The 69,417-nt window shown below is 50.9% G+C and overlaps 3 protein-coding genes across 23 annotated transcripts in view; all 3 read right to left on the bottom strand.

Moving 5' to 3' along the window:
* The window catches only part of Tnnt2 (troponin T2, cardiac), a 15,954-nt gene extending 6,691 nt beyond the window's left edge, over window positions 1-9,263 (bottom strand). For 2 of the 18 annotated variants that reach the window (XM_006529385.3, XM_006529388.4), the window contains exons 1-5: window positions 9,132-9,263; window positions 4,666-4,713; window positions 3,667-3,677; window positions 1,764-1,793; window positions 1-23 (exon numbers count right to left, since the gene is read on the bottom strand). The exon at window positions 1-23 is cut by the window's left edge and continues 67 nt beyond it. In XM_006529385.3, the coding sequence (XP_006529448.2) occupies window positions 1-23; window positions 1,764-1,793; window positions 3,667-3,677; window positions 4,666-4,713; window positions 9,132-9,205 (186 nt within the window). In that variant the 5' untranslated portion in view covers window positions 9,206-9,263. Of the gene's footprint in view, window positions 24-1,763; window positions 1,794-3,551; window positions 3,564-3,666; window positions 3,678-4,665; window positions 4,718-7,398; window positions 7,431-8,577; window positions 8,590-9,131 lie in introns of those variants that run through there. The other 16 variants (NM_001130180.2, NM_011619.3, XM_006529392.3 and 13 more) reach the window with 15 other exon arrangements.
* Window positions 9,264-12,236: 2,973 nt separating this feature from the next.
* Lad1 (ladinin) lies at window positions 12,237-26,980 on the bottom strand. Its single transcript, NM_133664.3, has 10 exons — window positions 26,562-26,980; window positions 19,686-19,823; window positions 17,532-18,414; window positions 16,759-16,863; window positions 15,846-15,889; window positions 14,606-14,678; window positions 14,358-14,495; window positions 13,967-14,053; window positions 13,630-13,704; window positions 12,237-13,266 (listed from the first exon to the last, which is right to left on the bottom strand). The coding sequence occupies exons 1-10, from the start codon at window positions 26,597-26,599 to the stop codon at window positions 13,261-13,263; spliced, it is 1,587 nt and encodes a 528-aa protein (NP_598425.2). The 5' UTR covers window positions 26,600-26,980; the 3' UTR covers window positions 12,237-13,260.
* Window positions 26,981-34,588: 7,608 nt separating this feature from the next.
* On the bottom strand, window positions 34,589-62,545 carry Tnni1 (troponin I, skeletal, slow 1). Of its 4 annotated transcripts, XM_006529382.3 has the most exons (11): window positions 62,449-62,545; window positions 62,148-62,343; window positions 45,558-45,605; window positions 42,955-42,984; window positions 42,293-42,296; window positions 40,484-40,525; window positions 39,948-40,079; window positions 37,968-38,057; window positions 36,769-36,945; window positions 35,843-35,952; window positions 34,600-34,965 (listed from the first exon to the last, which is right to left on the bottom strand). In XM_006529382.3, the coding sequence occupies exons 4-10, from the start codon at window positions 42,963-42,965 to the stop codon at window positions 35,845-35,847; spliced, it is 564 nt and encodes a 187-aa protein (XP_006529445.1). In that variant the 5' UTR covers window positions 42,966-42,984; window positions 45,558-45,605; window positions 62,148-62,343; window positions 62,449-62,545; the 3' UTR covers window positions 34,600-34,965; window positions 35,843-35,844. The 4 variants fall into 4 exon arrangements, with proteins under 4 accessions (NP_067442.1, NP_001106173.1, XP_006529445.1 ...); NM_021467.5 differs by lacking the exons at window positions 62,148-62,343; window positions 62,449-62,545 and adding an exon at window positions 46,082-46,157 and having other exon boundaries at window positions 34,589-34,965; NM_001112702.1 differs by lacking the exons at window positions 62,148-62,343; window positions 62,449-62,545 and adding an exon at window positions 46,040-46,067 and having other exon boundaries at window positions 34,589-34,965.
* Between the last annotated feature and the right edge of the window lie 6,872 nt (window positions 62,546-69,417).

The raw sequence follows: 69,417 nt of genomic DNA, 5'->3' as shown, positions 1-69,417 counted from the left end.
CTCCTCCACTGCCTCCTCTTGCTCTGGAGAGGTAAAAAAGACACCATGACCAACTGACCCTCTCTCTTAACGTGCAGAAAGCACCCCCAGAACAGAGATCACATCGGGAGGGTAGAACAGAGCCAGTAACATCCAGGCTCACATGATATAGGAGCCACAGACCCAAATGACAGAGGAATGCTGTTTGGCTCCTGGTTCAAACTGGAGCACAAAGCCACGCCCAGCCCAGGACTACTTCTGCAAGCAAAGATTCCTATAACCTCACCCACTCATCTACACTCTCATCCATGCCTCAACCGCCCCCCAAGTAAGTCAGTGCCCCAGAGTTCCCTGTCTGCTCCTTTGCAGGTAAAGTGAAATCCAACAGAAGGGTCCCATCTGACTGGTAAGTACCCCTAAATTTGGCTCCCTGAGAGTTTGGAAATCTGAGCTGGGTCTTCCCTAGTGTAGAAACACATTATATACATAGATAAAATATAATGGTGTGGCGGTGGGAAACACCAGTGACAGGACATCAAGACTCACTGCTGGGGACTAGTTGGGGTGAAGTTCTGTCTAGCCTCTTTCTGTCCAGTTTAGCACTAGCTTCCCCCATGACCTTCCTGGGGACAGAAATCCATCGTCTTCCCCAACTGTTCACCCCAGAGGTGCTGGCACCACAGGACAGGTCCTGACTAAACTGAGGTGCTAGGGAAAGTCTGTTGTGAATCCAGTGTCTCTTCAAGTCCTTCTTCCAAACCCAACAGAGGTTGTGCGGGCGGATGAAAGGTCCAATAGTTAGAGAGATGTGCTACCCAGAAGGTTGCCAGCAGTTTCTATTTTCATCGTTTGCTTGACAGGATGTGGATGGACCCCGCCTCTCCCAACATTCTGAAGGGACAGACAGATTAGGGAGACAGGATGCCATCCAGACCATGACTCAGCTTGGCGGAAGTGCTTGTAACATTCAGTGATTGATAGACTGACAAGTGGTGGCCCCTTGGCAGAGGGAGAAGAAACACCTCAGGACAGAAAGAACCATCAGAGGAGAGAGGGCCTCCACCCCCACTGCCTCATCGTCTCTGCCCTCCTTTCTTAGGACTGGGTCCCCACTGAAGTCCTGGGGTGCCTCTTCTTTCAACCCTCCAGGAGGTTTGTCAGGTAGCATAAGAGTAGAGGAAGGTGGCCAGCTATGGGGTCCACCCTGAGGCCACCTCTTCTCCCATTCACCCTAAGTTTCATTTTCCTGTGCCACGTGCCATGGGCCCAGTGGTCATTTAGAAGCCCAAGGAACAGGTCACACTTAGGCCTCCCTGGACATCACTGTAGGAAAGCCAGTCCTAAAATTAAGCCCCATTCTGTCTCCCCTCGCCTCCTGTTACCCCCAAGAAGCAAGTCCACCTTCACCCCACCTCTCAGCAGAACACATCTGAAAGCTGACATCATGTCCTTTCTGCTCTGGCTATTTCTGGCCTTTTCTGTCCCCAGAGCCCAACCTTGCCTTAGGCAAAACAGGGAAGGTCCCCACATGAACACTGACATGAGCAGTGGAGCAGCTGGGGTTTGTTCCTATCACAGGAATCCTTCTGTGACCATATGTGGAGCAGGTGGGAAGACAGGATAGCCCAGATCCTTCCCACTTCCCTCCCAGAAGGAAAAGAGGGAATGGGGGAGGGGTCCTAGGGTCCTGGCCCTCTGAAGTTGTTGGTCTCCCTAGCCTAAGCCCAGAGCCCAGGAGGAGCAAGAAAGCAGGGACAGGCACAGGATAGGGAACGCTGTACTACCGTCCTCCTCTTCTTCACTCCAGTCTTCCTCTTCCGGGTGCAGGAGGTGGCGGTGGCGACAGCAAAGGGAGCAAGCAGAACAGGTTAGTGTGCGGTGCAAAGCCTGGCAGCAGCGCAGACCACAACCAGCTCAGAGTTAGGCCTGAACTCTGATTCACAAGTCAACATTCAAGCAATATGGCAGCCTCACTCCTCGTGACATGCCTGAGCCTCAAGGACCATTGCCTGCCAACCACTACTGAGGATGGAGCAGCTTAGCATGCCTAGCAACTGAAAGCATTGAGAGAGAAGCGCCCCAGCTACAGGCCCTGGCTTCTCGCTCACTGAAATGGTAGACCCCAGTAGCAGGGAGAATAGGAAAAGATTTGACTCCCCCTCCAAGTACCCCACATTCCTGCTCTGAATGAGTTTTTGGACTGTCCCACAGAACATCTACCAAATCCCAGAATCACGGGTAGGAAAGTCCCACTGGGGGCCATACTAAGGGAGCTGGCATGGGCTGTTGGAAGGCCTGGGCTCATAATCTGAGGAGCCTGACCACTTCCCCGTTGTTCGTGATGCAAATCTCTGGTTAAGGAATTGCTTAACAGCGGTGGGAAGACCCTTTCCCCTAGAAACAAGACTCTTAGGATTATCTGTCCTATCGGTTTCAGCCACTCATCTGGACCTTTCCCTTCTGAGCCAGAGGGGCTGCCTCAGGCCATTCAGGGCAAGCAAGGTAACTTGCAAAAGCTGTATGGGCTTCAATGAGATGTTCTTTAGCTCCCAGAAAGATCCAACTGTGTGTAGTAGTCAGGATGGAGGTTACAAATCTGGCTCAAGTCTGTTTGTTAAACCCTACCACCCAGAACCTCCTGCCATTTGCAGGAAAATCCTCCAAGGTAAAAGAACCCCCAGCAGGCAGGGTCCCTGCTACAGAGGAGGATACAGGCAGCTGAGCTCTTGATCCAAAATACATTTCTGAAGCTGGACATGGTGGCTCATGTCATGCCTAATAGCCCAGCACTGAAACTGAGGCAGGAGGATTGAAAAGCCATGGTTTGGAGATTTAGCTCAGTGGTATGAATGCTAGATGGACCAGGGTGAGCGATCTTTCTAATGGCTCCTGAAAATCAGACATGGCATTTGTGGGCATTTTCTGCTCCTGCCTGTTGTGTGGCCACATGACTCAGGACAGGTTTAAAGAAGCAAGAGGCTCCCCATTTTAACCAGAAGGCCTGGAAAGTGGGGAGGTACAGCACCTGGATCTTCAAAGACCCATTTCCTTCTGTCCATATATGATATGGACTTTATATGATATGCCTTTATATATCATATGTCCATATATGATATGCCTTTGCCAAACCACTGCAAGCCAGGCTCCAGCTTGCCGGTGGTGAAGAAGCCAGGAGTCATAGGGACATTGTGGCCTGGAAGAACAGGGAGAGAGAGAGAGAGAGAGAGAGAGAGAGAGAGAGAGAGAGAGAGAGAGAGAGAGAGAGAGGAGCCCAAGCCAAGGAGGGTGGCATGTCATCATATCCTAGAGCAGGGGACAGCAAGATGGAACTTAGCCAGGTTGCAATAAAGCTTCATGTCCACAGAAAATATCCTGATTAACGTAGCACTTTCAGATTCATAATCACATTTGAGAAAACAGTAAATGGGATGTTCTTGGGCCCATTCATGCATTGTGGTTATATGTTTGTTTAATGGTGCTTATCTTTTCTAATTTTTAAGACAAACTGTCTTCCCAGAAACACTGGCCTCCTGATACTCCTCTCTGGCTCCCCACCTGCCCAAGGAACATACCTTCCACAGCTTCTGCTCATAAGAGAAGGTCAGGGCAAAAGAGAAGAGAGAGAGGGTGAGTCAGATTCCAGCCAGACTGTCCTGCATCTGTGTGGATATCCCCTTGAGCTCTTACCTTCCTGTTCCCTAGATATGAAAGAAGATGCTGTCAGTACCAAAGCACTACACACACACACACACACACACACACACACACACACACACACACACACACACCTCCACACACCTCCACACAATGACCTTTCTTGAAGCCAGCCAGCCCCCTCTTCTTGTTCAAAAGGCATCTGTTTTCTGCCCCTGCCCTGCAAAGGCAGCCTGACTCACCCTTCTCAGCCAGCACTATCCCTATCCGCCATTGTCCCCAGCCAACTTCTAGGTCAACAACCTTGGGGTCCAGCATTCCTGCCAGTTCTCCCTCTCACCTCACCTCTAAGTTCTCCCAGGCAGTTTTCCTTTCTAGGAAGCTCTTCTTTCCCAAGTCTCTCTCCAAATGCTGTCAAGTGGGGCCTACCTTCTCCACACTTCTGCCTCCCCAAGTTCCTATGCCACATCTGCATGCTCCATGTCTTTGCTAAGTCCTTCTGTGGTTCCTATCTCGGCAGCTCCAAGGAAAAGGAGGCTCTGTGGGAGGCTCTGTGTGACCACCCTGACGAGATCTCTCTATGGAATACTTGTTGGACTGCTTAACCGTGTGACACCATTGGCTTCTCCAGGACAGGCCTGTAGACAGGCACTGTGGGGTGACTTGAGACCTAAGGAGGCAGGATCCCTTGGGGCAGGATGGGAAATACCATTATTTCTGAGGTCTCGGGGGAGCTGTTGAACGGTTGGCAGTTTCAACAGCCCCAGCTTCTCAGCTTGCCTCCTGGCGGCCAGTGCACCAGTAAAGTAAGACCCTGTTGGCCCTGGAACTGAGTTGTGTATTCCCAAAGTCCCCAGCCTGAGGTCTGCCTGAGATCTGCTAATTAGAGCTACAGAGATAGGAAGGAAGGGAAGAAATTCCATCCTGCAAACAGGCACGGCCACTCCTTCCAGCATGAGAGTTGCAAGTTTCGATGGCTCACGGGTGGGTGTGAGGGGACAACACAGGAGACAAGATGCTCTCGATACTTACTCCTCGTACTCCTCCACCACCTCCTCGGCGTCAGACATGCTCTCGGCTCTCCCTCCAGAAAGAGAAAAAACGTCACTGCAGGTGAGAAGATATAGCTGCCTCCCACGGGAGCCCTCTGCACCTAGCTAGACTCCATTGTGTGACTCCACTGTGTGACTAGTGGGAAGCTAATTTCTTCCTCTGCAAAGAAGCAACCATGACACCTGAACAACACAGCAAGGCAGCCAACTGGTGTCCCCCAGTTCCCTGTCCCCGAGCAGGCAAGCCACCCTGGATTTCATGTTCCTGTTTGTAATCCTCAAACAAAGGTTAGTCATTGTTTCTGCACTTTCCAGGGGAGCAGATCGTCCTAGTGAACAGCACCCCATTTCTGTTCTCACTGGACATTTTCATTCTGGCACGGAGCTCCCCTGGGAAACTGGGTGGCAGGAACTGGAGCCCTGCACAGCGTGGAACTCAACTTTTAAAAGAGATAAATGACTATTGCATTTTCTCAAGCTACTGCCCTCATGAGAAAAGCCAACTGTAACGGTCATATGCGGGATGACTCCAGCTGTGCTGTGCGACTGGTTCCTTTAATAGCTTTCTTGAAATGGTGAGATTATAAAGATGGAGAACAAGTCATTGGGACTCTCACAAGAGAAGTGGAAATGGTAATAAAAACATACACAAGGGATCCCTATTGGCCTTTTAAAAACGTATTTGTGCAGCTACAGTGTACTTGTGTATAATAAATAAATAAATCTTTTTAAAATGTGTGTGTGTGTGTTCGCACACATGAATGTTATAGTGCATGTGTGGAGGTCGGAGGACAGCTGATTTTCATCTTCCAGCTTGTAGGTCCCAGGGATCGAACTCGGGTTGTCAGGTTTGATGGCGAGTGTTCTTACCACTAAGCCCTCTCACAGGTTCCCTCGTGGGCCTTGGCTGTAGAGATGATCACATGAATATATTCAGGTTAAAACTGTATAGAATTCAACTCAAACACCGCACGAGTGATGCAGGGGGTGGGGTGGTCTGAGAGTGCATATAAACTGAATCAGTCACTATACACTGTGTGTATGACATTATATAATTTTGATGTTGCACTATATAATGTTGTATTATTATTGTCTAGGGAATGCAAGACAACAGGGCACAAGAAACTTTTTCTGTAATCTTTTTTTTTTTAAGATTTTTTTAAAATTTGTATTATGTGTGTCTGTGTGAGTATGTGCACACATGAGTTCAGGTGCATTCAGAAGAGGAATTCAGAGCCCCTAAAGCTGGAGTTACAGGTGACTGTGAGCCACCTGACATGGATGCTGGGACCCTACTTTGGATCCTTAAGTATGTGTTCTTAGTTGCTGAGCCACCTCTCCGGCCCTTTTGTATTAGAGCTGCGTAATAGTCCACAGAATCTCAATAAAGATTCCAACTTTAGGGTTTCCCTGGGAAACCGGTGGAGATGTTCCTTTAACTGTGGCAGGAACAGCAGTGGCTTCAGGCTCCCTTCTGTTAGCTGCTGAGGTGCTGGTGTGTTTGGAGCACAGAGGAACCTCCTCAGTTCGGTTCTCTCTAAATGATGGAGTGCAGACATGCCCGCTAAGGGACCCTGTGAGGATCCAGCAGATATGAATGAGCGGATGCTTAGACATGGCCAAGTGTAGTCGTACGAACTCTGTAGTCACAGGAAGCCATGGGCAGAGGTGGAAAGAGTAAGGTCTCGGTATGAGATTCATCTGCCTCTGAATGCTGCCTCCCTAGAGTCCTTGACTATGACATTGGAAAGGTCATGTTTTCCCAGAACATAATTCCCTTTGGGAAATATCTCCTCCCCTGTGGTGTATGAAACAGAATGTCAAGATTAGAGATAGTGCTGTAGCCTGACCTGGTGTACAAATTCACCCCGTTTTATTATAACCCAAGTCCTGAAGGCATCTCAGTGCCTGGCCCAAAGACAATAGGCACATTGACTGAAATGTTGACAATGCCCCTTGTTCTTTGCAATATAATTTCCTGACCAAAAAAAAAAAAAAAAAACAGGGCAAGGGGGAGTATAAGCCCCCAGTGTGACAAACTCAAGATCGGTAGAAGCAACGTGATTGACAGGACCACCCTCGTGTCTTTCTCTTGTGTCCTGTTTCCTGCCCACACTGAAGCCATCCCCTGTAGTCTGACCCACATTTCCAGTACAGAAGGCTGGGATATGGATGGTCCTGCCCTTGTCTTTTCCAGTTTCCCACATATATCCTAATGCAGAGAAGAGGGCTGAGACCCCAGGTACACATCTACAGACATCCATGAGATGCAACACACTGCTAGTTACACTGATGGGCAGCACGAGGCCGCCCTTGACACGGACAGGTATCCAGGAAGCAGGGAGTTCCCAGATGCTCTAAGTAGAGACTGCCTCAGACTCAGAACTCACTGCGACTTGGGGCTGGTCCAGGCCTGCTCAGCTGGAAACAAGCAAAGCAACTCCTCACATTGCTCCCTCCGCTGAAGTAGGACCGAGACTGTGGGGAGGAGCCCTGCTCAAGTGGAACCCCGGACAGCAGCCCCACGCAACATGTCACCCTGACCTGCCACCGTCCCCACATTTAGATAGTGAAAAACCAAACGTGTGAGGTGTCTTAACAGTGGGTGGAGCTGTGTTCTAGTGAGAAGATTTGGATACCAAATGACCTCCACGTAGACCTCGGGATGAGCACGGCCACTCCTGAGTCCAGGAGTCTGGTAGTGTAGACTCACCTTGTCCAGACCCCAGGGGGAGCTATCAGGACCTGTGAGGAGGAGACCATTGCCTGGGATGGGGATGAGGGGAACGATCTGGAAGTGGGAGGTGTGTGGCTGCCCCAGGGCTTCTCTCCTGCCCTCCCACAAGCTTACAATCACTGGGGCAGATGAGAAGAAGTGGGAACACCTTGGTTCCTGTCCCCGGGAACACCAGGAAATGCATCCCAAAAGAGCACTGAGAGCACTAAGAAGTGCTCCCACAGAGGACCACACCTAAGCCAGGTGAATTAAGGGGATGCTGAACCTGAGGGCTACCAAATAGGAGGAGATGGGGGAGCTGGAGGGGTAACTAGGAGCATGTCCCCAGGGCCCTGCGCTTTCACCACCTTCTTACCATCTGACCACCCTCACAACAAGCCACAGGGGTCACCTTTCATGGGCAATAAAGAAAAACAGCAGAAGCCAGAAGATGACTCTTTGGGGGATCAAAAGGTCTGAGTTTTAAGCCCAGCTTTTACTGTGTGGCCTTAGGCTGGTCACTTAAGCTCTCTGAAGTTTTAGTCATTTTACCTATAAAAGAGCTTAGCTTCAGATTCTGGCCTTTCCATGTCTGAGGACCACAGGCTCTGTCCTTCAGCCTGTGTCCACAGCATTAAGCTGAGATCTTCCTAAAACTCCAGCTGTTAGCCCATGAGCTGAGGTATCAGCAGAGGGGAGAAGGGAGGGGCAAAGGCAACTTGATCCCCTCAGATTCTTCTGCTCAGAGAAAAGGACTTGTACTGTGAGAAGAGGGGCAGAGGAGCAATCCTAGAGGTCAGGTGACTTCCCAGCCGGACACCCTGTAGAATGCGCTGGAAATGTCTTACACTCGAAGCAATTACGTCCTGAACAATCCCTCACTATCCCAGAAGTCAGAAAAGCCACCTACAATGTGAAGGCTCTGAACAAGAGCCATCCCTAAGGGCAGGTTGGGGTGAAGCAAGGGCCACACTGGCAGGAACATAGTGGGTCCCAGGGAAACCTTTCCAATGTTGACAAGCTTAGCCTGCCTCTCCTGGGAAGGGATATGGACTCCTCTGCACCCCCCACCTTCGCCCCCCCAGTACTAGCCACCCTAGACCTCCTCCAGGAGTGGAATCCCACCTGCTCCCAGAAGCCCAGCGGAGATGGGACATCTCCTTGGAGGAGCCCCACCTGCCTCTGAACATTTCTCCTCTCTCAGTGCTTCTAGGATAGCATCTTTGTTCCTGGACATGAGAGCTAGACCCCTATAGCTAATATAGCTATGGTCTTACCCTGCTCTCTGGGCCTCTAGAAGAAAGGATTGGGTAGTCCTTAACCTAAATCTGAGAAATCCAACTGGTTAGGGTTCTGTTGTATTTAATGGCCCAGCAATGCTCTAGGCTACTCTACTCATAAATAAAATAATGTAAGATCTTGGGAGGGAAAGCAATCTAGTCAAGACTTTGAAACCACAAAGCATCTTCAGGGGCAGATCGGGACCTCCAACTCACTTCCCGTCAAGAATGCAAGCACTCTCCACTCCACAGCACTCATGTTAGAGTCTGTCCTGGAAACACCCACTCTGAATGTGGAGGTAGGTGTTATCCTCTCTTGAAAGGGCCATGGATTTCCTGGTAACCACTCAGGGTGGACACAAGCAAAAGACTAAGGAGAGATGTCAGGAACAAATCCCTCATGTTCCCCCACTGACCTCTGTCCCTTCCTAGAGCTCCCCCTTGTCTTACCTCTGAACAGGGACTGCACACAGGTCTTGAGGTATCTGTTCAGCCTCAGCAGGGACTGGCTGAGGGCAGGGCATGGGGAGAGCTTTAAGCAGGCATGTGGGCTGGGGCCTTGTGAGCCAAGCCCCGCGGAGGGAGGAATGTGCAGCAGGAGATGGGGGGGGGGGGGAACAACACAATGGGGGGTGTTGGCTGCTATTTTGGCAGGTGCCCGGCACAGGGCTAAAAGAACAAGTACCCCACGCCATATAAGCTCATGTGGTCCTCCAGCTGCTCAGATAAAGCTATTTAAAACCAGAGCAGATATGCAGGGAACAGGCTTGTAACATAAACCAGCTGTCCCTCTTGAGAATCCCGATAAAGCAGATGCCAGGAGCCCAGGCCCAGAAGAGCAAGCTGGGAGCAGAGTTGAGGGCAGAAGTCAACCTCAGAGACACTTCACGAGCCTCTGAGCCAGGTCCTAGGGAACAAAGGACAAGAACACTGTTGGAAATGAGGCTGGGGGTAATGACGTCCTCTGGGCTGCTGGCTGCTTCTCATGAGCCAAATGGCCTCAGGCAGATAGATGGCTCTGCAGGCCTTGGTGAGGGTATCTAGTCTTCTCCATGAGCCCCAAGGCCACACACTATGTCATCCTCACAGAAGTAGCCTCCTTCCTTCCGCTGGCGGAAGTAACTCAAGAATGGCCACTCTCCTTAGTCTGGCAGTAAGAGTGTGGTAGAGGGGATTATTGGAATTCTCCCCGGGCTTAGAAACTGTGGTCATGGCGAGCTGCTGTGTCTGGCTTGCTCACTAGATCAAAAGATCCATAAGATCAGGACCAAGTTTGTACTGCAGCTTGAACATTTATGTCCACCAGCCCACACAGAGTGACTGGCACAAGGTGGGGCTCAGGGGGTGATGAGAACTAAAAGGAAACTAAGTTAGGGGGCAGCTGGCTCTCTCCATTCCAGTCTTCTCAGCAGGTCCCAGCAGAATCTGAAGGACATGTACTACCACCAACCAGGCCCAACTTTCCAGGCGCCCCAAGCCCTGAGATCCCTTGACGCTTCCAGACACTGTTAGATTCCGTCTCTCGTTCACACCGAGTAAACCAGATTCGTCCAGCCCCTGCCATCTCTTCTTTCCTGGTCTCCTTTAGTTCCGCCACTTCAGAGGGACAGGGCTCACTCTATTCCAAAGTCCTTGTAAGGATCCTCTGCCCACAAGATGTCCACACTACCAGCCAACTCACCCATCATTCCGCTGACCCGGTTCCCTTCCCATGGTCCCTAGCAGCCTCTGAGCCCAGTGACTTTGATCCCTAGCCCCAGGCTTATCCTGAGACATGTGTGTCTCCATGCTGCCAGCAGGTCGGCAGCAGGACAGGCAGAGCCACAGGCAGGGGGTGGGGCTGGGGGGTGGGGGCTGAGGGTAATAACATCCCATGAAAGGGGGGGCTCAGGAAATCTGGGGGGCTTGGGAAAGGGAGGGAGAAGACTCAGAGGGATGATGGGTGCAGAAGCCAGACTGACCTCATAAAGAGCCAAACAGAATGCTTCCCCTTACCACCCTAGCCCACCAAAGTCCCACCCAGCTTTTGCATTGTATCTCAGTCTAGAATCTCCGGGAATTTACAAGTTATTTTTCCTAAATCCTCCCGGAACTTAAACTACTTTCCAAGAGAGCTGATAACCTTTCAAACAGGCCATAGCCAGATTCATGGATGCCTGAAAGAGGAATCTGGGCATCTATCCACACAGAGCACCCTCCTCCTAGAAAACCAATGGGTTCTGAGCATCTTAGGTGTGGGACTTTATCCAGACAGCCACTTCTTGGCAGCCACACTGGTGCATAGCAAGATGACTCCAGAAGCAACTTAGAGGTCTGGTCGTTAAAAATAACCAGGCCTAGGCAGATAGGCAGAAAATCAGAAGTGTGATGATCTGAAGAAGTACACGGGCTGGTGCACACTGGATACCCACACGATGACAGGCAGGATGTCCCCAGGCCACCGCAGCAGCAGAGCAGGGAGGTAGACCAGAGTGCCTCCAGGGGGCACTCAAATGTCACCTCCTACACACACACACACACACACACACACACACACACTTGTTCATCAGCTGTCTCCAGAGCAAAGCAGGAGGCAGAAGCAGCTGTGGAATGCAGCTGCCCCAACTCTCCCACCACCAACTGTCTGCCCACAGTGGGCACCCCAAAGAGGGGATGCAAGCAGAGCTCACACCACTTCAAGCCTGCACCTGATGAGCAGCCCCTCTGCCCTCTCGGGGAACTCCATGAGCCTCTCCTAAAAGTCCGTAGGACAGCTTCACTTGCTACAGAGCTTCACTTGCCAAGGAACCTCCCAAAATTTACATCATGAACACCCCAAAGACCTTTGAGGTCACCTGCCTGAACTTTTGGAATTCAGAGAAGGGAAGGACCTGGGGTCCCAATCAAGGTTCTCAGCCCAACCAGAGCAGTTACACCCTCCACTGCCTGGGTGGCACATAGCTACCTTCCCTGCCCCGCCCAGGTTTACATTAGCCCTCAATTGCAGATAAAGTCCTTCTCAGGACATACAGGATGTTCCAGGCAGGTCTTCAGGGCCCATTCCCTCCACCTCAGCCCAGCAAAAAGATGAGATCAGCTGCAGGAGGCTCTCAGAGGTAAGCCAGGCCTGGATGCTGAAGTGTGAGCACACGCAGAGTCTGAGGACCTCTGTCCCCTGGACTATAGGGCCTAAGACAAAGGGCCTTCACCCAGGACAAAAAGACAGGAAGAACTGGCTGCTTCTACTCCATAAACTAGGGGAGCAGGGACCCAGGGTTGCACTTAGTAGCCATGACTGAGAGACTGGGATGCCCCAGGCAAGTGGGTCTGAGCAGCCTTCACCCATTCTCTCTCAAGGCTGTTCTAGGTGAATCCAGAGCAATCGATTGGGAATAAGAGCTGGAATGGCTTAAGACTTTAACCTCCTTCAGACTCTGGCCATAACAGAGTTGCAGGGTTTGTTGTGCATTTTTGAGTGGCTCAGTGTCCTACAAGCATACATGGGACCATGGTACTGAGGACTGGGAGGAGGAAGACTGGGGGGAAAAGTATGGAACGGAGTTTATGTGAAATTCTGCGCTCTTAAATGATTTTTATTTTATGTGTGCCTTGCTTGCATGTATAACTGCACACCATGTGTATATGCAGTGCCTACAAATTCCCTAAAAGTGGGGTTTCAGACATTTATAAGCCAATGTATAGGTGCTGGGAATTGAGCCTACGTCCCCTGAAGAGCAGCCAGAGTTCTTAACTGCTGAGCCATCTCTCCCGACACCAGGTATGCACAATTAAGACCTTAGATCACAAAACTAGGACCTTAAAATGAGAGGAGATGGGAATGAGGGAAGGGTTTCTTCTTCCAGCGAAGCCAACGCTGCCTCACTCCCTGCAGCTGATTCGGAAGGAACGCAAAACCTGTGAGAACAAAGCCATCGACATTACCAGACACTTACACCTGAGACTGAATGAGTTTATCAGATCCTTCCTGGGAAAGGTTTTTCTGGCTGAGAGTAAGGCATGTGGTAAGACGAAAAGGCACCGAGTTCCCGATCAGGGCAGCAGGAGGGTGGGGAACACAGTGCAAGCAGTGGGGTGTAGCACATAGGCAGCCTGGCGACTCCTTTCCAGTCTGGCTTGAACAAGCCTCAGGGAGCGGTAAATAGGTCTAGCACTCAGTGTGGAGATATCACAGGCACACCGAGTGCCTGCTGGGAGCAGGCTAGACATGTAACTCTGCAGTTGGCAAAATAACCCAGCTTGATGGTGGAGGTGAGTAGGAGAAAGGGAGGCAGTCCCTAGAGAGGACATGGACACTCCATGGCTGACGGGCCAGGGCTGTGCTCTGGCACTTTCCGGGTTCAGGATACATTGTACCTTCAGCGGGACAAGAAAGTTCCAGAGAACACCTGCCCACAGTCTGGGCTGGAGACGGGCTGAAGGCGTGGCAGTCATGTTCCTGGCCCCTGAGGACCCTGACCAGACTGATCCAGAGGCGGGAAGGGAGTGGGGTCTGCAAGAGTCAAGGGTTCTGCAGGAGAGGGGCCGGCATGATGAAGGGCCCTTGGGATGCAGGTTTTCAGGTCCGTCCTGACAGGACTTGTCACACCTGTGGGACAAAGGCCAATTAGAACAAGGAAAGGGAGTTGCTAGTGCTAAGGAGGGGGGCACCTCTGGATAAGAAGGCACACCTTTGGACAACCAAGCCTTCGCCCACACTGGGTAAGGTACCCGAAACCTAATGGTTAGATGGGGGACCCAAACTACCGCTCAGCCAAGACAGTGCAGGGGCTCTCATCATTCTCAGGGGTTGGTCATCTGAGAACACAGGGACAGACAGAACCCGGACACTCAGACCACACAACTCCGAACTGCAACCCACTTAAGAGTAATCACTTGGACAGGTTTGGGGGCCTTCCACTGTATCTCAGGGCCAGTCTCCACCCCTCCCTCCCCACCCCGCCCTACTCACCTCTGCATCCAGGGATGTGGACGGCTTGCTTCCCCATTGAGCCCTCTTGGTGACTGATGCCTCTTTCCGTACCTCCTGATTAGGGCATCAGAGTAAAAAGCAGGAACTCAGACCCGGGTAAAGAGGAACTTGAGTCCCCCACCTGTCCCCTACTCCAGATGCCTTTGTTATTCCTGAAAGGAAGGGGACCCAGACTCTCTCCTCTGTGCAGCTGTCACCCACAGATTATGTCCTTACCCCACAGCCCCTGCTACCAGCTCCACTTTTGAAATGACCCATTGCTGCTGAGCCTATCCCTCCTCTGACCTCCTTGTAAGAAACACGTGGGCGAGGATACCTGAGAACCGTGGTCTCCCGAATCCTGGGTCTTGCTGATCCACAGGTTAAGTCTTGATGTCACGACCCCTGACAGACGCAGATTCTCCTAGAATGAAAATGTCCACCTTTAGGGTTCAGAGTCCCTGACCACAGTAAGGCTCTTCCAAAGACCCTAGAATGGGGACAAGATTCTGTCCACCACAGTGTCACTTGGTACAAGCTATGTGTGCCTGGGATAGGCCCCACCCTAGGGAGTTCTGCACCCAGTTAAGGAGACACAATCTCAGAAAACACATATGCCAAATCAAGGGCCTGCCAGCATTGACAGACAACACTGTTTCTAACCTTGCCAAGGGTTAGGCCCAGGCTTCAGAGATATCAGAGCCCGGCAGCTGGGATCCGGCCCTCACCTTTCGGATGGAGGTTGGTTCTGTGCGGTTCTGGCCTGACAGCTCCTTCTCAAAGAGGTGTCGCTTGCTGGCTACACCGGCAGGTGTGACAAGGACTTCAGTACGGGAGGAGCCTGGAGACCTGACGGATTCTGACCTCTGCCAAATCAGAGATGCGAGGGCTGAGCTGGGACCGTGAGGTTCGTAAACAATGCCCTCTACCCTGGTGGGGGCTCCTACCCTCCCTCACAGATACCCTCTGCTCCTACCTGGATGGCTGTGTGGTATCTCTCCAGTTTCTCCCCTAGCTTGACGGTGCTAGCCGGCAGCCTCACGCTGGCACTGTAGGAAGGGAAGACAGTAAAACAAACCAGGGAGGCCAGAGTGAAATTCTGCAGGGTGGCCAGGCCTGTCTCCGGGGCTTGAAGAACCCACCCCTGGCACCCAACCATGCTGGCGCCCCATCATGCTCACTGGCAAAGAGGGAGGACAGAAAGCAACGAGAATGCCTTCAATGAAGGGTGGATGCCTTCGCTGCAGAGTGGAATGCACTGACTCGGGCAGGGAGGAAGTCCACAGACTCCAGGAACCTTCTCACCTCTGAGGAACAGCCTGCCTGCCTGATCCGGCATCCCAGGATCAGGAGTGCTTCCCACTGTTTCCTTCCTTCCTCCCTTCCCCTCTCACACCCTGTCACCTCCACTAAAAACACCTCAGCTCTCACAGGCTGGTTGGTCATAACCGCTCCTATGATCCCACTCTTGGTTCACACCGCTCGCTGTCCCTGCATCTGCCTGCTAGGGTGTCTATGTGTTCAAAGATCTCAAATGAGTGTCTTGTCATTGTTCTCCTCTTGCTCCACCCCCCACCCCAGCCAGCCCCAGCCCTAGGAACAGGAGCTCTTACTAAAGGTTTAGTAGGCAGGGGATACAGCCGAGGTGGACAGAACGTGTAACGCCTGCACTACATTTTAGAACTTTTTTGTGTTTGTCTGCGTTCCCCTACTCCCACACCCTCACACAGCATACCATCCTCCCTCTGCTTGCCTCAGAGTGACAAAGCAAGGGTACTTACTAAACATGCAGGTTCCTGGGCCCCACTCTAGGCCTGCCACAGCTGAGTCGTTTTTGTCTTTGTCTTAATCATAGCCTCCCTTCTGGAACGTTCTCTCACCCTTTCCCACTCCAACGTCAAGAGAAAAGCTTCCTCCTCCCTCTTCAGAGCCCCATCAAAACTATGTCTCCTCCAAGCATGGGAAGGGTCATGGGACAGGTACTTGACTCCCTGCCATAGCACACAAAGCTGTGGTGACAAATCCCTCCCAGTGCCATCTCACCCAACCCCAGGGCCTCTTGTCAATCCTGTCACCCTGACAGATTTAGAGCCACAAGCAAAGCCTTCATCTTCCTTCATGCGTCCTATGGCCCAGCCTGACACAATGATGACAGGTGGAAAAAATATATATACACACGACCAGACCAAAGCAAGCAAGGCCTCCAGGCAGCTCACCTGCGGGTTAAGGGTGTTTCTGAGTTGTCTTTCCTGGGGCTCATCTGAAATAAGAAGGTAAGGTTAGTAAGTGAGGGTCTCAGGAAGTCGATGTCCCCTCTCCAGTGAGGAATCTAGCTCTCAGGATGCATCTAACTTCTGAGAATCAGCCCCCACCTCAAAGTATCAAGCCTTCATTAAAAATCTTATCTGAAAGCACCTGCCTTCATCCTCCAGGGTGGGTCCAAAGCCCTGTTTCAGCCTCCCCAGCCTTGCCAAGGTACCTACTACAACCTGTATTCCTAACTACCTCATCAGGGACCTTGAGCCTTGGGAGTACTGGTCAACCTCAGTCCTACCAGCTCTTTCCCAGAGCCTAGCACACATCAAGGGCACAAGGCACATTCAATCGATGGAGGAACAGATGACGCAGAAAACAAAAGCATTGAGACAGACCAGATGAAACTCTCCAATTTCATCACACCACAGCAAGGCAGGGGCAGAGAACACTGGAGAGAAACCTGCTGCTCTCTGCCCTGCCCCTACCTCCCAAGGAAGGACAGGGACTGATGAAGACACAAGAGGGTTGTGACAGGCCAATCTGGTCCGGCAAGTGCATCTTTCTGCAGTCCTAATCTTATCCACTAGGTGGGGCTGCTCACATTCATTTACACAGACACAGACACAGACACAGAGACACACACACACACACACACACACACACACACACACACACCAGTTTTCTACATCTTCAACCTGCTCTCTTTATTTAGAATGACTTCTCTTGTTTGGGTACCCATAACTCAAAGCTCCTCTCTATCCAGTCTCTAAGAAGACCCTTCCTATTGTCTAACATACAGCTCTTGCTTTATGGGTACTGGTTTCCTTTGCGTGTTCTGCAGCTGATTGGTGACTAGGGTCCCCTGGCTCTTACCCGGAAGGAGATGGTCCTGGGGCTGGAGCGTTTGAGGGAACTGCTGTAGGTGAGCAGGGTGGGTGAAGGTGTGTCTGCATCTTCATCCTTGCTGGGAATTTTCACCTGAGTGGAGCAAAGGTGTCAGACAAGAGCTCATCTTCCTCAGTACAATTGTAGGGTGCTCCCAGGTCCAAACCCCCAAACCCAAACTTCCAGGGGGGACCTCGGGTGTTCTGGCTCATCCCAGAAGCTACACATGGAAGAAGAGAGTCAATCAGACTGCCTATACCTCTCTCTCTCTCTCTCTCTCTCTCTCTTTCTCTCTCTCTCTCTCTCTCTCTGCCATGCAGTGGCTATATAGTCTCATGTAGCCCAGCCACCAGGCAGAGCTTTAGTTTTGGAAGGATCCGAGGCTTCCTAAGAGTTTGCTGTGTAGCCTAAGACGCCCATACTTAATGGGTGCTGGTTTCCCTGGAAGGCTCTTTAGAAAACAGGAGTCTAGGCTACCCTGACTCTGAGCAGAAGCAAATGGCTTGGGAGCTGGAGTCTAGGACCTGGTTTGAGAACCCAGCTGTTCCCAGCACATGGCCCCTTGCAGGTCTAATAATCTGCCCGTGACTCAGTGTCCTATTCTGACAGGAGTGAGGAATAATAAAGAGTGAAGAAACCACCAAGACCAGCTCAAAAATGGGAGGAGAGGAGGACACGAGGGAGCCAGAGGCCACAAGGGCTGGACTGCAGTAAGGTCTGCTAGGGAGGGCAAGAGAGAGACAGAACAGAACAATGCCAACCTGGAGTGTGATGGGTGGGAAACGAGAGGCTTTGGTCGGCGGGGCTGGTGTGCTCTGCTCTGCAGAAGAAGGTGGGCTCTTGTCAGGGAGGGCCCTTCCTCTGGGCTCCCTCGTGGTGGCCTGGCTTCCCCCAGTGGTCTGGGGCTGCTCTGACACTGCTGCCTTCTTTGGCGTCAGCTTTGCCTCTGAGACTAGTGACTTCTCAAAGATGGATGCTTTCTCCGACACCAGCTTCCTCTCCTGCATCTTCTCTGAGACGATGGCTTTTTCTAGAACTGGAGGGGACCTTCTCTCTGGTGCTGCCGTCTTCAGAGACACAAGCGTCTTCTCAGGGACCGGTGACTTCTCTGTCACACTTGTTTTTTCTGGAACCAACTTCTCTGGGCTATGTCTTTTCTCAGTCAGAGACGCTTTCTCTGTGGCTGTCCCCTTCTCTGAGGGGCAGGCTTTCTCAGAAACCAGTCTTTTGGCAGGCACTGGGGTCTTCTCTGAGACAGGCGTTTTCTCAGAGACCAAGGTCTTCTGCTGAGCCACCGTCTCTTCTGGAAGCCTCTTTTCTCCTTCCGCAAGCTCTCTGTTCTTTAGGCGTTCTTCGTCCTGGGCCCAAGGGCCTCTCTGCTCCCGACTCAGTCTCCGGCGAGGCAGGGCCTCCACTTTCTTCTTAGGCACAAGGGGCTGTGACGAGGTCTGCTCAGGGCCCAGGCTGTCTCTTTCCTCCTCTGCCTCTGGCCTCTCCTGTACTGGAGCCTGGACAGCCTCTACCACCTGCCGCCTCTGTCTCCGCTCCTTTCTGGTCCTAAGGATGGCCTGGAAGTCTTCATCTTCATCTTTGGAGGCTGGGGGCGATGGCTTAGAGACCTCTGCTTCCTCCACACTGGGCAGCCTGAATCAAAAGGGAAAGAAGGTGGATAGAATCAGGTGACATCAGGAGCGAGGGTGACCCCGAGTACAGCTGACTCAGTGAGACCTCCAGGCCTCCCAACTGCTCCCTCTCCCTCCCCATCAATATTTTTAAAATAATCACTTCTATGTAGTCTACGTGCACAGTGTCACTTAAACAAAGCACCCTGGGCTCTTAAAAAAAATAAACAAAAAACAAAATCATAGAGGACAGTGAACTGTTCAACCAGAGTCACCAACACTGATCAAGCAACTGATTTATAGGTTCTAGGCCTGGGCAACACTGGCTGGGAGGGCTCAAAGGAGTTAGCATAGTTCCTGTCCATCAGAGCCTAGAGGTTGCCGTGGGAGCTAAGGGAAACCCAAGGCTTCTGAGATAGCTTTCCATCACCCTGCCTGTCACACGGGGATGTCCGGAACACAGCGAAGGCAGTGGGTTTGGGTTAGCCCAAGAGACACCGCCTGATCTTTCTTCGTTGGGGGGTTGGGGGGGAGGAAGAGCAATATAAACAAAACAAACAAACAAAAACCCCTTTGTAAAACTCTGAGGCAGTGCTCTCCATGTAGAGGAGTCTGTCTGTCTGTCTGTGCCTCCTGTCCCAGCTTCTCATGCGATCTCAGGTGCATCCAGTCACTGTCTGAGCCTTTCAATTCTGTAAACTGAGCTTGTTGGGCAGCTCCTGGGATGAGCAAAGTCCTAGTACGTGGGCAGTGTTCAGTAACTCCCCGGCCCGGCTCTTCCTTCCCCTCATCATCCCCAAACCTAGCTGTCACGACCTGCCCCATTTTGCTCCTCTCAGAGTCAGGAGGATTAGAGTATAGGGAGGTAGCCTGTATAAGGGAAGTTTGACAAACATGGATGAGCACTGTGGCCACACTCACTAGATCCAGGACCTCAATGCATTAGCGTGCTTCCCTGAGTGTCCCCTGACGTTATTAACAGTGGCCTCTCAGACATCATGAGGACTTAAGGGAGCTGCATCGTAAAATGTCCAGCAGAGTAGGGCTCACGGAGAGGTTCACCAAACGTCATCCGGGAGTGTGTTGACAAGGGTAGGGACTGTGCTTGGGCTGAGAACGGGTCTGGAGATGATGAGGAATTTGAAGTTCACCTTCCCACCATCAGCCTTATCCCAGGACCAAATCCTTAGCAGGTCAAACTGTTTTCACATAGTCTTCCTGGGACAGCTAAGACCCCACCCACTTCCACTCAGAACGATGAAGTGATCTTCAGAACCCAACCCAACCAAGTACCTCTCCACAGATCTCTGAGCTCCATTCTGGGTGAGTTTTGGAGATTCATCATCTGTGGTTGAACTCAGGTTGCGGTGCCTCCGCCTGCGTTCCCGCTCCTGCTCCTCTTCGTCCTCCAAAGTCCGCTGTCGGGCAAGGCTAGGAGAAGGAGGTAGGGTCAACACAGCCCAGAGCCAGGTGAGCACCTTCTCCAGCCAGACTTGGAGAAGACTTCTTGCCTGGAGGCGGCCCTGCTGCCAGTGGCCTTGGGGCATTCCAGTGCAGATAACTGGGACAGAGATGGGTTATACTTGCGAATGCCCACCAGATTTCAAAGACCCAGGATGAAGAAGAGAAGTGCAAAGTTTCTCATTGAAACAGTGTAACTGTCTGTGAGGGTCTGTGCCTGTACTAACAGGCAGCTAGAAGGCTGGAGCCTAGGAACAGAAGGCTACCCTGTGCTACATAGTGAGAGTCTGTGTCAAAGGAAGGAAGGAAGGAAGGAAGGAAGGAGGGAGGGAGGGAGGGAGGGAGGGAGGGAGGGAGGGAGGAAGGAAGGAAGGAGAAGGAAGGGAGGGAGGAAGGAAGGAAGGAAGGAAGGGAGGGAGGGAGGGAGGGAGGGAGGGAGGGAGGGAGGAAGGAAGGAAGAAGGGAGGGAGGGAGGGAGGGAGGAAGGAAGGAAGGAAGGAAGGAAGGAAGGAAGGAAGGAAGAAAGAAAGAAAGAAAGAAAGAAAGAAAGAAAGAAAGAAAGAAAGAAAGACAGATAGGAAGAAGGAAAGAAAGGAAGAAAAGAAAGATTGTACATTGATTCCGTGTTTAAAAGATCACTTTTGAATCTATTAAAGCAAATGAGACATATTATATAATTTTTCCCTTTTACTTCTTTAATGTGGCTACTGGACAATTCAACTTTTCCATGCAGCTCCTGTCTACACAGGAGGGATCTTGTTAGCTCAGAGTTTCTCCAGTGGGCTGCACTGACATTTTAGCCAGCTAATTCCTTGTGAGGAGCTGCCCTGAATTATAAATACTGAATGGCCCCCTTAGGTGCCATAGCAGCAGCCCCCTCCCCGTTGTGACAAGCAAACACACTTCCCAGCATTACCAAATAGCACCTTGGAGTCACGGTACCCCTGGATGAGAACCCCTGTGTGTGCTGGGTTTGACTGTGGCAAGAGAACAACACTGGATGATGGGGCGGGGCTGGGGGGGGGGCGAAGCGGCTGTGACAATGCCCTTCTCTTCTTACTCCCCCACAGACAATAAATGAGGAGTTCCCTCACAGTTGCTCATCCCACACAGAAATCCTTAGCCTCTGATGGTTGGGTAAGGGTAGACTCCCAAATCCGATGGAGAGAGATCCACAGTAGACTTTTCCTTCTCAGGGCCTCTCTCAACTTTTAAAGCTGTCTCCTACTTGCCTGGAGCAGCAAGGGGGATTCCACATACTATACATATGCTTTCTTCTCCCGTGACCTTGAATTTGTGGAACTGACTAGACACTTTCAGGCAGTCACACAACTTCCCACTAATCCATTCATCCAGCCACCCAGCCACCCAGCAATCCAATCGGCTCACGCACCGGCCCTTCTCACCATCTTTATCCCCCTTGCCTTCTAAGACCCAACTTCCCTCCACCCATATAAACACATAACCACTCAACAGCTCTAAGAAAGGCAGCCCTAGTCTGTAACCAAGTTTGGGTATTAAGGGAAGTAGGTGTGGGCATATTCCTTTCTCTTGGAAGTCTGTCCTTGAAGAGGCAATTCGTTAAAGGCACACTGTGTTGGCTTGCAGCTGAAGAAGGAAATAGAGACAAAATATTCCTCAAAGGGAACCTTAACTATACATCTGTTACAATAAGGCTGGACTTAAGGTATAGTTCATTAGCCATACTTAACTATTACACTTATGAGGTTTCTCCGAAAGGGGATAACAGGCTTTTTAAAGTGGCTTAGTCAGTTATGTTTTTAAAAAATTGCTTCTGAGTGTCCACCAGAGATGGAAATCAAAACCCTAGGAGGAAGATGGCCACCACTATCATTGTAATTAATTCCTACACACTATCACAAAACTCACAATCTGTATGCAACTGAATTGCATCTAAAATGCATGGGTGGGACTCTGGTGTCTGCAAGGCAGCTCGGGGACCTGGTTCCTAGTCACCGTGCTTTTGGGCAAGTCACTTCCTGCACCTCTTCACTGTTGAAGAAGAGGATTGCTTTCCCAGGGTAAGCCTCACGTCTGTACAGCCAACATTCTCTAAACAAAGGCTTTCTGAGGCCCCACAGGCTGGGCATGATTTTGGAGCTAAAATACAGCAGGAAGAAAATAACATATCTCTCTTCATGGAGGCTAGGGGGCTCACACAATAAGCAAGGAAACAAACCCAGGGCCCAGTCCATAGGAGAGAAAGGCTTGGGTGTACAGACTTTGTTCAAGAGGTGGGTCCAATAGTGTCATATCTGGTGGCACAGGGTCCCAGGAGTTGTGAGTGCAAAGCCCTGGTGTAAGAGCTAGATGCTCAGAGGAAGATGGTAGGCTAGAGGCAGCCTGCAGAGGAACTACTCAGGGTAGTAAGGAGAGAGCAGCGGGGACCTCTGGTACATCACATGGTGACCAAAAGAGCCAGTCAGAGCCCCTGAAGGCAATCTACCCCTTTCTATGTAGGAAAGAGTGTGTCTGCTCATCACCCCCAAGGGAGGGGCTACCTTAGAAGAGAACCTACTGGAATATCCCAATTCAACCAGTTATGATGGCCACATCAATTCTCCTGGACATCTCAGTCACAATTGTATTCCACCTCAATGCAAATGAAAGGGGACCAGGGATCTTAAACAGGACTCCCCTGGGCCTTCACATGAGCCCTGTGATCCCTGGATATTTTACAGACCGCTCCTTTGTTCACCTCCCACACCGCACGTGAACCTACAGTCTCTTAGCCAGGGTCTGATGCCCCACCCTCCTCTGTCAACTTCTGCTGGCTTGCAAATGAGGACGCAGCTCCTTCTCCCACTCTGCCTGCTCCCTGCCCCCGTCCTAGACTGGGAATAACGTCTACCCTCCTGAGGGGGCCCATGTCCAGAGGAGACTGAACACTGCCCAGCCCACACCCGACAGGGCTAGGCTGGAGCTTCCAGGATCCCTTGACCACGAGTAACGCTGTTCTCAGCTGCTGCTCACTGCCCTTGGGGAAGCAGGGGTTTTGTTTGCCCTCCACTGGGGCCCTAAGTGCAGTGCCATCAACCTGACCAGGACTCCTCAAACATGACTTATGACCAGGCTAGGTGAGAGCTGGCAACAGAAGTCAGGGCCAGCAGTCAGTGTGTCCAAGACCCCAACACTCAAGAAAGGCACTGTGATCACCAACCACTATTGCTCAGAAATCAACGCCTGACACCCAGCAAAACGTGTGTCCTCTCATCATTGCACCCCCGGGGGAGAATGTTATCTCTCATAATCAAAGATTATTGGCCTCTAAAGGGAGAAATGCACCGACGTGGAGGAGGAAGAAGGACAAAGGTCGGTTCCTTAGCAGGTGCAATCGCTGAAATCCCAGTAATAGATCAATTATTGGCGGCCTAGAACGGGGCTTGGAATTCAAATATGGTGAAAAACAAATCAAAAAGTAAAAGAACGAAGGTGAATGGTTGGGGTGAGCACTAGCACGTCGGTGCTTACTACAGCACCAGAGGCTGCTCTAAATGCTTCACAAATACCGCTGATGTTCATCCGTTCGAGGCTCTGAGCAAGGTGGTGCTACCTAACTCAATGAGGCTTTGAGGAGTTCACGAAGCACAGCTACAGAAAAGAAGGAGCCAAGACCTCCCATCTGTGTCCTCCTCTCTAGCCCGGACACCAAGGGCCAGAAAAGAAATGCCTCAGTGTCCTGGTTAGGGCCTGAGTGCTGGCCCTAAACCAGAGGATGACAGCTGAGCATTCAGAAGGAAGAAGGGAGCTCCCCGCAGCAGGAACAAAGGGGCAGCCAAGCTCAGGGTGCAGCTGGGAGAACAGAGATTTAGGGAAAGCCGGTGACCATGGAGCCCTAGCACCAAGACCTATGTGGATCCCGCAGGCCCTAACACAGCCCGGGGACTTGGCAGGTGACACTGCAACCCAGCCAAGCAGCTCAGGACTCACACCCCTCCACACCCTTTTCCCCATCTCCGGGCCTTCACTGGGGGACACACTTCCCTCTCTGCCTCCAGGTGAGGCTGCTGTTCCTCCCCATTCCTGATTCACCAACTCCACCCTTTCTCTTGGATGACTAAAGACATAACTACCCTGTTACACTTAAGAATAGAACCCATTTCCCCTAGTGGTCACAAAGAAGCCTGTGACAGGGCAAACAAGAGCCCAGCTGCTCTGATTTAAGCAGCTAGAGGGACCTTAAGATGCCACAGAAGCATTTAGTGGGTCCTGGGATTCAAAGACCTGGGCATGGGAAAGGGGGTAACAGCGGGAGGACCCTGGATGTGGCTGTGACTTTGGGCCAGTCTAGTTTGCGAGCAGGCAGGCCTCCGGCTCCCCTTCCACACACTGAGGAACTTTGGTGAGTGGTCTGAAGTCCCTTCTGCGCCAGACTGTCTAGAGAAAGGTATCGGGGGAATCCAGAGAAGCATGGGGCGAGCGGGAGCTGTTTAAGGGCCAGGCAAGGAAATTATTAACCAGTGGCCACTTAGTCCCATGGCTCTGAGATCCTCCCCTCACCCCCCACAGACAGGCTGGCATATCCTCGCCGGTCACCAGGTCAGCACATGGACGAAAGGACAAGGCCGAGCAGGGCAAGCAGCTCACCGCTGCCCCATCCCAGGCCTGCAGCTTCTGAGCCTCACAGCCAAGGACAGGGAGTGCAGGCTCACCCACCTCTGCCTTGGCTCTAGTTGAGGCCACCTTTGTCACGCCCTCAGCACAGGCCTCCCTCCGAAGCCTGGAAGGCCTGGTTGATGGTGACTCACAGTCCTTTCCTGTGGCCCGCTGAGGTTTGTTGCTCACTGAGAGAACGGAGCAGGAGCCATCCTACGTTCCAGGTGCCTCATCAGGGAGCCTGTTGGCAGCAGCTGCAGCTGCCCACGGGCTTCCATGAAGGCTGGGACTGGGCAGGGAGGCCAGACTAGGTCCTACGGTAGCAGGACTGGTTCTGCAGGGCTTCACTACCACTTAGCCTGGACATCCCATGGGAACTTGGCCCCACCCCTGCAGCCATGCGAATCTATGCCCAACGGAGCAGGGGACAAACTACCATCAGATCTCGTTCCCATTAAAAGTCCTAGTCCTCCCAGACGATCCCCTATACACACACACACACACACACACACACACACACACACACACACACATACACACACACACACCTACAGAAAGTAGGATCTGTTTTGTATTTTTAACAGTACACAGAACTAACGTCTTCAGCAACCATTTAGAAGGAGCATCCTAGAAGCAGATTCAGCTGCCCGGGGACATCTCATCTCTACACAGGCCACAAACATGCTCCCCCACACAGAGGTCACACAACACGTATCTGAGCATGCATTCGTAGGCATGGCTGTGTTCACACCCAGAGACAAAGGCGCTCCCGCACCAACCCCGTGCACACTGACCCACAGAGTCCAAGGCCTTGCCCCCGCACCAGCTCCACCCTCGGCGCATACCTTCCCTGGGGTGTGTCTGACCTCTAAGGCAGCGTGGGCTCCCTTTCCAGAGCATTGGTTCTCACCCTCCTTGGAGCCTATCCTTCCCCTTCACTGGATACCATGGCCCTCTCTGCACTGAGGCTGAGGTGAGGGACAGCCATACTTCAGAGCAGTGTCCTAAGGCTCTGAGGAGGAAGTCTTCAAACCAAAGGATGAACTGTGACAGACTGTGACTGAAAGACTCTGATGCCCTCAGGGAGGTGCTGAGGGGCAGCAGCTCTCAGTGTGAGAGATGCCTTGATAGGAGGTGGTACCCATACTGGGCTGCACCTGCAGTCGTAGCTCCGACCCCACAAAAGACCTGAAGACTGAAAGCCCACTTGAGAGAAGCCAAGAGGCCAATTTTACCCTGACTGGAACCTGAGGAATAGAAAGGACAGGGCTCTGGCCGGAGCCTCTGTTACCTTTAGGACAAAGGATGCCTTCCCAGTTAGGGACTCAGTGTGAGGAATTGGAAGAACGGATGCTCATTCCAACACTTCTGGAGAGGGAGGGGCAGCTCCAAGAGGAGCCACAAAGAGAGGGGCGGCCTCCTAGATACTGACCCCTCCTAGGCTTCTCTGACCCTGATAGGCTGTCCAGCAGGCAGAAATGGCAAAGATATTCTCTGACCCATTGAGATTCACAAACACAGATTGTAGCGCAGACAAGGATAACATCTTACCTCAAGTGGCATAGATACCACTCCAAATGTTGTGCTCAGAATTTGAGCCTCTCTTTGGGATGGGGTGGGGGTGCTACTTTCTCTGATTCTATTCACACACCCGGGTTCTGTTGACTCCATAAGGTGGGGCTAAAGGACACTTCCCAGATCCATTCTAAAACTCTTAACAGAGGCGCAGAGGCTGAGGGTCCGCTCAAGAATAAGTCTTGGGGTAACTCTTGAATTTTCCCAGCCCCCTAAAACGGTCCCTTGCCCTCACAGACAGTAGCACCCTGGGCTGTCCAGGCTGCGGAAAAGCCTTACCCTAAACGTACTGGTTAAGACCTAAGGGGACAGGAAGCTGAGAAGGAGCAAGGAGACCACCCGCTCTGTCACCTAGGGGGACCAGAGTTTGGTCTCAATTCTATCCCCACCGAAAAGCAACAAGACCAGTGTCTCACTTCGTCCGGAGAGCAGGCCTGTGTCTGGGAGAGGAGATCCGAAGGGGCACAGCTCCCACCCCCCAGCCTCGGGCCACCCGGCCCCTGTGGCTGCACTCACCTGGACAGCGCGGACCAGTCCTTTCTGCTGACCGACATGCTGCCGAGCCCCACGGCCGCCGCGTGCCGAGCTCCCTGCTCCGCCGCTCACCTGCGGCCCCTCCCCGCGCCAGGTAGGGTCACATGGCCGCTTATCTCAGCCCGGCTCGGCCCCGCGCCGCCGCGCTCCCATTCGCCGGCCGGAGGAGCGGCCTCTGAGGTGTGGGCGTCCCAGACAAAGCCGCGCTGATCACCGCTGGGGCGGGTCTCCCGCGCGGCCGCTCTGCGGGACGGTCGCACCGAGCTGCGGGCTGCACCCACGCCGGGGCTAGCGCGGGGCTGCTCTGCTGCCCCGGGCGAGGGCGGGAGACTTCCTGCTCAGAACCAGTTGGACCAGCTCGGCGCCGGCCCGCGTCTTCCCTGGGAGTCGCGGTCCAGAGTGCCAGGGAGTCGGGGAGGGGGTTGGGGGGAGGACGGAACCCAAAGATCGGGGTCAGGCTGAGCTCGCTGCCTGGAAATCGACTTAGCCGGCAGAAACCCAAGAGCTGGAAGGCAGGGAGAAAGGTTAGATCAGGTACCGTAGTCTTGGGTGTAGAGTGCCTGCAACGGTGAAGAAGTAAGGGGCTCCTAGAAAACACCCCGGGGGTCAGAAACTACCTGAAAGACTCGGCTTAGATAAGCAGACACTGCGTAAGAAAACCAGCCCCTCCTCAAAGGAGCTGAGACTCAAGCCCGCCAAAATAGAGTGGACACCGCTATGAAAAACCATATGCGCCAAAAGCACGGTCCTGTTCCTTGATACCCCACAGGTGTATAACTGTGTCGTAGGAAGAGGGTCCATAAGTAACTGAGATTAATACTGCAATAACCTGAGGCAACTCGGACACCACCCGTGGGAACCCGTGGGAACCCGTGGGCGAGCGCAGCACCAGCTGCTTTCCACTCGGGAACCTACCTCCTTACTGAATGTGTAAGGTCAGATACCTAGATGGGGAATTTTATTTTCCTTGAAAGATCAGAAATGGAATCAATAGCTGCTACTGGCACTGTTCAGAGAAGGCTGGGGTGCTGCCCAGCACACAGGATGGGATGTCAGAGTCTGGCCTGATTGCCTCTCGAGATCTACCTGCCTCTGCCTCCTGAAAGCTGAGGATGCTGGAATTAAAGGCAGGAGCCACCACTTCGAGCTGGAGGGGCCATTTTTGTAATCTACAAAGGAAACGAAGAAGGGGATGGGGGAGGAGTGTGTAATCAAAGGTGACACTGAACAGGAAGTGGGGTTAGCAAGAGCTTTGGGAAGCTGAACTGTGGGCCCAGAAGTGATTCACATACCTCTGCCCGATGTGAGAGGAACTGGGATTCAGGACAAGGATTCCAGAGTCAGGGATTCAGGTCAAGGGACAAGGATTCCAGAGGTCTTAGGGAGGAAGTTGACCAGAGACCAACAGAGGGTTTCTTGCCATTTGGACCTTATGATACTCCATTTGGGGACCTGTCTCCATATGGTCAAGCTGTCAACTGCATTCAACACCCATTTGAATTAAAGGTTTTAGAAAAAGCTGTCCAATAGTTCATTGGATGTTGGTGTGGGAGCTCGGAGAGACTTGGCACTGTGCGCCCCGTAGCCCATGGACAGGGGATGAGTGGGAAAGAGGAGGGAGGGAAGTTTCAATAACATGGAGTTGGAATCTGTGTCCATGTCCTGGCTTCCAAGCATTGAAAGGGAATCTCGCCTCAGAGTCGCCTCAACACTTTGCTGGGCACAGGTGTGCTCAGTAGCAGTTTGGATCAGTAGCAGTTTGAAGGATCACACAATTTTGGGAAGGTCATCCATCCTGTTGAAGGTGACATTGGGAGTCTGAGTCATGGAAAGCTGATATCCAGGGGGTTCTAGGAATCCAGGACCCCTGGTATCCAGGTCTCTGGTATCAGGAAAACAAAGACACAAACAAACAAACCAATGAGGGATGGGGCCTCCATACTTCTCAGAGTGGCAGGTAGCATGTGAAGGGTACGGCTGTCAGCGCTAATGACGTTCTTGTTCTTGTTCTCCAGCAATTGCACTCCTGAATAACAAACCTCGTGGATGTGGACATCAGAAGCGGGGCCCACGAACCTTGGAAGAAGCACTGTTAGGAAGGAGAAGTCTGGGGAGGAAGGGAGGGAGGGAAGATGGCACCCTCACCCTTTCACCACTTCTTGGCAGTGAAAATGGACACACTGCAGATCTTTGAGCCAGTGTTGGAAGAGAAAAGGCAAAAACGCATGTATTTATATAAAGCTGGGAGGAAGGTGTAAGCCTCAGCAACAACATTCAGATAAGGAATTCAAAACCATGTAGAAATGTACACAGAGAACCAGAGAATTCTACAGCAGCCTCCTCCTTATCCTCACAGGATAAGGCTTCTAGGAAATGGCTGAAATCGCAGATAATACCAGCCCTGCATGGGATGGTTTTCCTATGCATGCTTAAGATAAAGCTTAATTTATAGCGTAGACCCAGTACCCATAGCTAAGAATACAGGGCTGACTGTGGCAATCAATGATAGCATGTATGTTCAACACTCACAAATCCCTGCATTCAATCACTTACACAGAAAGCAAGCAAAGCCTCATGAATAGAGCAAGTGAAGAGGTCTATGCCTATGCTCCCTGGACTTGGGAGGCTGAGGCAGAAGGGTTGCCAAGGACTAGAGGCCAGCCTACATAGTGAGTGCCAGGCTAGCCCAAAATACAGGAAGAGGAGACATAATCACATACTGTGATACAATTGCCGGCTACAGGACATTTGTGCTTTGGGGCCATTGAGAAAATGGGAACAACTTAAAGACAAGAACTGTGATACCAGACTGGGGACAGAGATGGCCAAATGGTTATTACACAGAAGCAGACATGGATACACAGGACAAAAGATGATTTGGGTCCTCAGTAGGATGGCACAGGAGTCAGTTACATTACTCAAAAAGAGCATGTGCCTTTAAATGGATGAGTTACTTGTTCTGGGATTTTTTTTTCCCATTTAGCATCTTTGGGTCAGAGTTGACTACAGATAACTGAGATTGCAGAAAGCCAAATCTTGGAGAAGGGAGACTCTCATGAACACAATATTGAAGACCATGTTTATGCACCTTTATGGAGAAGAATGCAGCATGATGGTGGGTTTCAAAGTATTTCACGATATCCTAGTTCTGAAAATGAATGGTTGGGAGCTGAGGGTGTAGTTCAGTGACTGAGAGCTTGCATGCATACCCAAGGGTTTAAACTACAGCACCATAAAGATATAAACTCTCCATACATGGGTGCTTACTTTATAATTCTTTATTTACATCTATGTTTAAATGTGATAGTCATACTTCCTTCAAGGAAAACCCACCGAAGCAAAGCCTGTGTGACTGGGAAGTTCCTGGCCAAGGGGAAAGGCCTTTTGTCATTTCTCAGCCAAAGGTCACCCCTCTTCTTCCCTCTTTTGAGGTTCTAAGGCAACCCACAACAGACAGGCAGGCAGGCTCTGGAATCCCCCCAAACACAAGATCTTTTCCACAGAAGCTAGAATGAAAATCTGGGGGATCCCCAGTCCCAACCAGCTATCCTGGACACCCTGACATTTCAGTTCTGCCCCACTTTCTATCTCCACTGATCAGCTGCTGACCTTTGGCACTGTTGGAGAAAAGGGCGGGGGGGGGGGGAGGAGAAAAAAAACAACAAAAGCAATAATGCCCACATCCTAAAGACCCCAGGCCAATGGTTCCCTGGCTTTTTGTTTTTACAATTAGCAATATTTCTTAAATATTCTTAAAATCTGAATATTGAGGTGGTGTTGCCACTGTCTTAATTTGTGACATAAGAACATTGGAAGCCAGTATGCCTACAACCATTGCATCAGCTCAGCCTATGGGGAGACCTTGTCTTAAAAGACATTAGCAGGCCTGGTGGTGGTAGCACATGTGTTCCTTTAACCCCAGCTCTCAGGAGGCAGAGGCGGGTGGCTCTCTGTTGAGTTTGAGGTCAGCCTGGTCTATAGAGTGAGTTCCATGCACGCTTCGGGATGAAGGAGAGCCTTTCCCCCCTTTTTTTCTCTTTTAGCTATGGGATCCCCAGACATCTGTGGTATTGGCTCTTCAGCAGAACACAGCAGAAAGGCTAGGTTCACAAATAGCCATTTGGGAGGACGTCCTTTGGGAACATTGGCACCAAGCCACAGAGTGTGTGTACCCCACTGAGCAGTGATCAGCCAGCTCCCCGTGGTGTGCCACATAACCCTACTCACCCTTTCTCTAAGCAACCATGGCATTCACACTGTTTCCTCTCCGGGCCTCCAAGTTGAAACACCTGCCTGTCACCCAGGGCAGGCATACCTTCCCTGAACCTAAAGCAAAGGGCCAGGCTCGCCCAACCTGTACTGGCCCCAGCAGTGAGGGACGCTAGCACTGGAGCCAGGTGGGGTCCTGAGATGGACAGGCTCCCTTGAGCCCCAGCCTCACAGTGTTCTCCTCCATTCAGTTTTCCAAGTAGACTGGAGTCAGGGGACCTGTGCCCTAGTCCTTAGCAACCTTGAGAAAAATCACTCTTCCTGAATGCTTCCAAAACACTGACCGCAGCACTCAGTGCCAGAGAGACACGGGCTGGGGCCACAGACCAGCTTGGACATACCCCCTGTCTCTCCCTGCAGTCCAGGCCCCATGAGCTGGCAAACATTTTGAGGAAAGAGAACCCTGAAGGGGTCAGGAGAGGAAGCTGCCATCTGCACTGGTCCCAGAGACCTGTCCCAGACTCCAGCAGCTTGGTCACCCACCTGGAACAAAACTGCCCCCATGGCTGCCCAGCCCAGAGCCCTGTGGGGGGTGTGACTCACTTCGCGGGGGGCCATTGTGGCTAACATTTAACTTGGCCCCTCCTTCAGAATAACACTTTAGCCCCAAAAGCTCTTGAGCACAGGTTCACCCTGAGCATACCGGTCACTAAGATTCAGACACAACACTGGGCTTGGGACCTTGGGGCCAGTGGGGACAGGGTACCTCACAAGAGATGGGGAAGACACCAGCTGGCCTCCTGAGAACTCTAAGACAGGCAGGGCGGTAGCAAGTGGTATCCTGCCCTGGTTGTTCCTAACCAGGAGGGAGGGACCTCCTGCCATCTCCAGCTGCAGAGAGAGGCATGCCCACACAGCTGTTGTGGGTTTGTTCACAGCAGACAGTTCCCCAAAAAGTCCTGGGCCTCCACCCTCAGCTAGATCCGACTACTGAAGAATACTTCACCTTTGCCTATGTGGGTCCATCTTGCCTCTCACACAATGGCTCCCCCTTTGGTAGGGATATGGGAACTCCCTGGTGTACAAGCAGGACCCTGGTGGGGTCCCTCTTGGACAGTAGCTAGTTGGGCTCTGTTGAAGCAAGACTGTTTCTAGAAAAAAAGTAGCCTCTACAGCAGATGGAAGTGGGGTCCCCTGTGAAGTTCTCAGCTGTCAATCTCTGTCTGGTGTCCTGAACTCTCCAGGGTTCCGTTCCTAGAGATCTACTTCCAAACTTTTCTGAGAATGTGTGACAAATTCTGATAAAAACATTTGGCACGTACATTTGTCATTGTTGTTACTGCCACTAGTGAATGGGAGCCTGGGCACTGGCAAACTTCCTAAATGCCAGCTAAATGCCGCCTCCCTCCTTGCTTTGTGACTATGGGAAGTCTTTAGAATTTTCTACTTCAGTACTTCCCTATAGCATGGGGATGGGGAGATTGCTGTCTCACAGGGCAGATGTGAAGGTTAAACGGCTACAGTATCTAAAGCAGTGCCTGGCACATGGTCACATGCTATGTGTGGGAGCTGCCAATCAATGGGAGGCCCCAAGGCTTGCTCCTGTTTTATAGCTAGATCCAGGCTTGTGGACTGTGGACCTCCACACGGAATCAGGACTCCACAGATACCACGCTTTCCACCCAGCCCCAGCTCTGGGCCACAACCAAGAGCCCTTCATAGAGTCCTCCCGCTGCTGAAGCCTCCCTTCTTCTTGCCCTGCAAGGGCACAGTCTTCCTCAGATGAGTGTGGGTATCTGTCTGGGCTCTAGTCTATCCTCAAGGAGATGGCTCAGGGCACTGAAGTAGAAGAATGGGGCTGGTGACCTCCTGGAGTTCTCTGCACGGGTCCTCTGCCCTTTCCCAGAAGGCTTGGGTGTGCTGAGGGCCCCACCCCCATCTCCCAGCAACCCTCTGTATACCATGTTTACTCTGAGTCAGGATTGGGGCTGGTCTTCCAACTCTGTAAGAGCAGGGTGGAGACCCCAATTCCTAGGTTAACAGTCTACTGGCAGACCAAGATTTTCCTCAGGAACTTAAGGCTAGGTTCTATCAAAGGGCTGGAAAGAGACAAAACACTGAGACATGCTTTGGAGCCAGGCCAGCTAGGAGGAAGGAGCCCGTAAGGCAGGGAAGGGTGGGTTTCTTGGCTGCCCAGGCACGAAGCCTCACCCTATGTTCTGTGGCATGAACCAGCCCTGTCAGGTTCCCCAGTTCTCTCTCTCTCTCTCTCTCTCTCTCTCTCTGTGTGTGTGTGTGTGTGTGTGTGTGTGTGTGTATGCATGCATGTGTGTCTGGGTGTATCTATGACTGCAGGCATGTGTGTATGGTAGGCATGCTCTATGCACACCCCTGACTCTACTGATGTGCTTGTAGTAAAATCCCTGTGCTAGGTGTTGCCTTTCCTAATGCACCCCAAGTGGCTTGTCCCCACTGCCACAGGCAGGCTGAGCATGCCTGCTTCAGACTGTACCAATGCTGCACTTCGCACCAGCCTTTGGAATTCATGACAGATAATACGTGGAGATCAGAGGGTAGAGAGGGGTAATTCCAGACTCCAAGAGTCTGCTCGGGAAGCTTAGCCTCTGCTGGGACGATTCCTGGGGACCAGTCACTTTCCAGGTGGCTTAGCTCAGGAACTGCCCTTGACACCACCCTAAAAAGCCAAGTTCCACTCTGGCCCTGAATTTTGCTCTCTGCTTCTTTATTTTGTTTTGTTGTTGTTGTTGTTGTTGTTTTGTTTTGTTTTTCGAGACAGGGTTTCTCTGTATATCCCTGGCTGTCCTGGAACCAGGCTGGTCTCAAACTCAGACATCCTCCTGCCTCTGCCTTCCAAGTGCTGGGATTACCACCACTCAGCTTTTTTTTTTTTTTGGTTTTGTTTTGTTTTTTTCCCTGCTCCTTTAAGGGAGAAGAGGGGGTGCGTGCAACTCAAGGACACAAGACTGCCCCCACCCCATCTCCTGGTTTAAACCCCTCTCAGGTTTTGGGCCCAAACATTAATGAGATAGAAAAAGGAATTGGCCCAAAGGTCAGACCACTGGGTGGACCGGGCACCTTTCAGAAAGAATGAGCCTTGAGGGTGTTTGACTTTGACAGGAGTGTGAGGGGAAACTGGGGTCCCTGACACACTATTGCCCTTGGGGAAAGGACAGAAGGTCCATGCAGAGGTCTCAGAAAATGTTCCTCCTTCTGACTCTGACGTCTCCAGTAAGAGAGGAAGTTATTTGAAGGTGCAGAGAGCAAGGACTTAGGACCTGAGCAGCCATGGCCAGAGATGAGAGTCGAAGCCTCCTGGTGGCCAGATGTGGAACTGCAGGGTGCCCCTCCTGAGAGACAGGCGGGTAAAGAAGCTCATGCCCTGAGCCCTGCAGACCAGATGAGAACGCATAAGCACCTTGACCTCCTGGCCCACAGCAGTTAGGTACATGTGAAAGCAACAGATGGTCCATGTTTGTGGAGGCTGGGGAGATCAGGTGGGGTGTGACTCCTAACGGGACACCGCTCTAACAGCTAGATCTTAGGGTAGGACTCAGTGGTCCTCAGATCAGGGCTTTGGGTGATGAGAGTGTGTGAAATCATTGTGACTTGGAAGGAAGATTCATTCGGGGCACATTAGTAAGCAGCCACCAAAGCCTTAGCCTTCTATTGTGATCTTAAACTCCTCTGGCTAGAGGCTGAAGCCCCCAGATTGCTTTCCACAGACCCCTTGTGGTCATCACTTTCTTCTGAGTGCTAACAACAGGGCTACAGAAACCATTGGAAACCTGGATCTTTTTTTTTTTTTAATGGAGAACTTGTGAATACTGCAGGTAGCAACAGAGATGGAGGGAAGCAACACGGGGCTGCTGAGAGGCAGTTCTCTCTGCCTCCCTCCTCAGCCTAGGGCCCCTTGGGGTGACTGGATAACCCCAGCATGCCCAGCGGGTACCATAAGCCCACACTGCTGGGATGAGGTCCCAGGCACTGGCATCTCTCTTCCCCTTTGTGCGCCATTTCATCCTGGCTCCAAAGGTGTGTGCATAGGCTGGAGGGAGGGAGCGCATATTAGGGATGTTCCAGGCACGAGCAGAAAGATAGGTGAGTGGGGCTGGAAAGGGACCAAAGCATGACACAGAGTGTCATACAGCAAGCCAACCTGTCAGGACAAAAGAGGAGATGCCATCAGATAGATCCCAGTGATGCGTGCTGTTTAGGTAACCCTGATTAACACACAGCACACACAGCCCCCATAGTCCCTGGGGCTTCTCCCTTGTACCACCCATGGGACTTAGCTGCTCTGTCCAGATCCCAAGCTGCCTCCCTCTCTAGCTCCTTCCCTCCAACCTGTCCTGGCCATCTTCCAGACCGGTTCCCTCCCATAGCTGACCTTTGCACCCTCAGCCCTTCCCCTTCATGTGTGAACCCTCACCTATCACTAGCTAACATCTGCTCTGTGAAGAAGTTGGCTCTGTGTGGCCTGTAGACCTGGCTATTACACCTCCCCTCCTAGGGCCCACAGCAGGGCTTTTATGGCCCAATTCCACTGCTTCAGCAGTTCCTGCAGCTATTTCTCTGGAGTGGGGGGGGGGGTTTGAACATCTCTTAACTGCTGTTTCTCTGGGAGTAGTGACTGGGGGAGCTTCTTTGAGGGTATGGAAGCCAAGTATGGCACCAAGTGACAAGTGAAAGAAAAGACTGAGTTAGAAAAGCGTTAGAGCTGGAGGGACCTTGTGCATCACCTAACCCTGTACTCTCAGACTCTTGCCTGTCTCAGGGTCCTCTAGGGTCCCCCCAGTTTCCAGTTCAGTCATTTGCAACCAGGAACACATAGATGCTGCCAGTTCCAGGACCACTGATCACATACAAGCCCAAGTTTTACTGATAAGGGGACAAAAAGATCTGGCATAGACATGCTGTGCCCAGTGTCTGAAGGTACTGGAGCAGGCTGGAGTTCTGCACATTGGATCTGCCTCCCATCCCTTCTCCTGAGTACCCTGGGGTACTCTGAGGGACCCCAAGAACACTCTAAGCACCTCTACTGGGAGGTCGGGGACTTAGCAGCGTCGAACATCTTCTTGCGGCCTTCCATGCCAGACATAGCCTCCACATTCTTCCTCCAGTCTCCTACCTCGACTGGCCGCTCCTGTGGGCAGTCCACAAACATGTCAGCACTGCAGGGGCCTCACCAGGCCGCAGGGGCAACAAAGGACCCACAAGCTCAAGAGAAAGTAGATGGGAGAAAATCTACCTCCTCAGAGAGCTAAAAAATCCTGATGGCCCTGCCCAGCACATGATACAAGATGAATAGGCCAGACAGGAGCACAGAATGAGGCTGTGTGGATGGGAGGGTCTAGGTAACTGTCACAGGGTCACAAAACTGGTTCCCAGTATATGACAGGCCAACCTCTCCTCCAGGATCCACAACACCCTCCTGTGGGACACCCTGCAGTTGGTTCAAGGTCACCTCCTCCAAGAAGCCTCTCCTGATTCATTTAACTTGTTTTCAATTTTGTCAGCATACTGGCTTGGCCTGTTTGTCTTTATTAAGCTCTCTGGGCCAGATAAATTGCTCTCTCACCATGCTCCTCACAGCCTGTCAGCTCTAAACATGTTCTGTGAGACCAACAAATTTGAAGTAGTTGTTTGCTAGGCAAGTTAATTGAACTCGGTTCTCCAATTTCTATGCACTCATGTTCCTATAGCCACAACGAGAAGCTGAAGTGACAGGGGTAATGGTTACCCCTTAACTGATATGGGAAGCAAGTTTTAATTTCCCAGTCAGCCTTTCTCTCATCCCATTGTCCCCTCAGACTGGAAGCAGCCAGTAGTCTCTCTTCTGACACTGGCCTCCTAGGGGATCCTAGAATATCCTGATTCACACACTGACTAGAGCGCCTCAGGCAATGTAAGAAGTGGCAGATAGAGGCCAGTAGGCGGGTCTGAGGAGAGGGGCCCTCACCTTTTCTGTGTCTTCTTTCTTCACAGACTTGAGGTTGGCCCGCAGATCCATGGACACCTTGTGCTTAGAGCCCAGTAGGGCTCGGAGCATGGCATCGGCTGAGACACGGACCCGGCGCAGGGGAGGACGCTTGAACTTCCCACGGAGGTCCAGCACCTTCAGCTTCAGGTCCTTGATCTGGGGGAGCAAAGGAGCCAGGCTCTGACCTAGAGTTCTCACCCTGAGGATCCAACCACTGGGCTTCCAGCTAGAACCATCCTACAAGTCCTCCGGGCTCCAGGCTAGACCATCTGGGGTGCTCAGAATCTCCTACCCTTTTCCAAGCAATCACTACACACGCTAAATGTTCTAAATGAACTTTTACAGATTACGCCCACTAGTTAACCTTGCCTCTTCCCCATAACCAAGTCACAAATAAATGATAAGCCAATAAACCTTTACTCCCATTTGGAAGCCTTGTGTGGGGTGTAAACTGCTTTCTCCTTCCCTCCATCTTTGCTCTTAGTACTCAACCCTGCCCAGGGCCTGCACAGCAGCTGAGCCTTGACTGACACAGCAGGTAGAGGAGCCCTAAATCCTACACCCTGATAATCCCAGGGTGTGGTCTGCAAGGGAGTTCTCTGGAGCTTAATGGCATCACACAGCACCCTCGAAAGCAGGGTAGGGTACGGAAGTGCCTGCTCACCTTGGGCCAATGCTCAGAAGCAGCCCATGGTTGGTCCTAATGCCCACACACTCCACAATGAAGGGCTGAGTCCCGTGGAGTGGGAACTGGAGCACAGAGCACAGTGTGCATACTGGGACCCCCATTTTGTGACCCAAGCCCAAGCAAGTGCTTAGCCTTTGTGAGTCTGCATGTCCTCATTTGTCAGGGTCAGGTAATAGCCCCCGTGTCACCCGCAGGCGTGTAGGGAGGATCAAAGGATTCAACTGCACTTGAAAGCCCTTCACAAACGTAAGATGTCATTAACAGACATCTGATTGCTTGTGTGGGTGAGGGAAGCCGGCAGCTTCTGAAGAGCTCACGTGGCAGGTGGGGAGGAAGTTTGTTCTTTTCATGTGTGGCTATCCTTCCTGCCCATCTCCAGACCTGTGGTGTTGGGGTGGATGCTGAGAGCCTGCCTCCCAGGCTCCGTAGACCCAGGAGAGCCTCACAAGTGCCCGCCCAGGCGGTCCCATCCCCCACCTCCAGGGCCTACCTCTCTGGTGTTGTGGAGGCATTTGGCTTCAATATCATAGCGCTCCTCATCCACCACCTCTACCTTGGCATGGAGCTCTCGGCACAAGTCCTGAGGAGTAGATCCACAGCATGAGAGCGGAGAAGAGGGGGAAGGGCCACCGGGGCCAGCCTCCTTTTCCTGTGTGCACACTGAGCACGCTTAGCCCTATGGTCCTTCGCTTTGCCTGCACTGTAATCCCAACAGGAGCGGCCTCTGCATGGGGCTCAAAGCTGTCACCATCAAGGGAACAACTCAAAGCATAAGCCTTTGCTCGCCTTTCTGGTCTATGCTTGGTTTCTTTTTCTAGCTTTTTGTAAATGCTAACTTTTTTTTTTTAAGGTAGTATCACTATGTAGCCCAGGCTGGCCTGAAAGCCTTGCCATTGAGTGTGTCATAATCTTTACATATATGAATTCATAGACATAGGACATACAAGACCCACACTGATTCAAACCAGGCAAAATCCCAGCACAGAGAAGGGAAGTGGACACAAAGCCCCACCCCTAACCAAACAGTTATTTACAACTGATATTCGCTGGGAAAGGGGCAAACAGCTTTCTCCAATGGTGTCGCTATGTTTATTGAGTTCCATGCCCACAAGCAGACAGCCAACAAAAAATAAACTCCATGTCTCCATGTTTCCTCTGTTTTGTTTGACTTTTTTTTTGTTTTTTTGTTTTTTGGTTTTTGGTTTTTTTTGTTTTTTGTTTTTTTGTATTATTGTTCTCCCCCACCCCACGTGCCTTGATCTCTCCAGGGTCTCACTATGTAGTACTGTCCTGGCTCACTCTGTAGACCAGGCTGGTGTCAAACTCACAGAGTTCCACCCACTTCTGCTTCCAGGATACTGGGATTAATGGTGAGCACTACCACACCCAACCTGATTTTCTGACTTGCTTGCTACTGTTTTAATTTTCACGGTTTTTTGTTTTTTGTTGTTTTTCTTGTTTGACTGGTTGGTTTTGGTTTTGGGCTTTTGGTGTTTTTGTTTGTTTGTTTGTTTCTTTTTTAAGAGAGAAAGAACACAAAGTTAGGTGGGGAGGGAGTTGAGAAGAATCTGAGAAGAGTTGGAAGAGGAAAAATATGATCAAAGTATATTGTATGAAACTGTTTTAATTAATAAGTGCTTTTAATTCACAGCCCTCCAACCTCTGTCCCCTGAGTATTGGGATTGCAGGCTCATGCCTCAGCAGCAAGCTCATAGTTATTGTCTATAGATAGATAGATAGATAGATAGATAGATAGATAGATAGATAGATAGATAGATAGATAGTTTTGTGGTATAAAAGTGATATAAGTTAATAGTGGAAATTTTGAAAACTCAATATTAACCAAAAATAGTAAAATTAAAATAGCCACTGCTGTGGGAGACACATGGACATATTTTCATCTGGTCTTTTCTCTGCAGCCACTGGCGTTAAAGCAATTACTAACAGTTCAAAAAAAGCAAAGACTTGGGACTGGAGAGATGGCTCAGCGGTTGAGGGTACTGGTAGCTCTTCCAGAGGACCAGGGTTCAAATCCCAGTACCCACATGGCAGCTCACAACTATCTGTAACTCCAAGATCTGACATCTTCACACAGAAACACATGCAGGCAAAACACCAATGCACAATAAATAAATAAATCATTTTTTTTAAATTCCAAAAAAAATTCATCCTGAAAAAAAGGACAAATCTTTGGAGAAAGGGGCCTTCCGAAATCCTGTCCATCCTCCAGGCCATACCATTGTACCAACTGATGGAAAGCCAGTCACTAGTTTTACCCAACCAAATCTGTTCTCTCCTCTGGAACTCCCCTCTCAAGTCTGTTAAATGGGTATCATGTCATCACTTCCTGTGCAGTTGTGAGACTGGTGTGGGCGCACCTTGTAAGTTACAGAGCTCTGTTGTTAGTGCAAGATCTACTGAGGGTCCCTTACATAAAAGTGCTGAGCTCAGCCCAGCCGGACAGGCTTACCTGAAGGGCACTGAGAGACAGACCGCGGGTCTGCAGTGTGGGAATGCGCTCCGAGAGGTAACGCACCTTCTCAGCCTCTCGCTCCTCGTGTTCCTGCTCCCAACACTCCTTGGCCTTGGCTAGCATCAGGCTCTGAAAAGGACAAAGCCTCTGAGCCAGGGTGGATTCCTCATGTTCCACACCCATCTCAGAGTGAGGGCAAAGAGGCTCGAGACGAGGCCTGGTCTGCGGCCATTGCTCAGTGTGGCAGTAGCTGCCACCAAAGCTTGTTTATCTACACAGTCTTCCTTTTTCCTCCCTTTTGTCCCACAGAGCTCCAGAGCTCCAAAATGAACTATACCCCTTCCTCTCCCCCCACCAAGAGTTACACCCCAGGTTAAATCCTGTTGCCTCTTAGGCACCCAAGAGGGGCAGGATACAACACTAGTCGCCCATCAGTCTTCTTTACTCTCGGTCTCCCTCCTTGCTGCCCCTGCCCTCTGCATCCCTTAGAGTCTGCACGACTGCCCCTCAGTCTCCCTCGGGACCGGGCTCACCTTCAGCATGAGTTTACGGGAGGCAGTGATCTTGGATTTCCTCTAGGGATGAGAAAGAGAGGCCAGTGGTAAGACAGAGGCTATGAAACTGGATTCTTCATCACTACCCAGAATCCCCTGCTCACTTTGGGGGCTTTTAAAGCTCATCTTTGGGACTGAACCAGTCAAGTTCAGAGAACACTGTAGTGGAGCTACCTTGAACTAGGGGCTGAAGCCCCACCTTCCCGTCCTTACTCTACTGCTGGTAGGATCCCGCAGGAGGCTGCAGATGTGCCTCCCATGGGTACTTCCTCATCTGCGGAGGGGCTTGCTGGCAGCTGTACTTAGGCCATAGCTCCAGCAAGAACAAATGAGGGCACAGCTCTGCAACCTTCATGAAAAGCCTAGAACAGGCATGTGTTTAGCACTCCGGGTGATATTGTGGTTGTATCTGGATGTCCTTTCCTGCGAGATATAGGCTGCCTGCGTGCCAGAGACCAGTATGTCTGTATGGATGTCAAAACTACTTTACGAGTTATCTTCACCCACATAAATCTCTATGATACAAAAACACTGCTGTGTGTTCTAGTGAAAACAAGTAGGCAAATTCTGGATGACCGAATAGCTGTGTTTTAACAACTCCTAATAAGTCTCCTCCAAGGCCAGGCACGGTGAATCATATGTGTAACGTCAGCCTTCTAGAAGCTAAGACAGGAGGCTCACATGTTGAGGGCCATCAGGAAAGATCGTAGGCTACATGGAAGAACCTATCTAAGAGAATTTTCCAAGGCCCAGCCCTGTGACAGTGCCCACCAGCATGGTGGAGGTGACAGGGACACCTCACTGCAGACTACTGGGCTTGTGGGGCTCAGGAGCCCTTGTATCTCTCCTGGGTTTCTCTTTGCTGCTTCCACTGAGCAGCCTGCCTGTTTCCGGTGTGATCCGCTCAGGGGGAGCACGGCTATGGGTCTGTTCCTGCAGTCTGTCAGGTAGACATGACGAGGCTTCGTGGGAGTGACAGGGAAAGGCAAGGAGTGAGCTTTAGCACATTGAGTGTATGACTCCCGATCTACTCACAGTGGCTTATCTTTTTATCTTTGAAAGCCTGTATTCCAGGTAATGAGAGAAACGGACAGCGCCTGGCTCACCCTCCCAGATACTCTGTGGGGAATGGCCTTTTGCAGGCCCTTTCTCCCACCACTCACTGAGTACATGGTCTTCTCATCTAAACAGAGATTCACTTGAATAGGGACCTCACCAAAACTGAAGGGCTCACAGGTCACTGGAAAATGCTATATTTGCTTCTTGCTCCGACTATCCAGGCCAAGAGTCCCCTCCATCAGTGACATCACCTCTCCACTTGAGTCAGCACACCAACTTACTTTCAGCCCTCCACCCCTGGACTACATGCAGGCTGAGTTCTCTGAGGCATAAAGAAATCTGGATAGCAGAGTGTCCAGAGTCAGGGTGACCACAGTTCTTGGGGGGACCCAAGGACACACCTGCATTCCTTCCTCAGTGTCCAGCCGTAGCCTTCACCTTTCAGATAGGCTTTTGCATGGCATCAGCTTTGCAAGAGGCAGAATGAAGCCCCCAGGGATGCAGGAGCTTTGAGGAAGGCCGAGGGGAGAGCTTTTGATTGTGGTCCCAGCCACACGAGGACCTGTGAGCCCTGCATCTGGGCACATGGCATCTCTATTCTTTGCTTCTCCTGGGAGTTTTCTCAGTCATCCCCATTCCTATCTTGGCTTTGACCCAGTCTCCTCAGGTTCACCCCCATCTTCATCAGTTAGAACTAACCAGCACAGAGAAACCCCAAACAACACTCACCTCACTTTAGGTGTCCATCGTGGGAGGAACAGGAAAGAAGAGCAGAGAGAGCAGAGAGTGAGTGGGAACACAATATAAGACATGCGCAGTAACAGAACTAAGCAGACCTGCTTCAGGGGAGGGGGACAGGTGACGACAATGTGTCTGAGAGGGGGACCACTTCAGTGTCTCAGCAAACAAGGAGAAAAACTCAACCACCTTCTGGGTTACTACTTGTTTCTTTTGGGACATGTTGATCATTCATAGTCGTAGGGGAGTCTAGTCAGAGCTCGTGTAAGCTTTGACAGAGGGCCACGATTAATGCAAAAGCTTCCACCACTGGGGGTGCAGTCCCAAAGCTCCATTCATCCGTCATGCCCATGCGATGTCGTAGCCTAGTGTGTTGGGTTCATTAGTCAGTATTGACAAGCTAGCTCTGAAGTATGGGCGAAGCATGTCCCCCAAATGCATTCCCTCCTGGAAATGAGCTCTGCTGAGCAGAGAGCTCCTGGACACCTTAGGGAAACAGAGCTGGCCAGGAACGAAGGCTCAACCATCTCAGGAGCTTCTGCTGGGAATAGCTTAGGGGAGGGGTGAGCCGGGCTGCCCTCAGCTGGGAGGCTGAAGTCTGTGGTGAGGGGACCAGCCTCCCAGGAGCCATGCTTGGGAGGGAAAAAACTTACACTTCCGGCATGGTGGTGGCAAGGCTGCACCTAGAGGGGACAGAGGAATCATTAATGGAGAAGCTGTCCTCCTGCTGTGAACCCCCAGTAGGGGTGGGGAACTGGACAGCAGGAAGACTTCAACACCACAGGTTAACCAATGGGATTACGAAGACAACAACCCCCTATGAAGACAACATCCCCCTAAGACCTTGGAAAGCCTAAAACATTTACAACTAACTGGCTATTTCCAGAGAAATCCTGCTGACTCTGGTGCAGACCAGAGTGGAATCTGTAGACATCGTGTTTGGAAAGTGAGGATGGAACTGGATCGGGAGAGCCTTGAACACGCAGCTGAATCGCAGCTTAATTCAGTGAGTTAAGACTCGGAGAAGGGACAAGAGGAGTGGAACAGAATGGAAGCTGATGTGCAGCTGGGTGCCTGGTGGCACAGCTCCAGAGGTGCCATTCAATAGTGCCTAGCAGCCCTGGGTAGGTGGCAGGAAGCCTGAGTAGAGATTAAGCCAAGAGGGGAAAAAAATCTAGTGTGTCTTCACTCTCTCCTGGCTGTTTTTTCTCTCTCTGCAAAATTGGGGCCTAGATAGGTAGTGTGCTTCCTCCTCCTCCTCCTCCTCTTCTTCTTCCTATTCTTCTTCTTCTTCTTCTTCTTCTTCTTCTTCTTCTTCTTCTTCTTCTTCTTCTTCTTCTTCTTCTTCTTGGTTTTTTTGGGGGTGGGGTGGGGTTTTTTTGTTCTTTCTTTCTTTTTTTTTTTTGGAGACAGGGTTTCTCTGTGTAGCTCTGATTGTCCTGGAACTCACTCTGCAGACCAGGCTGGCCTTGAACTCCTACCTCAGAGATCCTCCTACCTCTGCCTCTCAAGATCAAATCTCAAGATTAAAGGTGTGAGTCACCACCACTAGTAGTGTGCTTAATAGTTAGCCCTTGAACCTTTTATTCAAACCAGGTCTCACTTGGAAGCAAAGCAGGTTCAACCACTAAGTAGCAATGACTGGTTTTAAAAGCTGGCACAGCAGTCCTCTGAGAGAGCAGAACTGTGGAGCAGTGAGAAGCCCCTGACAGGCTGTCTCTGGGCGAGGCCATCTTTAGGAGGCCTGAAGGCTGCAGAGACTACAGACCTGACAGGGTGGATAGGTGGGGGATAGAGGAAATGACTGAGCTGAAGCTCAGGGAAGCAGGAGCAGTCAGGCTGGGAAAGATGTGTGATGTTGGTCAGGAGGCCTGAGACGGATGATAAAGCGGTGGAGCAGCATATATAGAGAGGACAGGCATGGAGTTCAGAGTTCATGTTTAGATTAGGTTCGTGAACTTAGTTTGGAGCACTACAGAACCCTTGCAAAGTGCCCACTAATAATGTCATTCCGTAGTCACCCTTCTCAGGCCCATGAAGAACCCCCCCCCCCCCGAGCCCAGTGACCAGGCTTGGATCTCCTGTCCTGTTAGGGAGCCTTGCACCTAAGCCTCTGTTCATTCAGAGAGTGGGGGCTGGGTGGGAGGTGACCCTGGAGTCTCAGCTGTCCCCAGGGGGTACAGGGGAAAGAGATGTAGGAACCATCTATGCATTCCCAAGATGCTTAGCTGAAATTAGGTTTTATACACAGCTGCTGATCCCAAGAGCTCTGCTCTTCTGAAGACACGGGGGTGGGGGTGGGGAGTCCAAAAAGAGACACTAGCTGACAAAGATCCACCCCCACCCACGTCTGTCTGACCTCTGGGAATGTGAGTCTCAGCCGAGTAGGTCTTGCATCTGTCTCCCTAGAATGCTTCACCCTGGTGGGCATTTAGCCATGACTGTCCTTCCTCTATCCTTTAGAAAGCCCACTGTCATCAGTGTGGGGCCCACTGCTGGGGCCAGCCTGGGCCTCCTGCCAAGCTCCAGGCAGTCCCCAACTGTCACACTGACAAATGCCAGGCCCAGGGGTCCCACATCAAGCACGAGGCCTGACCTGTGCTCTGACAACACCACCACCCCCCTCCCAGGCAGGACCCCTTGACAGGCTCTACGGAAGAGAAGCAGGGCCTGATTAGAAGCCAGGCTGTAGATAGCAGTGAGGCAGGAGGGCCGAATTCCATCTGTACTACAAGCAGATAACAGAAAACACAGAGCTGGAAGGAAGGAATCAGACTCAGACCTGACTCAAGGCTTGCCTTCCTGGCCCTGAGGCCCTTGGTGTGGAAAAGCTGCCAGCTTTCCACGCCACGCCTGCACGCTTAAGTGTGAGTGTGTAAGTCCTGTGTGAAACACAGCAGAAAGGAACTGACCTTCCTCATAAGAACATCATGCTCTACCCTTGCTCCCCACCTATGACCTTGGACCTTAGTTCAAGGGCACCCCCATCCTCCCAAACAGGGTGTTAACAAGCTGGACTTCCAAGCTTGTGACCAGGAAGTCCAACATTAGAAGCACTTAGAGTCCATGCCTTGGGGTAGGGGCTGCCTTTAACCTAATCCTCCTCCTACCACCACGCTGTCTAGATATCTTACTAGCTTATGTCCTCACAGGCTCTTGTGTTCCCACCCCAGACACTGCTGTCATCCACCTCCTGCCAACAGCTCCTACAACTCAGAGCCAGAAACAGTGGAGAGGCATGACGGTCTGTCTTTACCTGTTCGTGTCCTGTGCAGGTGAGACAGGTGAAGAGGGCTCAAAGTGCCTGTCAGAGAGAAAGGACAAAGAAACAAGATGGTCTCTTTGGTCAGCAGGGCCTCCGGACTGTCTCCTCAGAGTCCTGCATGCCAGCCATCTTCTTTTCCTGTTGCTGCAGGCCTTAACCACTGTCCTGTCTCCCCAGGCTTCTCCTAATTGTGATGCCTTGGCTCACTTGGTCCCCAGTGCCACCCCTCCCACCAGGAGCCCTGTCCTTCCTGCCACTGGCTGCAGTCCCTCATGAGAGCATCCTCCACTCTGCCCTGCTTTGAGCCCCTGAGGAACATGTTGGACAATTGTTTCCCTCAAGACCCAACACCCACAGCTGTTGGATGGGACAAAAGGCAAGGTTCGTACGGTAGTCTGCCACCAAACCTTCTTATCCAAATAAGAAACATCTCTGTCTCCCAAACTTCATTTCCTCTTTAAACAAAACCTCACCTCTCTACTCAGCCCTGCCCAGGTCCATGGTCAGACACTTACCTAGTTTAGTCCTCGTGGAGCTAGGCTGGCCTGAGCCTCACCACAGACTGCAGAGTGTGGGGGCAGAGCTGAGGGCAGGCTATGAAAACCGTGGCCTCCGGCAACTGGCCAGTAAAAATAGAACAGCCGCTGCCCCTCCAGCTGCCCCTCCTTCCCACCCCCTCCCACCCTGCACACCTCGCAGGGCAGATATGTGCTGCCGTGTAGACCACAGGCTTAGAGACCAGTGTGTGTGCATCAGGAGCACACACCAACCCTGCACACATGAGCCTTTGACTTGGGGGAAACAGCATTCACCTGGGAGAAGGCAGAGAGGGGAAGACTACACTGGCTGTGGAGCTGACCAGACACATGAACAGGAAGGGGTATGAAGGAGATCAGGGCATTGGGAGGCCTGAGAAACCATTAAAAGGACCAGGGAAGGAGCTGGCAGGCTGACACTTCCTCTGCAGCCAGGACATTGTAGACATGCTTCAAACCCCTCAAAAAACCAAAGACCTAAGTGTTTGTGTCTCTGGTGACAGTGAGACAGGAGGGTGCCTGCAGAGTTCTGGTGGCCCCAGAGCATGTTTCTGAGGTCCAGCTGAGTCCCAATAGCAGAAACACAACCTTTGTGTTCATGGAAGCCTGCAGATGGAGTAGACTTCCATCCACATCTTCAGATGGCCTTTAAGGAATCCCCATTGCCCAGGTTCTAAGTAGCATTCCACATTCCGTTTCTTGAACCCAGGGAGACTAAAAGTCTTTTCCCTGCTTAATCTTCATGTCAACCAGAGCCTGCCTGACTGCAGGGCCACACCTGTTTCCTGAGTATTTTTAGGGCTGTTGATGAACACATAATACCCACCCTATAGTCAGAGAAAGACAATGCCTGCTATGTTAATCCAGTGGCTATTATAGTCAGTCATCTTGTAGGCCAAGATCCCAGGTTAGGCAGGACAGGCAGAGGACTGACCCCCTCTGGGAGGTCAGAAGCAGGCTCTCAGAGGGAGGGTGTAGGTGGGCAAGTGTGAGCTAAGGAGGTGTATTTCCAGGGCCCATAAAGAAGAAAAATCCTGCCATGGGGACACTAATATTCTGCTGCCTGGCAGAGATGGCTCCAAGTCTGCTCTTCACAGGTCACATTCTCGAAGCCTGTAAGACTTCTCTTCTGAAAGTCATGGGTTCAAATCCCAGAAACCACATGGTGGCTCACAGCCACGCATAATGAGATCTGATGCCCTCTTCTGGTGCATCTGAAGACAGCTACAGTGTACTTACTTATAATAAATAAATAAATAAATAAATAAATAAATAAATAAATAAATAAATAAATAATTTTAAAGAAAAAATTTGAGGTGTATGTGTGTGCGCGCAGGTGTGTGTGTGTGTGTGTGTGTGTGTGTGTGTGTGTGTATGTGTGTGTGTGTGTGTGTGTTATCATGTGTGCAGTGTATATATAAGTGTGTGTGCAGAGGCATATTGATAATTGTGGAGGCTCAAGTCGACCTGGGGTACCATTCAATGGGAACACCTGCCATATTTTTAGAGACAGAGTCTCTCACTAGGACCTGTGGTTCACTGATTCAACTAAGCTACCTTCCCAGAGAGTCCCAGAGCCCAGCCTGTCTCCCAGTGCTGAGGTGATGTTCTGATATGGGTGCTAAGGATCAAACTCAGTAGAGAGCAAACATTCTAACAATGGACCGTTAAGACCTCACACCAAAAATGAGTTGTCGGCATGAATTACCTTGCTTTTTGAAAAGGAAAATAAAGAAAATGTGGCAAAGCACAAGAAAGGACCAGAACAAACCAAAAATTAGGTAACCATCGGCTTACAACAAGTCACTGTGAATGTAGACCAACCAAGAGGGTGTCTTCTCTGCTGAAACTACAAGACAATGTGAAGAGGGTCTTGGGGAAAGCAGGAACTGGATTCTCTTGTTCTAGGTTCCAGCGTCCTGCCTCAATTTTCTTTCCCTTCACACCTTGTGGCTCCAAGCACCCATCTCTCTCTCTCTCTCTCTCTCTCTCTCTCTCTCTCTCTCTCTCTCTCTCTCGCGCGCGCGCGCGCGTGCGCACCCACCCAAGCTCATGACTCCAATGTTGGCTTTGCACTCTGGCCCCAATTCTGGCTTTGTACACTGGCCCACAGACTTCTCTGGGGTCTGTCTCTTGATATCGTTCAAAAATGACCCTCAAAACTAAGTCTGTCATGGCCTGAGGTGCTTGTACAAGCTCCAGTTTCCCCAAGCATGGAAGTGGGTACAGAGACCTCCAGAGCCACCCACTGGTAGGCCCTGCAATCTCTAGCAGGAGTCCTTCTCAGCCTAGCTAAGGGTTCAATCCGGATGTCTCTGCCCTGCTACCCCAATCACTGCCCTTATCAAGGTGCCTCTGTTGCTTCTCTCCTGACCTCCTTGCTTACAGTAAAGGGCGCCTCCTTTTCAGTTCACATCTGTCCGGGAATAGGTCACCCACTTCCTATTCTACCTCTACAGGGGCAGCTATGGAAGAGCCTCCAGGCTATGTCTAGCTTCTCCTCAGACATGGAGCCAGAAACAGCCAGCACTCACAAGCTCTCCAGAGTCCCCAGGCAGAACTTCCTGTGGCCATGTGGATAATGGTTCTGCAAACACAACAATGTGAATAGAATATTTTATATAGCCAAATCACAGATATGATTAAATTAAAGATGGGGAATTCTCCTGAGTTATCACAAGTGCCCTTTTAAAACTGGGGTAAGTGGCTCAGAGTTGGTAGGAGATGTGACAAATGAAATAGAGGTCAAAGGAGAGAGATGCAAAACACTGTCCTCCAAGTTGGAGGATGTGAGAGCCAGCCAAGGGACACAGGTGGCTTCCAGGACCTAGAAGAGAAAAGGAAATAGCCTTCCCTGGCTTCCAGAAGGAAGCAGGCTTGCAAATATCTCATGCCCCAGCCTTGTGAGACTGGTTTTAGACATTGGCCTTTCAGGATAACTTGTATTGCTTTGAGTAGTTAAGCTTGTGGCGGCTTATTATAGCAGCAATAAGAACTTAATGGGCTCTCTCCTGTGAGTTGAAGGGCCCCAGGCTTCATGGTTAGGTCTGCTTGGAGCCATCCAGAAAGCAGTGAACTTGCAAGGTCAGTGAGAAGAACTTAGGGTAGGTGAAGTGAACCCAGAGCAGGGCAAGGTCTTGGGGAAGATCCTGACACTTCCTTGGCAAAACCCAGCCCCCTAGGCTTCACCTTCCTGAAAGCAGCTTTCTCTCTTGCTGGGAGGACCATGAAGGTCAGAGGAGGAAGACTCCACAGTCCAGGAGAACATGGAGATAACATGGACATGTGATAAGCAGTTCCGATCGATGAGCAGCCCCTCTGCACAGACTCTTCCCTAAGGTGAGCATTCGTCTTGTTCTAACTCTGCTTCTGTTCCTCCTTCTACTCCAAACACACCCCTGTCTCCGTCTTTAATGCTGCTAAGGCCCATAGGTGTCCATTGAGTGAATGAGAAGGCAGGCCCTTCTTAATGAAAGAAGCCCAGCAGGCACTGAGGCTCCTCCAGCTCAGAGTAGGACTTAGGGAGCACAAGGGTATACTTAGCTGCACCGTATGTCCCGGTGCTAACCCAGAGCTCTAGGAGCACTCCTTTGCTTTCCTAGGATGACCACTTGCTACATACAACTCCTCATGTTCCAGGGCCTCCCAGATTCATCTACAGTTTCTACTCTCTGCTATTCACCCCACTTCCACCCCCATCTCAGCATCATCCCCAGTCTCACCTAAATAAAGGCTCAAGGCTAGATAAGCCAGCTCCCCAGGGCCCTTAGAACCTTTCTCCTTGGTAAACTGGCTTAAGAGTATGCCATGACCGTAAGGGAGCCTGCCTTCCAAGGGACTCCCTCTTGCCTCCTAGGGAACTTCTGCACTGGACAGGCTGATAAGCTTCCTTCAGCTTCTTTAAAAGTCCAGGGGACTCTAAGGCAGGCAGTGTTGACAGAAGTTGGGACTCAGGGGAATGACCCCAGGGTCACAACTTCTATGTCCTTCAATCCAATGAGGAATTAACAGAACAAAAGTGGGGCGCGGTGGCGCGTGCCCGTCATTCCAACACTTGGGACACTGAGACAGGAGGGTGGCTATAAGTTTGAGGACAGTTTGAGTTGGAAGGAGAAAAGGAAGAAGACCGCAGGAGTCCCAGGGGCTTTCTATGTTGGGGGGAGGGCAGGAGAGAGACTCAGAGTGGGTTAGTGAAAGAGGGAAGCCTAGGTAGAGTATCCCCCTTTGGTCACACTGGTTTCCAAAGTCATATTGCCTCTCCTGGGGCGAGAGAGACTATAGGGTATGGGAGGAAGAAAGTATCTAGCCAGAAGAGCTGAGGCCTACAAGGCCATGGGTAGTAGAGTCGGGGTCAGCCATCTCAGTGGAAGACACCTGTCAGCCAGCCCCAGCTGCCCCGGCATTGTTTGGAAAGCTGAAGAACCTAAATTAGCAAGTGACAAAGTCAGCCCATTTGTCCTGCCAGCAGGCCCTCCCCTCCCACACTGCTCAGGGACCATGCCCCAGTGACAGCCAAGACGGAGCCCCCTCTCCACACCCACTCCACTCCATGCTGAGCCTATCTGTCCTTGCCCTGAGATCAGTTGTCTACATTGGACCCTGGGAGGGGGAGGGCAGGGGATGGAGGAAGAGAGATTAGCCAGAACAAAGAAAGGCTGTCACTCCTCAGTTTTCCACCACAGATCAACCTGTGTCACTGGAGAGAGAGCCTAGCAGAGTGAGTCAACCCTCAAGCTTGGAGACAGACGGCCTCACTCTCAGCAAATCTGATCTGGTGTAACTTGAGCGGTTTGACCCTTGTGAGATTCCGTTTCCTCATCTATAAAATGGAGATAATAATAGTGTCTACCTCAGAGGATTGCTGTGGGGCTGCGGTGAGGTAATGTGTACAAAGGGCTTTGCAAAGGTCTGGCATGAGGCAAGCGCTTAGCCGATATTAAGTTCTTCGTGTATTCTTGTTTCGGTGCTGGGGATTGAATCCAGGGCGGCTAGGCAAGCCCTCAGCCACTGTGCTTCCTCCCCAGCCAACCGAAACCTCAGAATTACTCTGAGGTGGGCATTATTATCAATCCCATTGAACCGATGGGAAAACGGAGCTCACAGTGGACGAGCAGCTCACTCAGTGACCCATAGCAAGAGGAGGCCAAGTCAAAAACTATATACCCCGGTGCCTGGTGACAGCCTGGCCGACAGGAACTGTCCCGTAAACACTCGGAATGTTTATTTCCTCAATGTTCTCAACTTCAGATTTTTTTTTCTACTGCAAATTTGAATGGACCAGTCTTGAGACCCAAAGCTCCCTAAAACCTAATGTGCTGCTTTGTATATTGATGCTTATCGGAGGTCTGTGTCTGTCGAGCCAGAAATAGTTCCCAGCCTCTGTTCTCAGCCCTAAGACTCCAAGACGAGGAAGCTTCTCTTTGTGCTACAGGGATGCGGGGGCTGGGCAGAGAGGGAATAGGAGGGTGCGAATGAGTAAACCCACCGGGAGAGGCGGTGGGAACCTTCAAGCTCCCGCAGGCTCCAACAGCCCGGCTGCTTTCTCACACGGCACTCTCTGCTACCTCCCACGCCTCGGACTTCCTCCCACACCCTCCGCCCGAACCTGTTGTCTCACTTCTCCTGTCTCCTTGAGCTTACTCCATCCTGCACTAAATCTGCCTCGGCCCCTCTGCCTACTTCCTGCCTCCAGCCATGCGCTGTGATGGACAGACACAGGGCGCCCAAGGCAGACCCCACTCTTTACCCCAGGCTGCCTCCAAGTTGTCATCGTGCTTTGAGCCTAGGGCAGGGCCATGCCTTGGCAGGTCCCTGCAGAACAGGCTGCCTGGCCAGAAATCCCCATAATAAGTAGGTAAGGTTCAGGGCTGCCCCTGTGAGGCACGGCAAAGGGGTGTGGGGCATAGAAACGGAGAGAGCTTGCAAACCAGGTGTGGGTGCCACCCTTCATAAACAAATCCTCTTTAGACTGGCGAATGAACAGTCAGTGAACCTGGGAACTGGGACACCAGGTCAGCACGCAGCTCTCCCAATGCCGCCTTGCCCCGCCCAATGCCGCCTCGCCCCGCCCACTGTCCATGCCCAGTACCCCTTACCCCTTTACCCCCTCCCCTGCCCCCAGCCCGATGACCACAACTCCCAGGCCTCTCTTAAGATAGTTCCAGCCTGCCCTGCACCCTGTCCTGGTCACTTTACTCTTTATTCTGAAGAAACCCAAACTCTGTGAGCCTGCAGAGCCGGGGTGTTTCTCTCCTCATAATACTGCTGCCCCACCACCACCACCACCACCACCACCACCACACACACAGACACACACACACACACACACACACACACACACAGACACACACACACACACACACAATCTAGAGACAGCTCTCCTAGATCTGCCTGCCTTAGCACTCCTAGGTCTCCTTCTGCACAGCTCGCCTGATTCTAGGTATTATGTGCCTTAGCTTTCAGGTGTACCCAGTCTACCTTTCCTCTGGGAAAGTTGCCTCAAGGGGCCGATGACAGGGTCTTTACTCTCTCTCTGCCTGCCCCTGCAGGATTCAGCGTGGTGTGTAGCAGAGCGAGCCCACGCTAGCCCAGTGATTTTTTCTAAACCACGATGCCTCAGAATGTGCCAGAAGGCTTGTTAAAGCTTAAGTATTGGTCCTCAGCCTCAAGTTTCTGCTCCAGCAGGGCTGAGGCAGGTCCAGAAATGCGTGTCTTATACAAGGTCAGGTCCATATCCAACGGTCTGAGACACAGTTAAGAATGACTCAAAAGAATGACTCAAAAGGCCCCCTTCTGGGCAAAGACAACATGGGGTAAAAACGCCCAAATGTGGCCTGAGTTTGCCCCAAAGCAGATGGTTGGTGTGGGTACAGTGTATCAGTTCTGCTGACCCATCCGCCCATACCACCCTCCAGTTCCCAGAGAATGATGTAGGCCCCCAGGTGCCCCATTTCTCAGCTCCGCGTGTGTGTTCATTCAGGTCACCCTGTTAGAATTCTGTAAGTACCAGGTACTGAGCAGCCCAGAAAAGCCACGCCCAGACCTCCAGAGGGGCCCAGCCCTGGGGCTTCTGACCTCCTTCTGGACTGCTTTCACATTCCTCCTCCCCAACGGAGCAGTCCTGGAGTGTCCCTTTTGTTACCAGGTGGGGCTTTGTCCTGGGGCTAGGAAGCTGAGAGCAAGGTACTGGGGATAGAGTCCCTGTTTAGAAGCAAAGAGGAGGAGGCCGTAGGAGAAGGGAGCCTCCTGACATTGCAGAGCCTGGTAAAGTGGCACACACCTTTGATCCCAGAACTAGGGAGGCAGAGGCAGGCAGATCTCTGAGTTCAAGGTCAGCCTGCTCTATAGAGTGAGCTCCAGGACTACACAGAGGAACCGCTATAAATGAACATATATCTAAATGAACAGTGTGCGTATGTGTGTGTGTGTGTGTGTGTGTGTGTGTGTGAATTAAAAATAGATACAATTCTTTGAAAAAAGAAAGAAAACTCTAATAAATTAAGAAAGAACTTAATGTTAGAATCCAGCTGCTGCTCAGTCTGTCGTTACCTGCAGCAACCCCTCCCCTGTTCATATCCTCTTAGATGTGACAGGTAGACACTGGGGGGCAGCCTGTGAATCTCTAGCTGGCAGACTTCCTGGTGCCAGCTAGATTTTTTACCCAGGGAAGTGAGTTTATACCAAAGCGAGTATTGGTGGCCACACATCCTGCTGCCCTTCCCTGCCTCCAGCCTGGCAGTCAGAGAGCCAGGCAGCCAAGCTGTATCACAATGCCCTGAGCCATCACTTCATCTTAGTATAGTATAAGTAGAGACACCCACTTTCACTACAAGGGCTCTGATCTCCTCTCTTCCAAGATTAAACTATGCTATCTATCCCCAGTGCTGGAGTCTGGACTCTTAAGGGCCCTGCCATACTGTTGTCTGTCTGTCTGTCTGTCCAAGGCATTAATAAACTCCATACTCCCAACAGTCTGTCTCAGTGTGCCGCCTGAATTCCTGTCTGAGGCCTGCCATGGCCAATACCCTCACTCGGGCATTCGAACGCATTCTTCACCTGCTAGTTTCAATCTGAGTCCTGTGTCTGTCCCTCTGTCCTCGGGGTCACAAGAAGGTACAGCCACCACCACCGTGGGCCACTCTTGAAAGTCAATTGAGCCCTAGTGTCTGCCTTGCCCCACCTTGAGTTCTCTGGTCTGCATAGACCATAGCACCAGTTCTGCTTTGGCCGTAGCCAGCATCATCGCCACAGCCTCCTCATTGCTCTCCTGGCTGCAGCTAGAGCCTCTCCAGCTCCTGAAAGGATCTGATGATGCTATGGAGTTGGTTCACACACCTCATGGCTTTCTTGGCTTCCTGCTCCCTCGACACCCGCCACAGGCTTTGACACTACTGTCAGGGCGTCCTTCCCTCCAGACTTCCTCCAAGCCTCACTGCCCAGCCACCCCTGATTATGTTAGGTGCCCCTGCTCCTAGCCCTACCACCCCCTTCATGCCCCTCTTTCCCACACTTCACCCCAACGCTGACATCGTTCATGTCCTTCTCGAGGAGGAACTAGAGTGCAGACCCCAGTCTCCATCCTTTTGTTTCCTCTCCCCTCAGGAACACACATAGTAGGTGCTCAACAAAGGCTCACTCCTTGAGTAAATGGACATACAGCCAGCACTGACAGGTTGCCCTCTTGAGCAGACACAGAGCAGGGAGTCCCTTCCCAGCTCAGAAGGGATCTGTGCTTTTCCTGGGGAGTCCTAAAGGCAGGTCAGGGGCTCAAAGCTCAGAGAGAAGGCTGGCTAGGAATCTGTCTTGTCCAGGCTTTTGGTACCAGAGGGAGGAGCATCCCCAATCCTGCTCGACCTTGGCATAGGAGATAACATCCAACAATGTGCTCACACAGACAAAGACACAAGAGCTGGGGACCTGGGCCTTTGTTGTTATCAGGCTTAGATCCTAAACAATGACCACTCCCTCTCTGCCCCATGCCAGGCTAGGTCCAGGTGCCAGGGAAGCAGGCACTAATACAATCTAAGGGCTTGTGAGTATGCTGGCCACTCAGGCCCTGCCTGCACCAACTCCCTCTCCATTCCCCTCCAAACTCAGTGCCTTTCCTCTCTGCTCAGCCACACATTCCTGTTTTAAGCAAATGACTTAAGCGGCAGGCGACTGACCAGGGAGGTACTCGTTTGGTCAGCAGGCCTAATGAGGTTCCTTCAGGACTCCAGTCAGGAAGAATAATGTTTTCCAAACTCCTTTTGAAGGTGGCTTTCCCTGGGCTCCCACTCTTTCCATGCAGAGACGGCTGCTACACTTCTTGCTGTAGAAGAGAGAGGAGGACCCTCCTTCATCTCCTTCTCAACACAGACCCTCTCTCCCAAACTGCGTCTTTACCACCTCCTCTATCTTTGTCTGAGACTCAGCTACAGAACTGGTAACCCAAAGCCCTAATCACAAATGCTGTCCACCAGGGGGCGCAGTTTTGCAGGCCGAAGGGTAGCCAGAGAGATCACAATAGGACGGAGATAAAGCTGGAGAGCATAATTAATTCTCCTAGCATAAATGCTAACCATGGAGCTGGTGTTGGCCTTTTTGAGACAATTTCTTCCTCCTCAAGGTCATCCTGTGGAAGAATATAAAGTAGTGTTTCTCACAGTGTAGACTGTTAGGACCTGGTCTGTATGGTTGACCATTTAGACTATGCTGACATTTGCGTAGAAGGTACCGGCGCAACCATGAAGAAAACCACCAGTGCCCTAGCTTGAATCAAGGCTGTGGAACGAAAGCGAGCTAGGAGCTGCCCCTACCTGTGGTTGGGAGCCTTTCCCCACCAACACTCACTGAGGAAAACACTGGTTTTTCTTAATTAGGAATCAGGAACGTGTAGATAGACAGATAAATAGATAAATACACGATAATCAAAAAATTAAGTGCAAATTTTAGTCCTGAAAAGTGTCAGTCATTAATAAAATTCAACCAAGTCATTTCAGAACTTTACTGATTTATTTAGTGTGTGTATTAGTGTGTGTGTGTGTGTGTGTGTGTGTGTGTGTGTGTGGTGGTGGTGGTGGTGGTGGTGGTGGTGGTGTGTGTGTGTGTGTGTGTGTGTGTGTGTGTGTGTGTGTGTGTGTGTGTGGTGATGGTGGTGGTGGTGGTGGTGGTGGTGGTGGTGGTGGTGGTGTGTGTGTGTGTGTGTAGGTCAGAGGACAGCTTATAAGAGTTGATTGTCTCCCTCCACCACATGGGTCCTAGAGATTGAACTCAGGTAGCCAGGTTGTCTACAAGCATTTTTACCTGCTGAGTCCCAAGGAATTGTCTTCCATGCAAGTTACTTCAGAATAGGCTTGCCCATTGCTAGTGAGCTCTGAGGATCTTGTGGTTTAGTGAGAAACCCCAAATTACCAAATGAAGTGTCTGTGGGAACATGCTGTTGTTGTTGTTGTTGTTGTTTTGACTTTGTTTTGGTTCTCTGAGTGCATCTAGGAGCTGAGGTTCCTGGAGAAAGAGATGAAGCTCTGCTTGCCGCCAGAGGGAGCAATGAAGGACTCTGTGTGTCTGTCTGTGAGTGATTTATATATGGAAACGCCCGAGTAACTGGCCACGCTCTGACTGTTCCATCTCCCACGCCGCTCCCTCCTCCTCCCTCTGCCCCACCCAGGTGATAAGCAGGCAGGCGTGTTTCCGTTCTCAGCCCCTACCCATCCCTCTCTTCGAGTTCCGCATGCATTCCTTGTTCCCAATGAGGTCCTCTGGATCAATACCAGGGAAGGATGGGAGAGCCGCAAATGCAGCCCCTGGATGGATCCACTGTAACCCCAGTGCAGCCACGAGAGTGTCTATCTTTCTGAATGTCTGTCTGTCTTTCTTAAACTGAGGGTTTCCTTGGCTTCCCCAGAGTTCTCTGCAGGCTCTAAGTGGCGGTGCTGCTCATAACTTCTCAGAGAGAAGGTAGAGATTCCTTTGGAAACTTCTGAAACCCATAACCATTCAGCACCACATTATTATTATTATTTTAATTTAGCTTTCAAGACAGGATTTCTCTGTGTAACAACAGCCCTGGCTGTCCTGGAACTTGCTCCATAGACAAGTTGGCCTTGAACTCACAGAGATCTCTGCTTGCCTCTGCCTCTTGAGTGCTGGGATTAGAGGAGTGTACCACCGCTGCCACTGCCACTGCTGCTGCCGCTGCTGCTGCCACTGCCGCCACCACCACCCAGCCATGCACCACATTTTTGAGAGCCATAATTTCTTACACCAATTCCAGAAGGCGCAGAGGCATCAAGGCTGCACGAAGAAAAGAACACAGTATTGTGTGCACAGATGTCTCCAAAAACTTAGAGAGACTGTGTTTGGAGCATACTGGAACACACACACACACACACACACACACACACACACACACACACACACACACACACACACCCTGTTCTCCTCTGGACACAGCCAAGAGGCTTCTGGGAAAACACGAAGGACCCCTAGACCTCTAGTTGCCACTAGAGGGCAGTGTGGAGCAGGAAGAAGGTGGACCTGTTCTTAATCAGGAGAGCCAAGGTTGGCTGAGGAAAATTTATGCAGCTGATTACACTATTGAAATATATATACTTCAATGTTATATTACAATATTATATTACTTTCAATATATTATAGAGGTTTCAAGGTGACTAGCGGAGTCCAAGAAGCCCAGAGTTTCATACCCTGCGACAAAATGACATTTCTCTCCCCCCAACACTTCCACTTCCTAATATAATCACCTCAGAATCATCCAGGGGTGCAGCCCACACTGAAACACATCTCCTACCCCTTCCAGAGCTTGACTTGCGTGATTTCTCTGAGATTCATACCAAAATCTAAACTTACTTTTGTTGCCACACAAATCTAAACGTTTCCTCCGGACATTTGTGATATGTGTCATAACAGCTGTGTCTTCCTGTCTAGGGAGGAAGGAAAACAAGGCCAGGCACAATAGCACAGTTCTGTAATCCCAGAACTCAGGAAGCAGGGGGAATCTCAAGCTCCAGGCTAGCCTGGGCTACACAAGGAAACTTTGTCTCAAGAGAAGTTTCTTGAGTTAGCGCTCAGTGACTCACACTGGCCTAGCATGTGCAAGGCCCTAGATTTGATCTACAGCAGAGTGGGGGTGTGGGGTAGGGCAGGTAATTAATTGTCTCGGAGAGGGAACACCCCCCAAGCTGCGTTACACAGGAAGTACAAGAGCTTGTCAGGTAACCAGAAAGAAGGCTCTGGAGACCCAAGAGCAGAGAGAGGAGCATGACAAAGGGCAGAGTGAGGAGACTCCAAGTCCTGTTCTCACTTCGATATGAAAGGCTAGTCTGGGTACCAGACAATGCAGCTGAGAGGGGACATACAGGTGACAACAGGTGCTAGGGAGCCCAACCTTCATGCATTTATATGGCACCCATTAGAGGGTTATGAGCCAGGGTGACATGGTGTGATATCTCACATAAAACAAAAGGGGGGGAGTTGGATGATGAAAGAATTAGAGGCCAAGGTGAGACAACTACCACCACCACCACCATCGCTATCATCATCATCATCATCTAGTCCGTCATGAATGGCTGAAACAGAATGCCCAGGATGGGGGAATCTATAATCTATAAAGACCTATTGGTTCCCTGTTCTAGAGTCAGAGAACTCCAAGATCAGGTGCTGATATCTGACAAGGAGCTTCATGTCACTTTCTCACACAGCAGAAATAAACAGGCAAGAAAGAGACCCCATGACACATTGCTGAATGCTGTTTGTTTGTTTGTTTGTTTGTTTGTTTTAGCATTTTTGGGAAAGGGGAAGATCCTGTTTGTAGCACAGGCTGGCCCCAAACACACCGAATAACCCAAGCTGGTCTCAATCTCATTATGTAGCCCAGGCTGGTTTCTAACTCCAGCCTAAGCAGTTCTCCTTCCTCAGTTTCTGAAGGGCTCAGATTCCAAGATGTACAACCCCAGCTGAAATCTACTGAAAGCCCTTTTAAAAAGCCTTTAAACACCACCCTCAAAACCTCAAAGCAGCGTCTTCAAGCCCAAGTCTTTAAAGGGTTCTCTCTCTCTCTCTCCCTCTCCCTCTCTCTCTCTCTCTCTCTCTCTCTCTCTCTCTCTCTCTCTCTCTCTCTCTCTCTCTCCCTCTCAACAGGGTGTGTGTGTGTGTGTGTGTGTGTGTGTGTGTGTGTGTGTGTGTGTGTGGCCTTGGCTTTCCTGGAACTAGATCAATCTGCCTCTGCCTCCTGAGTGCTGGGATTAAAGGTGACATCACTGCCCAGGCAGGACCTACCTTCTAATGACATTATATTGGCAACTAGATTTCAGCATAAGTTAGGAGGGACACGCAAACCTTAGGAGTAATCACTATCAAATATTATATAAACGAAAGTGAGCATGGTGCTATGTGCCTATAATCCCAAGAGGCTGAAGCAGGAGAATTAAAATTGCAAATTTGATATCATCCTGGGCCACATAGCAAGTTTCAGGTCAGCCTGAGCATGCTCTCTCCCTTGCTCTCATATATAAACATATATATGAGATCTATGTATATAATATTCACATATAAATATTCATCTGTATATGAGCAATATAGAATGAGTAATACAGTAACATTAAACATATGAAATGGTAATTAAAAATTTAAATAAGGCTGGCGATGTAGATCAGTAGTAGAGCCCTTGTTTGTAATGCATAAGGCCCCAGATGTGATCCATAACATCACAAAATAAATAAAAGCAAAAGCAAAAGGTGGCTCTGGAAAAGCTCGTACATAAGTATGAAATGGAGCAGACAACTTCATGGCCGCCCCGCACAGATTAAAGCATTTGAACAGACTGATACATTTCTCCAGAGAAGCTATGTAGATGGCCAATAAACACATTAAAAAAAATGTCCAACTTCACCATCCATTTTGGAAATGCAAATCAAAACTGCATGGCAGCCTGGTGCGGCAACACATACCTGTGAGCTCAGCACCCTGGAGACAGAGTCAGCAAACTGGTTACAAGTTCAAGCCCAGCCTGACCCATATAGAGATAATGTCTCAGACAAAAACTGGGGACCGCTCATCGGATGGCTCAGAGGAAAGGATGTGGAGGAAACGGAACCTGTGCGTTGTTGGTGGAAGGACAATGGGGTAGTCATGCAGAAAACAGCATAGCAGAGCCTCACATCTGAAAAACAAAGTTACCAGGGGCTGGGGAGAGATTCTCCCACTGAAACCTGGCTGCTTGGAGAGGACTGGGTCTCAGTTCTCAGCACTCATGTGGTGGGATCTAGATATAACTGTAACTCCAGTTCAAGGGCATCTGACACTCTCATGTGATCTCATCAGGTGCCAGGCACACGTGTGACACACATACATACCTGTAAGCAGACACTCGGACACATAACATTTAAAATTTTTATTTAAAAAATTGAAATGGATTGTGTGATACAGGAATTCCACTTTGGGACATGTATACCCAAAACATTCGAAAGTAGAGTCAGCCACGGCGGTACACACCTGTAATCCCTCAGTTCTGGGAGGAAGAGGCAGGAGGATTGAGGCCAGGCTGGGCTATTATTGAGCGAGCGAGGCACTGTCTCAAAACGTCAACACAAAGATTTGAAAGTAGGATATCCGCACACTCCTTCCCATTACCGCATGATTCACGGCAGCTGGAGATCCAGTGACAGAGAAATGGGCCAGCACAATATGGCATGTGCACACAATGGAATCAGGTTCCACCCTCAAAAAGGAGGAGCGTCTGACAGCAGCGACAACATGGGTGAACGTTGACAATACTATTGGGGAAAAAAAGTCACACAAAGACAAATGCTACGTGGGTCCCCTTCTGTGGGGTTCCCAGAGTAGTCGAATTCAGCAGGCAGAACATGGAAGGGAGGCTTCTAGAGCTAAAAGGGGTGGAGGTGGGTGCTCTATCAGAGCTTCCGTTTTGCCAGACAATTAGTGCTGTAGACTAATACTGCTGACCGTCACACCCCAGAGTGAATGTTCTTAACGTCCCTGAAAGTGACATTACCCTTAGCTATGATCAACATGGCAATGTTCATTCATTTATTCATGCAGTTGTTCTGAGTATTGAGACAGGGCCTCTTATGGCCCAGGCTGACCCTGCCACATCACTAAGGCTGGCCTTGAACTCATAATCCTCACGCCTTTCTTTACCCAAGTGCCAGGATTACAAGTACAGGCCACCATGATCATAGGTAAATTTTACTATGTTTATTTGGTCATAGTAATTTCTTGTAAAAGAACGAGCTGGAAAGAAAAAAAGCACACTGGGAATAAAGTCCCTAGGTGAGGAATGAGGGAAGCTGGAAGCACGCAGGGCACCAGGAAATGAAGGGCATTCGCATCCCAGAGGCCGTGGCTTTCTCAGGAAGGAAGTTAGAGTAGCTGACTGAAACAGAAGACAATGGAAGCCAGTGACAGAGAGTGTGAGCAGTGAAGTGTGTTCCGCCCATGCCTGGCCTTCTCTGGCTCAGGAGCATGAAGGGCCTGCTAAGAATGAAAGTTCTGGGTTGGAGAGATGGCTCAGTGGTTAAGAGCCCTGACTGCCCTTCTGGAGGTCCTGAGTTCAAATCCCAGCAACCACATGGCAGCTCACAACCATCTGTAATGGAATCCAATGCTCTCTTCTGGTGTGTCTGAAGACAGCTACAGTGTACTCATATACATAAAATAAATAAATAAACATAAAAAAAAGAAGAATGAGCCGGGCGTGGTGGCACATGACTTTAATCCCAGCACTTGGGAGGCAAAGGCAGGATTCAAGGCTACACAGAGAAACCCTGTCTCGAAAAAAACAAAACAGAACAAAACAAAAACAAAAACAAAACAAAAAAACAAAAAGAAAAAAATGAAAGTTCTGTATATTCATCTAACCCCTACCGGGAGATGGAGTTCTGGGAGAAGATGGGGTTGGGGGTGGCTGGTGGGCAGGATTGGTACCCTTATAGAACAGACTTGAGAAAGACAAGGATTTTTTTTTTCTTGACTGTGTAGCTATAACAAAAAGGCGGCTGGCTGGCTGTCAACCAGAAAGGGCGCTTACCCTCAGACAAAGCATCGGCTCTCTTCTGACAGTGGATTTCCATGCCTCCATGAATGTTGACAAGCGCATCCCGTGTGCTCTCAGAATGCAGGAGCATGAGAGCTGGATCTTAGGACAGTGGCTAAGACGGTGACGTAGGTAACTCAGAGTTTCCCATGGGGATTGCAGGTCCAGGACGGTGGGAGGAGTGAGGGAGCTGCAAGCAGAGGCAGAGGCTGGAGAGTGGGCGCTGAGATGTTTATCACTCCTGCTCCCGGCCACTGTTCACAGTGAAGCATCAATAACAAGGTCTGGCTCCTACCTCCTCCAGAGCGTCTATGCTTCATGGTGGAAAGACAATGAACTTCAACTCGCTGCCAGCAAACTGGATGACCTTGGGCTGCTTACATAGCCTCGGTGAACTCCAGGCTCATCCATAGATCGGAGCCGGGATGCCACCACCCTGCTATTGTTGAGAGGATCTGATGAGGTCACTTCAGTAAAAAGAGCCTTTGTGAGTCACCGAGAGCCGTGCTGGCCTTTGACTGGAACCCCATGAACTAAGCATTCATGAAGGAAGTCCCAGGCAGGAGCAGAGGAGCGGGGCTGAATGTCCCTGAGTAGGCTTACTTGAGACTCTCATTCCTAGGCACATGGGGATTCTAAGGCCCACATAAGAGTCAGAGGCTTCAGGAGGTAGACAGTCACGGGGGGGGGGGCAGCGGCAACTGCACAGTTGACATGTTGGGAAATAACTATAACTGTTTCATATTTGCAGTAGTTATGGTACCCTGCACACTCAGTCAGCAAACAGAGACCCTTTGCTCTTAGGAGAAACATAGGGTTCGGTACCCAGGAGCCCCTGGACACAATCTGATATCAACAAATGAATTCATAGCATGTACCGAGGGCATTTCTGTTTAAAGACACCATATTGAATACACACTGCCCATTAACATCGAATTCATAGGCAACAGCAAATAGTGCACCCCTCCATGAAAATGATCTATCTTATATACTTTGTCCATGAGGCATATTGCAGTCTGTTAGTACTTAGGAACCTCAGAGTACTATACTTGATAATGATTTGTAAGATCACTAACAAAAAGCATAAATATACCCCCCCCATGGCACTACATAAACTTTGAGAGAACACTTGTTGGGACTGGAAAGCTGACTCAGCCACTAGGAGTGCTTGTTGCTCTTAAAGAAGACCCAGGTTCAATTCCCAGCACCCAGTTCTGAGGGATACTTTCTTTTAACTTCTGTAGAAAGCAGGTACACACTAGGCATACATATATATCCTCAGGCAAAAGGCTCATACATATAAAAGTGAACAAAAAAAGTCTCACAGGCTGTGAGGCCGGAGAGTCACCTTGTACTCCGTAGGAAATGTGTGTGTGCTTCCAACAATTAGAATTGTCCAACACTCTGCCTGTTACAGATGACCCCGACTCCCACAACTGATTTATATAATTACAAAGAAATATTAGCAAAGAACAGTAACTCCCAAACATAAAATCCAACATAACAGGCACTAAAGGTTGCTCTCCTCATTTCACAAGATGGAGATACGAAAGCTCATGGGGTGACTAGCTGACAACTAGCTGATAACTAGTAGATCTAGAATTCAAACCCGGAAGAATCTTCTATGGTTGGGGTTTTAGCAGTATTAGAAATTGTCTTCCTGTCCACACTCGTTCCTTTTATTAATAAAGCTCTAGGCCCAAAGAGGATGGCCAGCCACAGACACTTGAGGCAATCCCGGCATGCATTGCGGGGCTTGGGCATGTGTACAGCCCCCCCCCCCATAACAGCGCCCTCTGTTTCATCAGGTGCCTGGCTTACCTGCGTTATTTATACCTTCGAAGCTCCCAAAGTATTTCTCTCTCATTGTTTCCAGGAGTCAGGGAAAATCACACTGGGAAACGCTCAGCCAGGGAACTTGTGTGTTTACAGGTCGGACCACCAGGGGTCGCTCCTCCCCATATGCGTGCGCTCCGTGTCTCCTAACCGGTCCACCCACAAGCACAGGAAGGCCACAGCTAGCCAGAGTGGTCCAGGCAAAGGCATAGAACAATGGGCTGATTGATGCAAATGGACCATGAAAGACAAATTGTTCCGATGAAGTACATTCCAGGCTCCTGCCAAACGCCCAGGGTGTGTGGAATTTCAAGGAAAAGCTGAGTGGATTTGGGCTGTCCCCGTGGCCCTTGGGCTTCCCTGCTGCGGCTTTCAGCACCTCTTTTTCCCTAGAATGTTGATGACTTGGCCCAGGTTCCCAGGAGACTGCCCTCGATGGATGGATGGATGGATGGATGGATGGATGGATGGATGGATGGATGGATGACGGTGAGGAAGGAGAGGGATCAAATGCACAATGAAACATCGTGACCATCACAGTAGATAAAGTCCTGGCTCCCACCCCAGGTGACTCTGGGCTCTTGAACATAAAAGGCTTTAGCAAACTGTTCTTTGCTCAACTCCCAAACCCACACCCAGTGCTTTATGGCCCCAGAGCATCCTTTTCTTCTCTCTAGATAGCCCCGGGGGGAACTTTCCTCTCTTTGGATCTGTTTTCCCACCTGTCAGTGTGGTTAATCATCCTGTACTCATCTCCAGGGGGTCATTGTGGGGATCAAAGGAAAACTATGTAGAAACGTTAACATTTCTGTCCAAGGAAAGCTACAAACGCACGCCCACCTCCCCCAGGCTCCAGTGACCAGAGCTTGTTCCCAGATCCATTCTGGCTCCCTGGAGACCTCCAGGTGACCCCAGTCCCAGCACAAGTCACACAGGATGAGCCTCTTCAGCAGCCTCTTCAGGATCTGAACCTCCAACCACTGCCATTCCCCAAACCCCCCAGGGCCAGGGAGGGTGGAGCAGGATCTAAAGGCTGAAGCCTGCACAAAGATTCCTTGTCCTGCTGGGCAGCCTGGCACCGGCTGTCCCATCTTGAGAGGGCTCTCTTGAACTATTGTGTTTCTGTTGTGGCCTGAGGGACAGGCGGCTCAGAGCCCACCAGGGCCAGGCCTGGCTCACCATGCTTATGCCCATTCCACCGTGTGGTGTCTGGATCACCGCAACTCAGACTTCTTATGGCTCTTAGAGTCTTCTTCCTCCCAGATATTTACTAGGATCTGTTCTCCACCCGACATGTCTAGTGTTATGCATGGCCTCTGCTCGCTTATCTCCACAATCCAGCCGCTCCTTATTAGTTTGCTATCTTTTTCTAATTAACCAGTTAGTAATTCATATCAGATGCCCAGCAGCTCTAACCCACATGCAACATTCAGTAAGATACTATTATTACTCAGCTTCATGGGGTATCTGAGGATGGCAGGTGACCAATAATCTAGCATCATATAAATATGATGTCAGAGGAGGCCAAATGGGACTGACAAGATGGCTCAGCAGATAAAGGAGCTTGCTGCCAAGTGGGACAACCTGAGCTTGAGTCTAGGGACCCATGTGGCAGAAAAGAAAACCAACCCATGCAAGTTGTCTTTTAAGAGAGAAAGAGAGAGAGAGAGAGAGAGAGAGAGAGAGAGAGAGAGAGAGAGAGAGAGAGATGCATTTGCCCATATACATGCAAAGAAAAATGAGTTAATTAACTTTTTAAAAATTAAAGAAGATGCAGAAAGGGGAGCTAAGCGTGTAGCACAGTTGCAAAGCACATTCCTAGCAAGTGTAAGACTCTGGGTTTGATCCCCAGGACCAGGTGGGGAAACCACTTCATGTTAAAGCAGTCTTGGTAGTGCACAGCTGTAGTCTCAGCACTCAGCAGGCAGAGGCAGGAGAACTCAGCATCTGGAGCTAGCCTGGGCTACATAGGGAGACAGGAAGGGAAGGAGTTGGGGAGAAAAAAAAAGAGGAGAAACTGCTTGAAGGAGCTGGAAGCTGTGAGTATCCATTGAATCATTTATAGAGAATTTAGTATCTGCCAAAGACAAAGAACCACAGCCCCTGCTCCCTGGACAGCGCCCATCCTGCACGGAGAGGGTTAGGCAAGCAGCTTACTGTCAGCAGCCCTGCCCTGGGGCAGGTGCGTGCGCCTGCGTGCGTGTATGTGCACGTGCACAGGGCATGGCCAGCTGGTACAGTGTTTAACCCAGAATCCCCATACTCTGGCTCAGAACAACGGGCCAGCCGGGGATGGGGGGAGGGGGGCGCTAGCAATAGCTGCAAAGGAGGCTCCTGTGCCCCAGGCCACGCCCATATTGCTGTGGCCCATACCAAGAGTTAACTCGCCCATTCCTTCCTGACTTTGGGCAGGAGGGTCAGTCTCAAGTTCCCTCAATAAACAGTACCAGGGCCAACTGCCAGCATCGCATACAGCTGCAGAAACCCTGCTTGGCCCTGAAGAGGCCTCCGCCTCTTCTCAGCTCAGCCCAAAGGGAGGGTCCACAGGTCTGGAAGGAGTTAAGTCCACAGGATGCACCCAGGACCCAGCTGTTTCCGTGGGCGGGCGGGCAGGGGATTTAGAGTCTTGCAGCCTCCCACACTTTGGGGCTGAGCAGCCTGTGCAGGAGAGAGATGCTTCTCTCACACAGTGACAAGAAAGCAGAGCTCTCGCTGCGAGGTCAGACTCTTCTGTCTCAAAGCCAGGGCCTCCCACGCGGCGCCAGGGGGAAGGTGGGGGCAGGAAGGAGAAGCCTGGGGTCCACAAGAACCCTGGCTCTGAATATCGAAATGGATAAAAACAGAGCTGACCGTGCCTGTCCTGGGCCTCTATTCATGTGGAGACAGTAGTCAGAGACAGGGAATTCAAACGCTGGGAATCTAGAGTTTCCAGAAGGGAATCTAATACTATGCTGCCCATCAGTGTGTGCCTCAGTGTGTCCCTTCTTGATGAGCCCTTTGGGGGTAGTGACTAATGGAGCCCCAAACATCCATATTCTAATCCCTCAGACCTGTGGCCACATTAAGCATCCTGAGTTGGAAGGATAACTTTGATGACCCCTGTGGAGGGTGAACACCACCACGAATGTCCTTGCAAGAGGAAGACACACGGACACGGCTGACAGACAGACCAGAAGACACTGTGCCCACTGAGGCAGGGACCTCTAGCTCTGCATAAACTATGCCGTACTTGGAGTCACTTGAGGCAAAAGAGACCAGACTCTCCTCACCTCCAACCCACAGAAGGAGTGCAGCCCACCCATATCTTGATTTTGGCCTGTAGATGGCTATAGTTTTTGCCCCGCCCAGCCCCACTTCCAGAGATGTGAGAAAATTAACTTCTGTGGGTAAGTAGAAAGTAGGAGAATGCTTTCTGTAAGGATCTACAGAAAGCCAGTTCTGCCAGCCACCTAACTGGATAGATGGAGCAGAGTGTCCTCTACCTAGCGACTCTTTCCCGCTCTGATTGTCCTTTCCTTTTCAAGGAGTCTGCCACCACCAGCTCAAGCCTGTCCTGGAACCATACTTTTCCCTGGCCAAGAACAACGTTCTGGCCTAAGGGCATTGTCCTGAAGAAGGAAGGCAGGAGACCTATGCTTAGCAAACCTTAAGTAGGAGATAAGCCAGCTAGGCTCTCTCAGTATCAGATCTCGATTTCTTGGTGGCTGATGTGGCCTTCAGGCCTACTGGGCCAGCTTGGTGTGGTGGCACAGGTCTGTAATTGGGAATCTTGTACTAAGGAGGCTGAAGCAGGAGAACCTTGAGTGTCCCCCTCCCCAGTCAGCCTGGCCTACATAGAGAGACCCTGACTCAAAACACAAACGACCCCTCGGGTGAGCCATGAGTATCTAGACTCTGGGCTAGCCTGTCTGTCTTCCAATCTACTACCCAAGAAGAGTTTAGTTTTCCAGGAATCAGTAATTACAGGGAGGTCAGCAGACTTTTGGGAAAGCAAGATTCGGTAATGGTGGAGAGAGAGAGAGCCCAGAGTCTCAAACCCTTAGCAATCACTTGTTCGACTCATACTGCACCAGGTACAGAGGTTCGAGGCAATGCAGCCCCTCCTACCTAAAAAGAAAGATTTGTGGTGGCTGGGGCCACTCTTAGTTCCTTGGCAGCAAGATGTATCATCAAAACTGAGGAAAGGGCAAACATCGTATCCAGTAGGTTGTATGCTTTTACCAAGAGCCCTGTTCTGCTCATTGGCTGGATTGGTAACTAGTGATCAGCTTCTATTTCATAAGAAGGGCAAGTCAGGCCAGTAATAGAGATGTGCTTAAGGTCAGGGTGTTGGGTAATGACTGGCCAGTCTAAATAAGAACCCAGAAGGTCCCTTCTGACTCCTGACTCCTGACTTTCTCCAGACTTCATGTGTCTGAAGTATGCCAATGGCATCAGGAGACCAACTCATGACCACTCAGACTCAAAAGGCACCTGCCCTGCCAGTTAATAATAGCCCCCTAATATTCTCTCTCTCTCTCTCTCTCTCTCTCTCTCTCTCTCTCTCTCTCTCTCTCTCTCTCTCTCTCTCCCTCCCTCTCTCTCTCTCTCTCCTCTCTCTCTTTCTATGCATAGCTTTGATGCATCCAGCCACTGGCCTGGGAATCCAACAGAGAGTACAGCCTGAGGTCAGGAATCCTGGCTTCCTACATTTTTCCAGCCCAAAGCAGTGAATAATTGAGGGCTTTGAGTCCATTCCAGTGGCCAGGCTCTGTCCAGGCCTGGAGCAGCTAAGCACAGGAGCAGGGCTGTGGTTGCTGCAGCCAGAGGACCTCTCTCTGTTTTATGTAGGCAGGAAACCAGAAAGTCTCTCAGGACAGCATGGATACAGACTAGCTGCCACAGAGGCCAGGAGGAAGTGCTGTCAGCCATCCTTTCCCTGACCTTGCAGCTGACCCAGATGCATGCAAGCCACCAGCCACAGCAACCACCACCCTGAGTGAGGACCCTTAGCTTTTTATTCCAGACTGGATATCGATTAGGAAGTCCTTTCCCAAACACAGGAAAGACACATGGCTCCACAGAGCCTTTATCAGGAAACAAGGCAGGGGTAGTTGGGCAGCACTATAAGGTCACATGACAGCGCTGTGTGAGAATGCAGTCAGGTCACATCTGATGGCTCTTTGAGTTAGAGCCTTAGGTAGGAACACAGACACGATGACAAAGATTACATGTTTGAAGGCTGTAGTGGGAGGGGATGTGGGGGTTAGGTCTTCTTCTAGAGACTTTGCAAAAAGGGGATCTATATTTGACCCGCTGGGGAGATCACCCTCCTAAGCATGTGGGGGAGTACCGGGATTATTGAACCGCTAGCTGCTGGCACGTGATTTACAATTGGATAAGTACAGAGTAACTTCTAAACTCAGACAAGCCATGTTGTTTACAGTCT

Source organism: Mus musculus, chromosome 1 (assembly GCF_000001635.26).
Source record: "Mus musculus strain C57BL/6J chromosome 1, GRCm38.p6 C57BL/6J".
In the NCBI taxonomy this organism is placed as follows: domain Eukaryota; kingdom Metazoa; phylum Chordata; class Mammalia; order Rodentia; family Muridae; genus Mus; species Mus musculus.
The sequence above is the reverse complement of the archived record's forward strand: the minus strand, read 5'-3'. Positions and strand labels throughout refer to the sequence as shown.

Bases quoted from the DNA above. Each gene is read 5' to 3' on its own strand.
- Lad1 (NM_133664.3), bottom strand. From the start codon at position 26,599: ATGTCGGTCAGCAGAAAGGACTGGTCCGCGCTGTCCAG. The intron at 19,824-26,561 runs GTGAGTGCAGCC...TCCTTCTCCTAG, and splicing joins GACTGGTCCGCGCTGTCCAG to CCTTGCCCGACAGCGGACTT. The intron at 14,054-14,357 runs GTGAGGGCCGGA...TTTTCATTCTAG, and splicing joins AACCAACCTCCATCCGAAAG to GAGAATCTGCGTCTGTCAGG.
- Tnni1 (XM_006529382.3), bottom strand. The intron at 36,946-37,967 runs GTAGGCCCTGGA...TTGCTCCCCCAG, and splicing joins GCCTCCACAACACCAGAGAG to ATCAAGGACCTGAAGCTGAA. The intron at 35,953-36,768 runs GTGAGGGCCCCT...GACTGCCCACAG, and splicing joins AGAAAGAAGACACAGAAAAG to GAGCGGCCAGTCGAGGTAGG.